The 72,089-nt window shown below is 39.2% G+C and overlaps 2 protein-coding genes and 2 non-coding genes across 8 annotated transcripts; 1 reads left to right on the top strand and 3 right to left on the bottom strand.

Moving 5' to 3' along the window:
- Positions 1-10,126: 10,126 nt before the first annotated feature.
- On the bottom strand, positions 10,127-10,197 carry trnas-gcu (transfer RNA serine (anticodon GCU)). The gene has a single exon. It is a non-coding gene; the product is annotated as a tRNA-Ser (tRNA).
- A 232-nt stretch (positions 10,198-10,429) lies between these two features.
- Positions 10,430-10,500, bottom strand: trnag-gcc (transfer RNA glycine (anticodon GCC)). The gene has a single exon. It is a non-coding gene; the product is annotated as a tRNA-Gly (tRNA).
- A 5,960-nt stretch (positions 10,501-16,460) lies between these two features.
- Positions 16,461-34,727, top strand: fxr1 (FMR1 autosomal homolog 1). Of its 4 annotated transcripts, none has more exons than XM_077608122.1 (17): positions 16,461-16,610; positions 19,608-19,660; positions 19,754-19,847; positions 19,918-19,989; positions 20,115-20,263; positions 23,142-23,235; positions 23,385-23,501; positions 24,488-24,658; positions 25,735-25,813; positions 26,832-26,941; positions 27,303-27,395; positions 28,455-28,665; positions 30,354-30,447; positions 30,591-30,694; positions 30,764-30,949; positions 33,078-33,160; positions 33,318-34,727. In XM_077608122.1, exons 1-17 carry the CDS (start codon positions 16,560-16,562, stop codon positions 33,486-33,488), a joined length of 1,932 nt encoding a protein of 643 aa, XP_077464248.1. In that variant the 5' UTR covers positions 16,461-16,559; the 3' UTR covers positions 33,489-34,727. The 4 variants fall into 4 exon arrangements, with proteins under 4 accessions (XP_077464248.1, XP_077464251.1, XP_077464249.1 ...); XM_077608125.1 differs by having other exon boundaries at positions 16,462-16,610; positions 27,309-27,395; XM_077608123.1 differs by having other exon boundaries at positions 16,463-16,610; positions 27,309-27,395; positions 30,761-30,949.
- Positions 34,728-34,851: 124 nt separating this feature from the next.
- dnajc19 (DnaJ (Hsp40) homolog, subfamily C, member 19) lies at positions 34,852-43,147 on the bottom strand. 2 transcript variants are annotated; one of them, XM_077608128.1, is made up of 6 exons: positions 43,006-43,147; positions 42,696-42,747; positions 42,558-42,631; positions 35,898-35,977; positions 35,746-35,816; positions 34,852-35,663 (listed from the first exon to the last, which is right to left on the bottom strand). In XM_077608128.1, exons 1-6 carry the CDS (start codon positions 43,006-43,008, stop codon positions 35,593-35,595), a joined length of 351 nt encoding a protein of 116 aa, XP_077464254.1. In that variant the 5' UTR covers positions 43,009-43,147; the 3' UTR covers positions 34,852-35,592. The 2 variants fall into 2 exon arrangements, with proteins under 2 accessions (XP_077464254.1, XP_077464255.1); XM_077608129.1 differs by lacking the exon at positions 42,696-42,747 and having other exon boundaries at positions 43,006-43,124.
- Positions 43,148-72,089: the final 28,942 nt, after the last annotated feature.

Here is a 72,089-nt window from a genome sequence, read left to right on the forward strand (position 1 = left end):
GCAGCTCATTCTGGCTGTGACATCTTTCGTTTGGAAATTTATTTTTAGCCGGACGGGGCATGGCATCTGAGAAAAGAAGATTAAATCAGGATTTAACTTCATTATTTAGCCTTTTCTGCCACTTTTTGGTGTATTAGTTTCCAAATGTGGTCTGCTGTCATTTTAAAGTCACATGCTGTATTATTTGTAAGCAGCACCCCTGGAATACCTGACCAAAACTATAATGGTATGTAATTAACTTTATTAAATCATACCACATTGGTTAATTTGACTCCAAATCAAATGATAGTTTGATTTAAAAATAGCCACACTTTTCAATGTAGTTCATTCTCATCCTGGCTTCTAACCTTTGCATACCGTGTTGTGGTACAACGGCACACGTCAAAAGAGGATCATGAAAGATATGTCTCCAGGCTGGATTATGACCAGTTATACACGGCAGTGTTTACGTTGCGGCGTGAGGCTATCATGTGTGTCTCTTCCTCGCCAAACAACAGCATGGCGGCTCATGGAAGCTCCCATCTCTGACAGGCAGCCAAGCAGACAGGCAGTCAGCTATTGTTTTGTAATGTGTTTCACTCTGCCAGCGCTGATCCTTGCTAAGGTACTTACCACGCCATTGTTGTCTAAGTATGCTATTTTCTGGCTGGGCACCTCCGCTATAGAATAGGCTGCCCCCCCGAACCCCCACCCCCCAAAAGAGAGGTTTGTTACAGTGAGTGTCATGCTAATCCTACTGTGTGATATGTATATGTGTCAACACAGAAAAAGAGAGGGGAGTCTGAGCCCAAGCAATAAAGGTGGTGAATGGCAGAAAGACAGATATACTATTCACCCGTTGCTGTCTTCCCTGACACCAAATTACTATTTGTCAGAATAGGACAAGTGCTATAATAAGGACAAATTGAACATGTAGTTTAACGATATACATAAGAAGGCAGAGACACTTGATTTTACATTATGCCCTCATTTTTTATTACACTGGGGAACAGAATATTTGTTGTTTTAGGTCTGAGAGCTGGTTTTAATCAAGTTTTTAATCTGATCAGATTAGGATGTGACTCCCAGTTTCTTAAAAAAAATATGGCATTTTTTAAAAAACATAGTTAGGTAGTGGAGGGGAAAAAAACTTGATGTGAGAGAGCGAGGCAAAACTGAGATCAGTTTATGATTCTGCACCCACAAATGTGTTGTAAACAGATGTAGGACCAAAAGCTCCACGCCACCTCTTGTTGTCCACTGTTATATTAAAATACTATTGGTGAGTGGCCCCGATTTATCCAACAGGCTTTATGCTGCAGTTTCATAAATGTACAGTAATACCTTGAGATACTGGCACGTTTTGTTGGAATTTTGGTGGAGGTGTGTATGTGTGTGCTTGTCTTCCTGATTTCCCCTCCTCTGAGTGTTTGGTCGCGTCTGGCGTGGGAGTATTGCTACCATTAACTTGTGTGTCCCGTCCAGTAAGTCATGTTTTTTGGCTTTTGTCGGTGTGCGTTTTTCACCTGTTTATTTTGTCACTTTGATATAGAGCTTTTGTCATTACAAAATTTCGCAGCCTTTTTTCCCTGCATCCTGGGTTCAACTTCGCCGTTCAGTCGGCCCTAAAACATGACAGATACGACCTTAATGCGAGGTCGTATGTCAATTTACTTGTATCTCAAATAAACTTTTCCCATATAAAATAACTAAAAAAATACATAAAAATAGGATATTACAATGGAAACACGTTTTAATTGTTGTAATTCACCACATACGCTCACAAAGTAACTAATACCTATCTAGTGGTTATGATCTGCGATAGAATGTGACATTATTGTATACAGTATTGCACGGAGTTCTTACCTTTGAGACAGATGGTGGCGGTTAACAGCGGAGTAGAGAGACTTGACACGTTCGGTTCACTACACTTTTGTGACACTACGTAACATAACATAATCTTTAACTTAAATGAACTTTGCTTACTATACACAAACTTAAAAATGGAGGTAACCTTGTTGTACTATAACCGAGGCAAATGTGTTAATATATTCTGCTTGGCTTTCGAGTCGGAACTAGCTTACTGGCTTCACAAGCGAGTGTATCCCCAGTTTCGGCTAGCATCAAAGTATCCCCTTTCTCAGCTTCTTGCTTTTCTTTCAAGTCCTCGTATGTTCCGCTAACTGTTTCTTCTTTACCCATATTAAGAGAAGCGACTCCCTCTTGTCATAAATATCATTGTGCGGCTTGAAAAGGACAACCTAGCGGCCGCATTGTGTGCTTGTATGGTAGATTTGTCTCGTATCTCATGGCAAAAATGTAGTGTCGTATGTTGGGACACTCGTATGTCAAAGTAGTACTGTACAACGATACCTCTACTTAAGAATGTCTCGACAAAATATTCAGGCTACGAAATGCTTCGATGGCAAAATTTTGTCTCTAGATACGAAAAAAATGTACGTTACAAAACGCAAAATCTGAAAAATTTGATTCTTGTACCATCCTATATTTAATTTTGAAATTGTCAAGATAGAGTTCTTCGCCTATTGGCTATTAGTGGGGTAGCGGCCAACGGCCCAGTAGTAGCCCGACTAAAAAAACCCTTTCTGGGGACTTTTCATCTATTCCCAGGACCATGGTGAACCGCTCTGGCCGGCGGTGAGTTTTTGATTCGTGTGCCTTCGTCCTTCTTGTTCTATTGAATTGGATACTTTTTGTTTTCCTCAGTTAACTAGCATTAATAAGGGAAAATATGATCAAATAAAACTTGGTCACTGAAGTTTTACTCACTAAAAATAAGTAATAGTGAAATTACCAAAATCTGCATACCGTATTTATTCGAGTATACCAAAAAACTGAAGCAGAGTTTGGGTGCAAGGGTATACATGGATCTCCTGCCCTCCAAAAAATGTATACCAATTTTTAGTCACAAATTATGGGTGCGCATTATACACGTGTGTGTATGGGTTATACTCAAATAAATACGGTAAATAATATATTATTTAAAAGTACCGTGATGGGCTTGCCACCAATTCAGGGTTTCTTTTGCATGGTGTCCATAACTAGCTGAGATGATCTGAGGGTGTTGCACGGCAGCTGAGTGGTTAGCGCTTCAGCCTCACAGCTCTGGGGTCCTGGGTTCAAATCCAGGTCGGTCCACCTGTGCGGAGTTTGCATGTTCTCCCCGGGCCTTCCTCCGGGTACTCTGGTTTCCTCCCACATTCCAAAAACATATATGGTAGGCGATTGGACACTCTAAATTGCCCCTAAGTATGGGTGTGTGTGCATGGTTGTCTGTCTCCTTGTGCCTTGTGATCAACTGCCCACCGATTCAGGGTGTCCCCCGCCTCTGGCCCGGAGTCAGCTGGGATAGGCTTCAGCACCCCCTGCACCCTAATGAGGATAAATGGTTCAGAAAATGAATGAATGAATAGCTGAGGCTACAGCACCCCCCGCGGTTACCGTTGTGAGGATTATCGGTTTGGAAAATGAATGAATTTCAAAATACTACGTTCAGTACTAAATATTTAAATATACATATAATAAATACTATATTTAATCACACTGTATAGAATTGTGGCTTGAAGTAAATAGATAATAAAAACATGATTGTAATAACATTATGAAATAATTTGGAACCCAACTTTTATGTCTGCAGAATGTCAGTTGGGGCTGCAAGATCACTTATTTTTCAAGTGCTGTGTGTATACTTCTTTTGCAGATGCTGAAGGTGGAACAGAAACTCTGTAGGAGCATTAATAAGCCGAATATAGAAACATATTTGAACTCTGGTCCTCCACTAAGTAGATTATAAACATTTATTATGGCATGTCATCATAATATCCTGCACACTGCAAAACTTCAGTGGACTAGTATTTCTCCCCGTGCAGGAGAAGATCATAGTTAATTCAGCAGCGGTATATGGTAATGTAGAGGTCCCTATCAGTCTCAGCATCACACATACTAACAAGCTTAGGATAAGCCTAGCCTGGAATGGTTTGAGTTCCTGGAACCAGTGCACTCGCTGCAGCCAAATCTCCCTTCAGCAGAAAACTGGTGGTGTGCTTCCTCTGCTTAAAAAAATTGTGCTAGTTCATGTATATATTTTGCAAGGACAGGAGGTTTTTACCTTGGCAAGAAAAATGTGCTGTATGTAAAAATAAATAAATAAATCATCTTGAGAAAGCTAATCAGCCAGCAGCAATGAAAAGCTTATCATGTGTATTAGGAGATTTACCAAGAGCACTGAGTTAAAGCCTTACAACATTGTCGACTCATTTAAAGATGCCGAAATCTCAACTTTGTGCACTGTTAACAAATGCACACGAGTAAAGATGGTGTACTCTGCACTTCTCCCTTTCTGTAACTCGCAGTGTATCTGCCATAAGCATGTTATGCCCTGGGGCTCATCAGCACTATGTGATCTCGAGTTGGGCTGCCTCTGAGAGACAACATGCTAAATCCTGTTTGTGTGACTTGGCTGTTCTCAGCTGTAATACTAATCTAACCAACCTCAAAACCTCACACGATAATCTGAGAAGAGAACCGGGAAAGTAGAGAACATATGAGTGTTTTAATTTGTATTTATTTTTACCCTTTCAAAATAAAGACTGTTTCTAATATTTTTGCTTCATGGATCATGGACAGGTGGTGAGCCCATTTGTTTCACACGCTTGAGGGTGTTTCAAATCAGAATCTCTGGCCTGTTGTGTAGAGTTTTAATGTTTTCTACATCACTGTAAAAAAGTGTAAAATGTATGGTGAAATACTGTAGAAACTTTACTGGAAATAAACATCAACCCTAGAAAGAACGACAATATACCTGTTTACAGAAAATGACTGTAAAAAGATGTGTAAGGAACGACGGAGACATCAGTAAGTTCCCAACAGAAGTTTGAACCTGCACTGTCACTGTGGTGGTCGAACGTGCTGACTACTGAGCCAAAAGCCCAGTCTAGCTTCGGCAGCTAGCACTCTTTTAATTTCTCGGAGAGCAAAGTTTTCTTAAACTTCTACAGATGCACCAAGTACTCAAACTGGTTTCCAGTTGCTCTGCGTATGTTCGATTCCCACTTGTGCCTGTCGGTCTCGGTACACGGTCGATTGGTCGCCGGTCTTTTGGTCGCCCGGAAGGTAAGTGATAATTACCATTTAAATCGTTGCTGAAATTCCCTAAATATAAACTGCGAATTATTATTTAGTCATACTTAATGTCCTTGTAATTATTAGGCTAAAGAAAAGCTCCAAATTTCCAGGACTTTTATTGTTTTTTGATGGAGAACTTGTTGTGACCCTGACTGACGTAGCTTCTTAAAGGGACAACGCATGTACATACAAACTCTTATACACTCACACTTCGGCTCAGTGAAACTGCTCATGGCCATTGTTGGCTTTTATTGATGCGTAGACCGTGTTGTTTTACCTTGTTTTGTCGCCGGTCTTTTGGTCATCGGTCTTTTGGTCGCCGGTCTTTTGGTCGCCCGTTGTCGCGGTCGGGGCGACAAAAAGACCGCGACCAAAAGACCGGCGACCAAAAGACGGCGACCAATCGACCGCACACGGTCGGTCTCTACATACGCCCGATGACTGACTGGTGAGCAGTTTAGTTTGTAGCCCACTTTTTGCCTGAAGTCAGCTGGGATAGCTCCAGCATCCTGCAACCCTGACAAGGATAAGAGGTATTGAAAATGAATGGATGAAATCTGCCAACCAGAGCGACCAGTATTTTGTCTTAATCTTATTTTTTGTATCTTAATTTTTTGATGACGCAAGCTCTTGTCGTTTTTTTTGCTAGTATTCCATCTTATTTCTACTTTACAAAAACACTAATGGTTGACTGAAGACCTTAACTTACTTTGGGTGAATGAAGATGAGATGGAACTGCTTATTTGATATTAAGTGTGACAATCATTTTTTTTATTTTATTAGGCTAAATCTAACCACTGTAGTATCGACAGATTATCAGATCACTCCACTTCAAGCATGTACTAATTCATTCTGGATTCTTGCTTCAAACCAATCCATCTTATACTTTACTACATGATTACTTTGTCCAAACTCAAATTTGTTTACATTTATTGTGCTGATCTACAGTATAATCTTATTGCATGGGTTATATTTTTGATTATTCTAAAAATGATTTAACAAAAACTATTTAATTACTTCAATTTTTTACAGATGTGGAAGCATTGTGGCATTAGCCAGGAAAATAGATTTTTTACACCTGATAAACAATGATAGAATTAGATGACCAGCAACTAAAACTTTCGGTTTGAACAAACAACTTTTGTATTTGCTTCTTCACATCCATCTGTCTTCCCTTCTTCTCAAAATGTTAATTTATACCATCACAGATTGGGCACTTGTAGCAGGTCTCATAGAAAAATTAATTAATACGTACTCCAAGTGCTATCTAAATTATATGTTTGGAGCTGGTACAGATACAGAGAAAGCGAGCGAGGGAGATGTGAGGATGTTCTGGTCTCATTAAGAGAGCAGGCAGAGTGGAATTAGTCTGAATATAATGACAGGCCACACTATCTCATGTAAAAACAGGCCTGTTTTCCTTTCTCATTCATTGGCACTAGTAATTAGTTTGGGCCCTAAAACTGTCACCCTTTGCTCTCGCAAAGGCAGATGTGATTCGAGGTGCAATTTAATCTTGCTTTAATGAACAACTAATGGACGCATTGCAAATTGCTTTTTCCCCCCTCAACCCTAAGAGTGATTGAACAGAGGCTTGGGAAAAAATCCATTTCCTGCTTTTGAAAAGATCAAGAGTATCTTTGATAATGGTGAGCGCGTCACCGGCAGCTTCATTGCATTGAGCCAAAAAGCTCTTTTACCCAAATCACAATTCATTGGAAAGGAGGCCACAATTAGTGACAAGGCAGTGAGAGCGCTTCAGGGCCTGGGCAAGCAGAAAAGCTCTCGGTGCCGCAGGCACCTTGTTAGAAAGAAGCCCTGGAGGTGTCATACAGGAACAATAAGGTCTGATAAATTACTCTTTGAAAAATGTACTCCTAATTTTCAATTACAGCTATAATACATTCCCGATTGGAGAGTTAAATTGAACATGTGTGGAGAACAAACAAAACTGTAGACTCAATACACTTATGTTATGTGAGTCGAATTAGTATAAATGTGTGTTCATACACGCGCTCTACTGGTGATATCATTACACGGAGAGAAATAAAATATTAATACCATTTGATGTTTTACCATTTGAATTCCTGTTCATAGCTATCCATCAATTTTACTATTACTGTACCCTAACTAGATTAGATTAGATAACTTTATTCATCCCGTATTCTGGAAATTTCACTGTCACAGTAGCAAGAGGGTGAGAATACAGACAAAGGAAAATACATTTTAGACATAAATAAATAGGTAATAAATAAGTAAATAAATAAATAAATAAATAAGCGAGTTGCATTGAAATATATATATATATATATATATATATATATATATATATATATATATATATATATATATACATATATATATATACACACATATATACATATACATATATATATATATATACATACATATACATATATACATTCAGACAAACATAAACACTTGTTTATGTGGTTACAGGCATTCACCCTGGACTGGTCGCCAGCCAGTTAGGCAGCAAGTTGTCTAATTTGACCTATTTTACAGATCGTAAAGAAAACAATACAAAAACAACAACTAAAAAAGACTGTGACGACATGTAGCATCATGCAAAAGTGTATTTGTGCATATCATGAGCGCTAAAACTCTTAAAGCTGTTTCAAATTTGCATCACTAATGGTTGATGTTGTTGGGCAAACTGAATATTACGACCAAAAAATAGTCCTTGAAATGTCATAAACAGGATAGGAAACATGCTGAGTTTTAGACATGTGGAACATGTGTAGTATCTGTTTTTTGTATGAGTGCGAATATTTGAGCATACCCGCGCGCGATGGTGTGTATGTGTGTGTGCAAATGTGTATTTGACTAGAGCAGGGGCAATACAGCAAACCTAATGGGAGTGAGCTTAACTTCACGTAGCCTTGCCACATATCTGATTACTTGGACCAGTAATTTTCTCTCCTCAATAAGTAAGAAATTGGATAGGATGAATGAAATTTGGCTGTCATATTGCAATGATGGTGAAGCAGGGAGATTATGTGTTTCACATAATCGTTCATCATTTTTCAACCAGTGTTCAGGCTTAGCATAATGGAATTTGTAAACTGGTTTAAATCTGAACGTGAGGACCGACTATCAGCCAGGCTGTGAGGGTCTGGAGTAATGTCTTCAGACCAAGTGGAATATTTCCCCCCCAGAATGACACACACACACACACACACACACACACACACACACACACACACACACACACACACAAAATATGCTTTATTCAAAGCCAGTTATCCACTCTAGCTCTTCCAAATGCGAACAACACAAAATGAGGCTCAAAAAATAGTATGTATATGTTTTCACACTCAGTATTACACGTAGTTCAACCTTTTTGATTCATTGATTGAAGACAAATCAATTGAAAATAAAATAAAAACATTATATAATACATCCAAAATTACATCTCAGTTCATAATCGCTAATTAGGGATATATATATATATATATATATATATATATATATATATATATATATATATATATATATAGTGCGGCAAATAAGCATTTAATCAACCACCAATTGTGCATGTTCTCCTACTTGAAAAGATTAGAGAGGCCTGTAAATCTCAAAATGGGTAAACCTCAACCATGAGAGACAGAATGTGGAAGAAAAAAACAGAAAATGACATTGTTTGATTTTTAAAGAATTTATTTCCAAATTAGAGTGGAGAATAAGTATTTGGTCACCAAACCATGATGTTTCCACCCCCATGCTTTACAGTGGGTATGGTGTTCTTCGGATGCAATTCAGTATTCTTTCTCCTCCAAACAAGGGAACCTGTTTCTACCAAAAAGTTCTATTTTGGTTTCATCTGACCATAGCACATTCTCCCAGTCCACTTCTGGATCATCCAAATGCTCTTTAGCGAACTGCAGATGGGCCTGGATGTGTACTGGCTTCAGCAGGCGGACACGTTTGGCAGTGCAGGATTTGAGTCCCTGGTGGCGTATTGTGTTACTGATAGTAGGCTTTGTTACTGTGGTCCCAGCTCTCCATAGGTCATTGTATGTCTTCCATTTTCTAATAATTTGATTTGAAGTCATAACATCATAATATTGCCCTCCTTTAGAATTTTAAAAAAGATGACCTTTAACCTTTACATTTAATCCAACAAATTAAATTTTTTAACATGTCTTTTGTAAGCAAGTTTGTTGAAGTCTGCTTTGAAAATCTAGTTTCACATACTGGGAAATATTGTTTTCTATATTCAGGCATTGTGTATTCTACAAACTCTGCATTGACTGGGAATCAGACCCAGGTCTCTCGCATGGCAAGCGAGAATTCTACCACTGAACTATCAATGCTTCATATTTACAAAAGCCATGTTAAAACATTTAATTTGTTGCATAAAATGTAAAGGTTAAAGGTCACCTTTTTTAAAGTTCTAAACTATGAGGCAATATTACCACGTTATAATAATAATAATAATAATAATAATAATAATCGGACATAGGCATATAAAGGTTAAAGGTCAGCTTTTTTAAAATTCTCAAGAAGGCAATCTTGTTTATGACTTCAAATCATTTGTATAAATCGAAAGCTATCAATGTAGGAAGGTTGCTTTGAAAATCTAGCTTGACAAACTTCGGGAAATATTGTTTCCTATATTCAAGCATTGCTAAATGGTATTCTGGCAGTGTGTATTCAACATACCCTGCATTGACTGGAAATCGGACCCAGGCCTCTCGCATGGCAAGCGAGAATTCTACCACTGAACTATCAATGCTTCATATTTACAAAAGACATGTTAAAACATTTCATTTGTTGCATTAAATGTAAATGTTAAATGTGACCTTTTTTAAAATTCACAAGAAGGCAATATTATCATGTTATAACTGCAAATAAATTAGAAACCACCAAAGTTGGAAGTTTGCTTTGAAAATCTAGTTTCACAAACTTTGGGAAATATTGTTTTCAATATTCAGGCATTGCTAAATGGTATTCTGGCATTGTGTATTCGTCAGAACTCTGCATTGACTGGGAATAGAACCCAGGACTCTCGCATAGCAAGCGGGAATTCTACCACTGAACTATCAATGCTTCATATTTATGAAAGACATTTAATTTGTTGCATTAAATATAAAGGTTAAAGGTCAGCTTTTTTAAAATTCTCAAGAAGGCAATATTATCATGTTATAACTTCAAATAAATTAGAAACTGTCATAGCTGGAAGTTTGCGTTGAAAATCGAGTTTCACAAACTTTGGGAAATATTGTTTTCAATATTCAGGCATTGCCAAAGGGTATTCTGGCTTTATGTATTCATCATACTCTGCATTGACTGGGAATTGAACCCAGGCCTCTCACATGGCAAGCAAGAATTCTACCACTGAACTATCAATGCTTCGTATTTACAAATGACATGTTAAAACATTTAATTTGTTGCATTATATGTAAAGGTTAAATGTCACCTTTTTTAAGATTCTCAAGGAGAAGGCAATATTATCATGTTATAACTTCAAATAAATTAGAAACTATCAAAGTTGGAAGTTTGCTTTGAAAATCTAGTTTCACAAACTTTGAGAAATATTGTTTTCTATATTCAGGCATTGCTAAATGGTATTCTGGGATTGTGTCTTCAACATACCCTGCATTGCCTGGGAATCAGACAAAGGCCTCTCACATTGCAAGCGAGAATTCTACCACTGAACTATCAAGGCTTCATATTTATAAAAGACATGTTAAAACATTTAATTTGTTGCATTAAATGTAAAGGTTAAATGTGACCGTTTTTTAAATTCACAAGGAGAAGGCAATATTATCATGTTATAATTTCAAATAAATGAGAAACTATCAAAGTTGGAAGTTTGCTTTGAAAATCAAGTTTCACAAACTTTGGGATATATTGCTTTCTATAATTAGGCATTGTGTATTCTACTTACTCTGCATTGACTGGGGATTGCACCCAGGCCTCTCGCATGGCAAGCAAGAATTCTAACACTGAACTATCAATGCTCCATATTTACAAAAGACATGTTAAAACATTTCATTTGTTGCATTCTATGTAAAGGTTAAATGTCACCTTTTTAAAAATTCTCAAGGAGAAGGCAATATTATCATGTTATAACTTCAAATAAATTAGAAACTATCAAAGTTGGAAGTTTGCTTTGAAAATGGAGTTTCACAAACTTTGGGAAATATTGTTTTCAATATTCAGACATTGCTAAACAGTATTCTGGCATTGTGTATTCATCATACTCTGCATTGACTGGGAATTGAACCCGGGCCTCTCGCATGGCAAACGAGAATTCTACCACTGAACTATCAATGCTTCATATTTATGTAAGACATGTTAAAGCATTTAATTTGTTCCATTAAATGTAAAGGTTAAAGGTCAGCATTTTTAAAATTCTCAAGAAGGCAATATTATCATGTTATAACTTCAAATAAATTCAAAACTATCAAGGTTGGAAGTTTGCTTTAAAAATCTAGTTTCACAAAATGGGAAATATTGTTTTCTATATTCAGGCATTGTGTATTCTACATATTCTGCATTGACTGGGAATTGGACACGCGCCTCTCGCATGGTAAGCAAGAATTCTACCACTGAACTATCAATGGTTCATATTTAGAAAAGACGTTAAAACATTTAATTTGTTGCATAAAATGTAAAGGTTAAAGGTCACCTTTTTTAAAGTTTAAACTATGAGGTAATATTACCACGTTATGACTTCAAATCATTTGTATAAATCGAAAACTATCAATGTAGGAAGTTGCTTTGAAAATGCTTAATATTTCCGATAGACATGTTAAAACATTTAATTTGTTGCATTAAATGTAAAGGGTAAAGGTCACCTTTTTAAAAATTCTCAAGGAGAAGGCAATATTATGACTTCAAATCAATTGTATCAATCGTTGGAAGGTTGCTTTGAAAATCTAGTTTCACACACTTTTGGAAGTATTGTTTTCTATATTTAGGCATTGCTGAACGGTTTTCTGGCATTGTGTATTCAACATACAGTGGGGCAAATAAGTATTTAGTCAACCACCAATTGTGCAAGTTCGCCTACTTGAAAAGATTAGAGAGGCCTGTAATTGTCCACATGGGTAAAGCTCAACCATGAGAGACAGAATGTGGAAAAAACATAACAAAAACAGAAAATCACATTGTTTGATTTTTAAAGAATTTATTTCCAAATTAGAGTGGCAAATAAGTATTTGGTCACCTATAAACAAGCAAGATTTCTGGCTGCCAAAGAGGTCTAACTTCTTCTAACGAGGTCTAACCTGTATTAATAGCATCTGTTTTAACTCATTGTACACCTGCACCAGGCTGGGAAGACTGAATCTGCAATAGGTAAAATGCTTCGTGTAAAGAACTCAACTGTGGGAGCAATTATTAGAAAATGGAAGACATACAAGACCACTGATAATCTCCCTCAATCTGGGACTCCATGCAAGAACTCACCCCATGGGGTCAAAATGATATCAAGAATGGTGAGCAAAAATCCCAGAACCACACGGGGGTACCCAGGGAATGACCTACAGAGAGCTCGGACCACAGTAAAAAAGGCTACTATCAGTAACACAATGCGCCACGAGGGAATCAAATTCTGCACTGCCAGACTTGTCCCCCTTCTGAAGCCAATACAAATCCAGGCCCGTCTGTGGTTTGCTAGAGAGCATTTGGATTATCCAGAAGAGGACTGGGAGAATGTGTTATGGTCAGATGAAACCAAAATTATTATTATTATATTTATTGTACTTATTTATTGATTATTTATTTCTGTTGGTGAAAGCTTTAAATCTCATTATACTTGTATAATGACAATAAAAAAAACATTAAATTTTTTTCTCTTGGAGTGCCTTACATCCTTGATTGGCTATATTATCAACATAAAGCAGTTTTACACAAATTGCCTTGCTTGTTTGCATTCTTTTTGATATTTTTGTATTTTGTCATGAAGAAAAGGGAGATTAACTATGTCTATCTTTCTGTCTCATCAGTTGAAAGTGAATGATTGGATATCTGCGAATATTTATAATGAATGGAAAATAAGGGGCAGAACCTATTAATTATCATCATTTACATCCTTTTAAGAAGAAAAATAAAATAAATATTTAACTTCTCCAGTTTAGTGTCTCTGGCAGATCTACCAACTTCTCCAGAGTTAACCTGGACAAGTAAGGCAAACTCCAGGATTCCTGACAAAAAAATTCTCACTTAAATTTGTTTTGAAGCAACCGTTCCGGAAAAGCTGAAAAACCCAAATTTCCAATTTTAATGCCTCGAAATGCACACCATTGCTACGGCTTTTGCATCTTACTTCCGCATCTGATTCAACTGCACAGTAAATTGGATTTGGTAACCATTCAAGTTACCAGTTCTGAAAAAATGATTCGTCTTGTGTGACTTGGCAATCACAATCGGAATTGATTGCATATGGTGCCTCTATCGTTTTAACAGTTTCGTTTCCGATTTTTTTTTCATTTGGGAAGTAAATATTATTAAGGCTGACTAAACCACCAGTGGGCCGCCTCGCCTGACTATGGTGCGGGCTAAATTCCCACTGTTGGTGGTATGATTGGCAGCATGGGTGGGCATTTGTCTCTCTGTGTTCCCTACGACTGACTGCCGACCAGTCTACGGTGTAGTCTGCTTTTTGCCCGAAGACAGCTGGGTTAGGCTCCAGCAACCCCCGCAACCATTTCAAGGATGGGGGTAAGTCAGATGAATGAATTAATAAATTACCAGTGTTTTGTTTTGAAACAAATGCTATCTTTTCCGGAGTTTTTTTAAAGGAAGTAGGAATACAGAGCACTGTTAAGTCTTATCAACATGCCTGCTCGGGATAAACGCAAAATGGATGTCAATTTGGATGTAACTTCTAATAAGAAACCCTGACACTCACATTAGTTTATTGGTTTGTATTTGACAAAATATCCCATGTTGAAGCTGTCTCCAAAAGGACCGACATTTGCACATTGCAAAACATGCAAGTTCGACTTCAGCCTGACACATGTTGGAATTACTGACTGTAAAACGCACATAGAAGGACCCAAACACAAAGATATATTTTCATTATGCTGTACTTTTTCCGTAGTTTGCAAAAATACATTTCAATTCATGTAAAAACATGATTTAAATTGGCAGTGGCTCCTTAGCTGGTAACGGTCAAATAGCCTATATGGCCCCATATGGCTAATTAGCCGGTAAGAATTCTGTGTGGGGTAACCGGTCAAATAGCCTATATGGCCCCATATGGCTATTTAGCCGGTAAGAATTCTGTGTGGAGTAAAAAGTAAGAAACTACATTTTAGAAGGTTTATTTCGTTAATGTAATAGATTTTAACATTAGGTGAATAGGCAGTGCAATTAGTCTACATGAAAGTAACACCTATAAGTGTTAGTACAATCTTATTGAAATTTGATGTGTTATTGCCAATTGATAGATTTTAACATTAGGAAGAATAGGGATTTAATGACTAGGGATTTAATGACTATTATTTAGGCAGTGGCTCCGTAGCCGTAGTTTCTTACTATTTACCCCACACAGAATTCTTACCGGCTAAATAGCCATATGGGGCCGTATAGGCTATTTGACCGGTTACCGGCTAAATAGCCCCTGGGACTATTTGACCGGTTACCGGCTAAGGAACCACTGCCATTTAAATTGTCCTATGTTATTATTTTTTTACATTTTATAAAGATTTTGCGTAATTCGCATACACTCTGGAAAAACTCTGAAAATTGGACAAGGGTACTCCTGCAATGGAGTCGACAGAGGTTGGCAGCTCTGGTCTCAGGGGTGATGAATCAGAATAATACCACTTTGTAGCATATTCGGCAAGAGGATTTCCCCAGGAGGTTAACTGTCGGCCACTAGGTGTCACAGTGGCTATTTGTAACTGATTAGCTACCATGACTTACTTTCACTGTGATTTATTACAGTCCCTTTTAGTCTTGGACTTCTTTTTAAAAAACAGTTTTAGCAGTTAAGGCATGTGAAGTATTTCATTAAAAGGTGCAGTAAAAATAACAAAAAGTAGTTTCATATTTTAATTATGGCAGTAATATACCACAGTTTGTTTCTTTTAGAAGAGTCAGCTTGTGGAATAATTACAGTTTTTAAGTTTGCTTAAATTTCTTACGAGTCCTTTTAAACCTATGGTAAATTGGGGTAATACAACCTAAACTAATGTTTATGTTGGAGTTATGCACACCTTATCATTTATCATGAATTTGCTACAAGCTTTGCCTGAATTTGAATACATTCTTGCAAAAAAGTCGCCATTTCATTTCTTGCCACCAACGAAGGACGTTTTGTTTATCCTTATTCAAGAAGTGATGTGCCAAGGTGTCTAGGAGTCCTTGTGTTTTGACTTTAGTGATGAGATTGTGAACGATTTTTTTGAAAATTCTGACGTCCCAATTGTATAATCCAGCTAGTCCTTTAGAGTTGGGATGTCCATGTAGAAATCAGGGCCTCCGAATGCAATAAAATGGACAAAAGAAAAGAATAGGCAGAAACCCACTGGGGAGTGGTCCTCAATGCCGATCCTCCTTGCAAGTGAAAATCCAGAAGGGTGTCTTTCCTCTATATTTATTGTTGTTTTTGTGGATGGAGAACCTGACAGTGTATTACCGGCGTTACTCCAACCATTATACTCAAGCACCTAAGTGAATAAGACAGTTTAATTGCCAAGACTAGCTGGCGGTAGACAAGTCTATATTTGGAAGTTCCTTCTAACCTGAAACATTCATTTTCTGAACCACTTTATCCACACTAGGGCTGCGGGGGGTGCTGAAGCCTATCCCAGCTGACTTCGGGCCAGAGGCAGGGGACATCCTGAAACGGTGGCCAGCCGATCGCAGGTCATGAGTAGATGGACAACCATTCACTCTCACACTCATACCTAGGGACAATTTAGTGTCGAATCACCTACTATGCTTGTTTTTGGAATGTGGGAGGAAACCAGAGTACCTGGAGGAAACCCACGCAGGCCCGGGGCAAAAATGCAAACTCCACACAGGTGGACCAACCTGGATTTGAACCCAGGACTCCCACTGTGAGCATTAACCGCTGTCCTGACGACTCACATTGGCCCTAAAAAAAAAAAAACACCTAGTGACCTGATTATGGCGCTAGTCATCAACACGTTCAACATTTGTTTAATTATTTACAATCAGACTCAAGGCACAGCTGTCTGTCTTCACCCACATTTGTGTGTACTAGTCTGTCGTTTCATTCGAGAACTAATAGACTAGGCGTTGCTATTGTATACTATTGTAACTGCAACTCAGATTTCAAGAGACAAACATTGAATTTCAGATGTACCATTAATTAGTCTTTATTCCTCTCGAAGAGATTTGGCGTCATAATAATAACGGATTCGCATGTACCCCAGAGTGTTGGTACTTTAAGGATCACCTGTTATCCCAGCATCCTTTGCGTGTCCAATATGGAAGAACTGGAGGTGGAGGTCCGAGGCTCCAACGGAGCATATTATAAGGTAATTGTCGTCCTCTTTTTATTTTTTACGCCACATCAAATGGCTTAGCGTTGGTGTGCTTTAGTTGGCACATAAAGTTTGCATATTGCGACAAGTCCGAAGCCTAAGAATGTTCTCGTGAGCTGTATTAGCCTTGCTAGCTGCAATTAGCTCGCTAAGCTAGCAATGCCGCCGTATTCTAGCTACTTCTTCGGCATTTTATTTTGACCGAATCGGAAGAATCCTAATTGCTGTGGACATTATTGCTCTACTTTTTGTCGGTAGGCATTTGTTAAGTGTGCTCTTTTTATATTGAGCGAACAACCCAACTTAATTGCTGACATCAAAGCATGAAGTCACAGAGGAGAGTTCGGTGTTCTACCGTGGCTAACGGAAAGCCGATCCATTTATTCTCTTCTAGTCGCTATTATTGTGCCTACTTCTATCGAGAAACTCTGGTTCGACGTAACATTGAAACAACCCTCTGTTTTTTGACCAACGTCGTAGCTATTTTTTACGCTGAGCCAGTTGCTCCTTGTCAGTCATGAGCAGCTGACGGAAGAGGGGATGGCCTCGTTGATACCGAAACCTTCAATGCTATTTCTAGACTAGCTGCTTGTGTAAAATTGCCGCCAGTCTCCCCACTTTCGCGGCAAACTTAGTATTTCTACTCCATTTTAATATATTTGATCTTTCCCCATATATTAAACCTACTATTGACTTCCCACGTCTCTGTGTTCACCGTTCAAAATAATTCGCAAGTTAATAATTCCATACGTTAGATGCTGAATAGCCACAAAGGGTATGATTGATTAATATTTAATGAATGGCCAGTGTATGACACCTACAAGAACAAGAGAAAGTAGGTCCAAACCGCTGGTGTGTGTAACTTGACTGGGTGATTTATTTGATAAGGGACAGCACATATTAATGAACATATTTATATTTATGTTAATGAACATACATGTGTAAGGTAGCCGTAGGCTAATTTCGATCTTTAGTCCCGTTTGTAAGTACAAGATTAACGATGACAGACATGCGTAGCATAGTTTTAGACACCATCATGATCGCAATTTTGTCTGTCTAACAGCCAGCCTTTAAGATGATTGGCGAAGAGGTTCAGAGACGGGAGTTGACGTATGTTAATTGGTATTGATTTGCAGGTATGTGCGGTGTGGATAGAGTAGGTACTTTGGCTGAAAGCACTCTTTTTGAAGGGAACTACACCGTCGCCTCTAGAGCCAGCCCTTGTTGGTGTTGGAATTGTTTTTGTACAAAATCTTGCAGTGGAGGATGGGCTTTGTGTTGGAAGATTTTGTAGACCAAGGTGGCATCAGCTTGTTTAACAGTATTGTTCCAGTTCAGTCGTTTTGTTGTTTTTAAATATCTGACAGTGGTGGTTCATTTTTGGCTTTCTGTCCAATACCCCTCGCGACCCATGTGAGGTCTCTGGTTTTGTATGCATGCATGTATTTTGTCAGTAGGCATGGGAAGCTGCGATAACTTGACCAAAACTATATAGTTGTGTCAATGTATCTTTATGTATTTGGTTTAAAAAATATGCCATATTAAACAAAACAAGAATATTTGGGCCAACAAAATTTTCTTAGGGCAACATTAAGTCATCCGTAATTCTTACTTGATACGTCACAAGGGTCGTGGGGGGTGCTGGAGCAATCCCAGCCAACAAAAAAAGCAGTTGTAATTTCCTCAGGCATGTCCTGTCGGTTGGCCCTCCACCCCACCCATTTTTTGCATGGTTTGCTAATGCTGTAAACCAACCAGTTTTGATTTTTGATGTGCCACATTTTATCATCTAAGATTGCGTTTTGGAGAAAACTGTGATTGGTTAATTGCAAGCAAAAGTTACGAGTATAACGTTAGACTATCACCGTTAACTTCATTTTAGCAATTCTGATGCTTTACAATACATTACAAAAAGTATCTTATTTTTTTGTCTTAACTGTAGTTCTATGATAAGTTGATGACCAATCATATCTGTGAAAGAGTCTTTCATGCAATCGATGGGTGATAAATCACATCTGGGAAAATTGGCGACCTCATTTTCATTTTCCAAGTGATTAATTGACTTATTGCATATTGCCACAGGTTTACGTAGCTTTTTTTGTGATTGCCAATGCTAACTCCTGTCTCGTTGCAATCACTACTTAAAGAAATACCATATTTTCACACCTATAGGGCGCACTTAAAAGTCTAAAATTTTCTCTAAAATGGTTGATGCGCCCAGGGGGTTGGTGCGTTTTGTCTATGCACTAAACTCATTTTTTTGTGGCCCTGACCGCTTGAGTGACTGGTTTTATTTCTTGCCTGCACGCTACTTAGTGCCATCAACACAGCGGACGTTCACCCTAAAAATAGCCTCCCCGCGCATTCCAATCATTACGGTAAATCCATTCAAAACATCCCAGGGGAGTGGTAAGGCCTTTGACTTCTGTGTGCCTGGAGCGCTTTTAACCCTCAAAAACACTCAATACTTAAAGAAACAGCATAACATATTTATCTGGCTATACAGAGGAAATGCCTGGCGTGAATGACAACACATTGCGGGTGTGAACGCTTGGAAAATGGACTGAAGCATGGATCGAACACAATTTAACAGCTTTGCTAACGGATGGCCAACATTGTAGCCCGCCACAGTAGTGATGTCCCGATCCGATACTCTGTATCGGTACTTAATGACTATGAAACCAAGAGGCAAATCTGTCCCTGTATACTTCTCGCTAGAAACTAATGATTGTAACTCAGCAACATGTAGTATTTAACTCTCCTGATGTAAAAAAAAAAAAAAGTGTCATTTGAAAGTTCTTTTGTGTAATTCCTATAAGTTACATTTTCCGTTATATTATTTTGAAAGTTAAAGCATCTCTATATAACTAGTATTATCAAAATAAATAATATTAGCATGATATTCTACATTTTCAGAAAATAGTTTGTGAATACACAATGTACAACGTAAACAAACTTTAAAAACTATTGTTCCTCTTTTTATTTTTGAAGGGCTTAGTCAAAGACATCCACAATGACTCCCTCACCATTTCCTTTGAGAACAAGTGAGTTTCGGCAATTCGGATGCAATGTATTCTTTTTTTTTTTTTTAATAAATGCAGTACCTTCGAGAATCAACCTAATGGTTTCATTTTCAGTTGGCAACCTGAACGGCAGGTGCCCTTCAATGATGTTAGAATGCCACCTCCTGCTGATGCCAAGAAAGAGATTAGAGAGGGTGAGGAGGTGGAGGTATGGAAGACTCGCTGCTATTTATTTTCTTCCCACTTGTGAGTGTCTTAATTTTATTATTTTTTTCCAGATCCACTCCCGGGCCAATGAGCTGGAACCTTGTGGCTGGTGGCTAGCTAAAGTCTGCATGACAAAAGGAGATGTGAGTTTTTCCCCCCCTTACTCACCATATGCCGAGTGTAATAACCTACTTTGTATGGTAGCTAAAAACAATTGCAGTTATTGACTGAATAAAATATGCCCAAATGTATCAACTTGTATTTTCAGTTCTTTGTTATTGAATATGCTGCTTGTGATGCCACCTACAACGAGATTGTGACCTTTGAGCGCTTGCGCCCAGTCAACACTAACAAGGCAATCACCAATAATTACTTTCACAAGTGCAGTATCCCTATTCCTCAAGATCTTCAAGAAGCGTGAGTACATGTTGCTTTCAAAAAATATTTTATGCATCTAAAGCAGGGGTCCCCAAACTTTTTCTTGTGAGGGCCACATAACTTTTCCCTTCTCTGATGGGGGGCCGGTGTCAGTTTGTAACAGAAAAAGTGTGACGATCGTAGGGGAGCTTAATTTTCTTTTATTGTTTTCCAGAAAGCCACACATAACCAAATAACCCTTTCCAGGTTCTTTACAGAAAAAAAAGTCAGGAAACATATAATAACACTATTAATGAAATAAATAATAACTAAATAACCCTCTCTGAGTTCTTCACAGAAAAAACAGGAAATAAATAACACTATTTATGAAATAAATAATCACTAAATAACTCTCTCTGGGTTCTTCATAGAAAAAAAAGCCATGGAACATTAACTTTCTGTTGTGCCATGCACAATCTTCTCCCTTTGCTCTGAAGTTTATGCACGACACCACAACCGTCATTACAGAATCCCACGTCAACATTTTGCAGCACAGTGCTTGGTGGTGAATTTGGCAGTGGACTCGTAGCGGGGCGGTGAGACCCCTTTTTTCCAACTCCCGGTTCATGCGTCCCATTATTAGACCGCGAGTTTCGGCCACCATGCTAGGAGCCCCGTCAGTCGTGATGCTAGCTAGCTTTGACCAGTCCAGGTCCAACTTCTCCATGGTTTGGCACACTTTGTCAAAAATATCCTCTCCCATTGTAGTCCCTTTGAGACTTTGGAGGGCTGCCAGATCCTCGCAAATCTCAAAGTTTGCGCTAACTCCACGAATAAAAATGAGCAGTTGCGCTGTGTCTTGCACGTCCGTGCTTTCATCCAGTGCTAATGAAAAAAAGTCAAATTATTTCGTCTTCTGCTGCAGCTGGGCATATACATTACTCCCGATTTCTTCAACGCATCTGGTCATTGTACTCACCGACAGACTTACCTCCTCCACGACAGTATCCATACATTTCTTAACAAACTCTCCGTCAGTGAAAGGCTTACCGCTGCTTGCTATCAATTTAGCAACCCAAAAGCCGGCCCGAACGGATGCCTGGTTCTGCTGAGATAGTAGTCCACTTTTTCGCTTTGAGAGTTTGTCTGCTCGTATTTGGCCTTGCAAGCTATCGTACTTGTCTTTGTGACGGGATTCATAGTGTCGGCAAAGATTGTATTCTTTGAATACCGCCACCGTCTCTTGACAAATGAGACAAACAGCCTTTTCTTTGCCTTGAACAAAAAAATAATTGTTTGTCCACTCCAGGTTAAATACCCTGCATTCTCAATCAATTTTTCTCTCACCTAACTTTTTCGCCATTATTCCGTTCTCAAACAGGTTGCAGTTTTAATATGCTTGAATAGTCCGCGATGGTCCCAGGGCTCCGCCCTCACCTGCGATCGTCCAGATGTCTCGGTAACACTGCTCGTGCATGCAACGGTGGACGTGCCCGCATGCATCAAAGGGAAACACTCTCCCCGCGCGTGTCACCAAAGAAGCAATGCGAAGCCCCGCTTCACTGGGATGATTTGTGGGCTCAGCAGGGGTGCAATGAACCAAACACAAGATTAAAACGTCCCAGTCTTCAAGGCCAAATAGGAAAAAAAATCCGATAGCGTCTCTGGTATTGTTCATAGGGCCGGTCCAAATGTGCTGGCAGGCCGCATCCCCCCCAAAAAATAAATTAAATAAAAAAAATAAAAATAAATTAAAAAAAAAAAAAAAATCCGATAGCGTCTCTGGTATTGTTCAGAGGGCCGGTCCAAATGTGCCGGCGGGCCGCATCCGGCCCGCGGGCCGTAGTTTGGTGACCCCTGATCTAAAGGAATGGCTTTTTTTTCTCCCCTATTCCCATGAGATATACATTCTTTAACAAAGCAAGAGTTTTGTTAAATATGTTGATGACATTTAACTACTAAACTATTATAAGCAGCTATATACACAGTGTGCTCAATGCACTTAACAATCTCATTTCCTCACTCAAAAAAAGAACTACTGTGTTTTCAAACATATCAGGTCCACTTAAAAGTATAAAATTTCTAAAAATGGATGCTGCGCCCAATCAGTCGGTGTGCCTTTTTCTTGTGGGTTGTTTAAGAGTTTTGCTGTACTAGTTAATGAGTTAGGATAACAAAATGAGCCATCACAACAATAGCTCAATTTAGTCTAGACAAAAAACAATAGTGATTTGGTCACTATTATTTATAGTGATTAGTTGTACAACTATTAGTTGTAATTGACATGTGTAAATTTTGACAGAAATTCTGATGTCAAAACTATCAGTGAAATTTAACAACTATTGGTGATTTGTTTGCTATTATACAATTTATAGATTGACAATAATGGGGCATGTGCGGTGAAATATAGATCTTTTTGGTGTATTGTTTAATTTTTCTCTTGTATCTAGAATTTCAAGTGGTAAGCAAATACTGACAAGATTAGAAATGAGGACTAACTTCCTTTTCCAAGTTAATATTTAGCAAATGAATGTTGCGATAATGAATGCTGATAGCTTTTTGTTATTTTTACTTTCTTATATAGTTTTTTTTTTATTTTTTTAAATTTATATTTGGGCACCTGCTGTACATGCATTTTCATTGGAATGTGAATTTTGCACAATTTTCTGATTTCCTGAGCAACATTTTAATTAAAGGAGAACAATTGCAACAATTATTGCAAATTTGTTCAAAATTGCTATTATTCAGAACAAAAAACTCAAGGTTTCTTTTTCATTGTTAAAAAATTTATTGAAATACATATTTTCCTGCGGCCCTTTGAGGACCGGTTTGAGACCACTGCTTTAGAGATTTCTCATTCTGTTATTCTTGAGTAATCTCTAGAACTAAACTCCTTACAACAGTTTTTTCTCCAGTTTTAATGTTTAACACATTTCAGGTGTCAGACTGACAATGCCCATAAAGACTTCAAGAAAGCTGTGGGAGCCTGTCAAGTGTCATACTGTCCTGAGACCAGCAAGCTGATCATTTTGGTAGCAAGATTTCCTTGGCTGTCTCATACTATATTACGGATGCTTTAATTAATTTCCTTTAACATATTTTTAAAATAACAGGTCATTTAAAGTCATCCATAAGAACACTTTCTATGTTGATAATGTGGATTTATTTGTTCTAATTTTAGTCCACCAATGAGTCAACAGTTAAGCGTGTGTCTTTGCTGAGTGACATGCACCTCCGCAGCCTCAGAACCAAACTTATGCTCATGTCCCGCAACCAGGAAGCTACAAAACACCTTGAGGTCAGTTGGCTTACAGTGTTAACTCAGTGATTATAGTGGGAGGTAGATTTGTACTTGAGCTCAAGGATATTGGAAAAAACGGACATTGTGACTTTTTGGATGTTTGCAATATAATGCGATATTAAAAGTAAAATAAAAATTCCAGACGACTTGAAAAGCTCTGTTTGGGAAGACGGTGGTTGAGTCAACATAACCACATTGTATTCTTATATCGTTATATCCTGACTGAGGGTTGGCAGTGGTCGAAATCGTAAAAAGCGCATATCACGATTTTTTTCCCCTTCTAATAAAATCATGCATTAATTTTCTGTACTGTTTATTCTCATAAGGGCATGGGGTGCTGGAGCCCATCCCAGCTGACATAGGGCACAAGCTGGGGGACTACCTCAATACCTAGGGGCAATTTAGTGTCCGGGCCACAATTAAAAAAAAAAAAAAAAAAAAAAATCAATCTCGTTTTACCACAATTCTTTTTTCAATGTTTAATTCAGTGTCTTCTAACCTCTGAGAGATGGCCTGGTGTGCTGCAGGAAATCATTTTCCAAGAATATTTCATAAAAGTCTTAATAAGGTCATGCATTGTAATTTTAGCAGAGAAAAATTGTAACCAGTTATTTAGTGTTCTTATTTTCGGGTTATGTAAACCGGAAGTTTGATTTTGCAACGTAAGGCATGAATGAACGCAAAACTGCTTTTGGCCTGATATACGGTGACTGAAGTAGTATTTAGGGTAAGTAAATTGTAAAAATATTATTCATTGTATGGCCTTTTTTTACATTGTTTGAACCACAAGAAGCTGTTGGCAAATAGCCTGATGCGCTCATTAAAAGAGCCAGATATGTCTCAAACAATACGTTCCCAACCTCTAATATTGCACCGTCGGCGATTTTAATATTTTGCATGCGCACATTGCGATACAAACAAGATATCAGTCAGGCCTAATGTGTACTCAACAACTAACTTCACTATTTTTTTTTTTTTTTTAGAACTCTAGACATCTGGTATCGTCATTCCAAGAAGAGTTTACAGTGAGGACCGATTTAATGGGACTGGCCATTGGCAGTCATGGCAGTAACATTCAGCAAGCAAGAAAAGTTGCAGGTGTCACTGCCATTGATTTGGATGAGGAGACTGGTACCTTTAGAATTTATGGAGAGGTAATTTTTTTTTTTACAAAAAGGTTGAATGGCACCTCATACATCCCTCTTTAACAGTGTTATCTTTAGCTTAACATTTGGGCTATGGCTGATTTAGGGAGCTAGCAGTATCCATTTCACACTGCCTTTTTCACCATGTCTGTAAGATTGACTTGTACTTTTGCATAACAAGCGTGCATCAATCAACTTTCGAGTCAACCAAATTTTTCCCACATATTTTCCCCGTCATCTCTAAAAGGATCAGTAAACCACCCTTAAACCATATGTAAAAAAACAACAACAAAAACTGCTAATTGGTTTAAAACTGTCTGTGTCATTGATGCTTCCAAGATCATAAAACATCCTCTTTCAAATGTACTCCTCTGCTTTTATCTACACGAATGCTGAAACAGGTCTGACATTGTTTTGGCACTGCTAAGCGTGACAAGGTGCACGTTTACACTTGAACTTAACACATAAATAGGACCCCAACGACAGCATTTACCTGGCTTGCCTTTGATACTAAAATTGTATTGATTTGAAACATGGAATAGGGTAACTGAAAATATCCCAAAAAAAAGTGGAAATTCAGGAACGGGGCAAATGTTTTCACATTATACTTTGATTTTACTTCTAATCCGTCCAATGTCTCGGCCAGAGTCCTAAAGAGAGATGTCTAGCATGTTATCTAACGCGACCTCAACTGGCACTTAATGCTGAGGTGAGAAGTAGCAGCTGTAATCTTTGCCTGCTTCATATCCAAGCTTCTCACCATCCTTATCTATTAAGCAAAGGCCAGCCATCCTGTTAAGGAAACTCTGTTAGCCTTCAAGGCTCGCAATCATTTTTCCCCAGTCAATTTTTACGTGGTGTTTGAGGATTTTTCAAAATTATGTACTAACAAATGTACCCTAATTAAAAGTATTATCTACACTTTTTTTCCTCTAGTGGATTATATCCTACATGTAAACTATATGAATATATGGAGTGCCAAATTTATAATTAGAATTATGCTACATTGAATGTGCACTGTGTTAATGTACTTTAATGTACGATGAAGTTTTATTTTCGTTAACTCTTTTTGTCCCTCGCTTCAGACTGCAGAAGCGGTGAAAAAGGCAAGAAACTTCCTAGAGTTTCTAGAGGATTCTGTCCAAGTACCAAGAAATCTCGTGGGTAAGTACATTTTTTTTGAATAAACATTTTGGAAAACAGATTCGGTGGTTAAGGCTCCATTGTTCGTTAACAAATGACAGTGCTGCAGTGTTTTGAGAAAAATATTTTACATTACTTCAAAACAACCATTATGGCAATCATATTTTGCTAGAATCTGTGTTAGGCCTGGGTGATATGAGGAATTATCACAAAAACAAAACTTATCAATCTATCCATCTTTCTTTCAATTTTGAAACTTCAAACTTCTGTGAATAAATTATTACTTTCCTCGTTAAATTATTTTGACAGGTCTCTTGTTTTTATAAATTTGCCTTCAAACCAAAAGTTGCTGTGCAATATGAAATAAATAAAACTCAACTGAAGACATCATTACTATTGGCAAGCAGACTATTTTCAGCCTCGCAAAAAGAAACAATGTAAATTTACCTCAGATGGCGATGTTAAAAAAGTTGGATGAACTTGGCCCATTCTGACCCAATTAACAAGTTTTAGATTTTTGCAACATTTTCATAACATTTGCATAAATTTGGGAAACTCCTTAATATCAAGTAAGAAAATAATTACAGCCAGTGTGGGTTAACGTAGGTTAAGGAAATTTTCAATAAGGCTGCCGCACAGGTATTAAAGAGGAATAAAAAAGAAATGACAGGGAGACTGCACTTGCATATTTTAGTGGTTTGGCTCGGTGTTGTCCTGCATCTCCGAAACGCTCATTTTGTCTGTGTTAGTCTTTTTTTTCTTTCATGCTCAGTGATAGCTGCTCTATTGCTAACCATACTAAAACAGCTTTTCCTTACCATCATCTTCTACTGAAGGTTAGTCTGGAACTAGCGTTCACGTCGCATTAGGGTCCCTGTTCTTTGTGGTGTTCGGGTGGTGTAATTGCAGTTTTAATGTATCGAATTTTATTCAAAGTTTTTATTTTTATTGTTGACAAATTATTTGATGGTAATTATCGGGGTCGTTTTATCGCCTAGTCTAATGTGTGTAATTGTTTTTTATTACTTTCTGCCCTTAGGTAAAGTCATTGGCAAGAATGGAAAAGTCATTCAGGAGATTGTGGACAAGTCTGGCGTTGTTAGGGTCCGGATAGAAGGAGACAATGACAACAAGCAGCCACGACAAGAAGTGAGCTGCTTTAAACTTAATATATGAGTAGATCTGGGCAAAATGCTCATGTTTCACGTCAGTAACATTGATGGTGTTAGGTGTCCAATACCTTTTGACTTAAGTTGTAATTCCTCTCTCCCGGTGAAAATGAAATGGGCCTCTAGCGCTGGCAATGCCAGCCAATGAGTTCGAGTGCCCTGTAACAGGTTAAACGTATTTTAACTGTTATTGTTTTCTTGCTTGTATTTTCTCCTTAAAAATTAAAACTCCCGTTCTTATTGAAAAAAAACTGAGTAGGTTTACCACCTCCATAACATTAATAATCTCCATCATTGGCTGCCTTATATTGACCTGCACTCTTTTTGTTTTTTTCTATTTGACACAGGGAATGGTCCCTTTTACCTTTGTCGGAACTAAGGAGAGTATCGGAAATGTCCAGGTCCTGCTGGAGTATCACATCTCTTACCTCAATGTAAGAGCATGAATGTGTGCATGAGTGTGTGACCAGAATATTCCCTATTAACCTAGTCCCATGGTTGAATTAGTGCTGTGCGTTATATAAATGGATGGCCACGTCTTAAAACTCTAGGCTAGTTAATAACCATACATTATACCGAGCAGCACGTCTTTTAATCAACAAATTAAATGGTAAGACATAATTGTTTTTATATTTTTAGAATCTAAAATGTCCATAAGAAAAGTTTGGCAACATTTTCCGCTCCTTTTTTCCCTCTGAAAGTTGTTTTGGCCAGTTAAAAAGGCATGCTATTTTGTGTCCTTGGTATCTTAGTCATGTAGTACTTTTTCTATGGACTGAGCAAATCTTTTGATAAATGTTGACATCTATTGGACAGACCACAAGATAGTTGAACTCATTTGATAGTTCAAATCAAACACCCTTGTAGGGTACATATGTTACTACACAATGTTACTCTTCAAACAATATTTGTCATGCTAGACTGAACTGAAAAACAATTTCGATAAAATGTGCATGGGCATGTCCAGAATTTAAAAAAAAAAAGTTGATACTGGCTCTGTATAGAATGCTGCATTTCATGTTAAAAGCAAACTGGTGGAATTATTTTGTTGTTGTTAGAACAACAATGATAAACAATTGATTAGTGTTATGTGATTCAGATGAACCTTGTTTGCACTACACAGATTTGGTGTAACTAACAATGTTGGTAACTTGGCTTTTTCTCTTAGCTTTCTGGCATTGTTTTGTATACGTTTTGGTTTTGTTTGTTTCTTGTCCTATTTGCATGTGCTGTGCTGTATCGGTTTTTCACTTTGTAGGACATGGTGGCGCTTATGAATAGTCGTCAACTAAAGGAAAATCTGGGAAATATTGGGTAGGCAGGCTAGCACTTTGAAGAATACGTGGCACAAAGCACAGTGTGTAAAGATGTTTGTGTATACATGTAAAAGAATCTGCTTAATTTCCTGAAAAGCAACTTTTTCGAATTCATTAAAAAATACTTTTCCTCAGTTCCGTTCACTAACCCACATGCGATGTGTTATATCTAACTAGGAGGTTGAGCAACTTCGTCTGGAAAGGATGCAGATTGATGACCAGCTGCGTCAGCTCACGCAGGGCCATCGACCTGGGGACAGGGACAGGGAGAGAGGAGGAGGGGTATATAACACGGACGGCAGTGCCCCATCTTCCTCGTCTCATGTTGGGCGTTCTTACAACAATCGAGGTCGTGGACGCAGAGGCCATGGCTACAATTCTGGATATGGTAGGCACCCAAATGTTTGTTCTAGTGGCTTTCTCTTACTCTGCTTAAGAGGATTGTATCTTGTATAATTTGAACGTGGCGAAAACGTTTTCTTTTCAGCTCCACTGTCACCTCCAGATGTACATACTTTGCTGAATTTGATAGACTAGACTTGACTGCGGCACAATCTGTAGTCCTTTTCTTTGTAAAATCCCCCGAAGAAGTTTTACAGTTTTAATCCCATTTCACTGTTGATCAGTAAGCCAGCGTTAGTTACCGGACTTGATGTGACCAAAGGCTTTTTCCCCCCTGCTGCAGGTCATCCGTTTAGTGCAGCAGTCCCCAACCTTTTTCTCACCGCGGACCGGTAAAGCTCTTTCTATTTTCTCGCGGACCGGGTAACGGGGAAGGCGACAACTTAAGACAAAATTGCGTGGGGTTTGGGTCCGTGCACAAACGACGCCCACGGCGGCAAAAAAAAGGTCCCAGGCATAATAGCAATTATTATAACAACTTTTATAATTTCAAGTAGGAGGGTGAGATTGAAAACGTTAATATTTTTTACTCTGATGAACCGGCAGGCGGTGTTCACTTGAGTATTCTGTTATTTTGATCAAAATCTCTCACTGAACATTAGTTTGAGCAAGTGACAAGTAATGAGTTGCCATTGAAGTGTTGTTAACAATGTGGGAACTGAAACAACAATGCTTTAGCCAGGGTTGCCAAAAGTGAACAGTAGACAATCCTACTTTAATATGTTCAGATGGTAAGTTATTAGTTTTCATTCGCTATGCTTGTTTGTAGAGTTGAAAGGTGTAAATGTTTTACATTTACCCTTCAGTAGGCGCCCGCAAGCAAAAGGTATGGTGAGTAAGCAGATAACTAAGTTTAATTTAATCTATACAATGATAACCCAAGGAAGCCCCAAAGTAAGTGTAACTTAAATTCCAAGTAAGCATAACGTACATGGCAAGTGAGAATATTGGTGACTTTCCAATATCAGAACCCATGATAAGTCATCGTAAGGAAAAACCTGCAAAAGTATGGATCATAAAGGGAAGTCATGCATATTTGAAGACATTGCGATTCTACAATGTTGTGGGCTTTTTCTTTTTTCGTAAAACGTTGGCATGTTTTCCAATCATTTGCACGTGAGAAGTAAATGCATTTGTTAAAATGTTTGAGCTATGAAAATGAGAGTTAATAGATGTTTTCTTTGTCTGTCATTTTAGTGTGTACACTAGATTGTTATAATTTTGTCACACAAACACTTGGCTGAGCTGTCTACTGTGCACCTGTTAAAAAAGTTAGTCTGGAGAACTGCTTTCTTGGCTGATTTTTCGATATTGTTCCCCATTTATTTTTTTCCACATTGTTAGTGAATTAAACTGACCTATAAACAGGTTGACCATTGACAAAATCAATGTTCAATACCCTATGTGTAATACCAAAAAGAATAAGGGTAACCATCAGACAAGTGACTTTATTCAAAGCAGTCAGTGACAGTTCAACAAACTCCCAACTGTATTCAAAACTTGAAGGGATTTGATAACATTGACATTGAGAAATCAAACGTGAGCAATTGCTAGCAATTTGAGCATTTTACGGTACTTCGTGTGTGTTTGTCCTCTCTGAAGTTACTGGCTTACAAAGCTACATTACAGCCCGTCCTACCAAATAAACTGGATGAAACCTTGTGATTCTGGCAGGAACCAACTCTGAGCACTCCAATGCCTCGGAGACAGAATCTGAGCGTCGAGATGAAGTCAGTGACTGGTCTCAAGCCCCTGAGGATCAACTTAGGTCAGCACTATTCCATTTTTAAGTACTGCCCTTTGGTCTTGTTATGTATTCATCGTAGTCTTCAGTCGAGCGTCTGATTTTCTTCACTGGTTACTGTAAGTCATTTATTGTTCAGATTAATGTATACATTGGCTGACTTGCAGGGAGAGAGAAAGAGGACAGCGTCCACAGAGAGATAGTCGCAGGAGACCAGGACCTGGCAGAGGACGAGGAGGACGAGGGCGAGGAGTATATAATAATAATGCAGGTAAATGTGCTTTCAAATGGGATTCAACATAAGAAAAAGTCTTTTTTTAAAGCTATGACTTTGCAGCAGGGCCTCGTGGTGGCAACACAGAGACAAACACCGAGACGGATCAGACCGCGGACACGGATGCTAGTGAGTCAAACGTGCTTGCTACCCGCCAGCGAAGATCTCGCCGACGTAGAACAGATGAGGACACCACGCTGATAGATGGGATGAGTGAATCGGACAACGCCTCCATGAGTGAAAACGGAATAGGTATGCATAGGAGTCTTAACTATGGAAAAAGAACTTGCTGTCCAAATTTTCTCCCTACATTTTCTGGACAATTTGTGTGGGAAAAATTCGAACACTTATCCTCAGTGCTTTATTTGAAATGAAGCGGCAAAGACCAAAACAAGTCCGTAGCTTGAATGCCTTGTTTAGCTCCAAATCCCTCTCACCGCCCTTAGACGACTCTGAAGCTCAACCTCAGCGTCGTAACCGTAGTCGACGGCGTCGTATTCATCTGCCTGAAGAGAGGCAGCCAGGTAACTGGTGATTGCTAGTGTTGCTGCTCACATGGCCTTTGCTCAAAACCTACTTACCAGTTAATTTTTGGTGACACATCAACAAAACACAATGGTTTTGTAGATAGTCATGCCAATAATTTTTGTTGTGGACGCTTGCGTGAAATGAACGATTTGTTTTTTTTTCTTAAACAGCACACCTTTATTCTCTATTAACCCTTGTATTCAGATATTACTGGCACTAAAATGTGGGAATTCATCATTCCTAACAATTTTAATCCAAATTAACAAAGTCTTATTTTTGTCAATGGGCCATGAGATAAATACTTTTTTTTGTCAGCCAGTGTTCTTGTTTCCCCCCTGATTTAAATGTGCTTTTCATTTATAGTTTATTCATTAAAAAATACACAATGGTTAATCGTAAAAATATGCACAGTCATACCTCTACTTACAAAATGAATTGGTTCCGGAACTTTTTTCGTAAGTTGAAAATTTTGTAAGTAGAGCAGTACTTTATATGTAAATTCTATAATTCGTTCCACGGTCGTCACAAAACTACCAACTAAACCCTTAAAATTGGTCAGTGTCCCAATTTTGTATGAAAGATGTGAGGAAACACAAATGAGAGAAAATGATAAGAAATGATTTATTAATATCTTAAACGAGGATACAAAATCTATCCATGTTGAAACGCAGGGGAACAAGAGGAATATAACGGTAGGCAACAGAGAGAGAGCACCTTATAAACGCGATCGCACGACTCGTGAACACTTTCTGGTTGTTTTTTTTCTACGGAGACAAAGTCCGGAAAATTTCTCCAGCATTTCTTTAATTTTTGCTGCTTCCTCTTCGTCCGCCTTCTCGTTATATTCCTCCTGTATTGCCGAGTGTTCCATTGGCTCTAGAGTTCGTTTTTATGCCCCTCGACCAACTCTGCAATGTCCTCGCTGACTACTTTTCATTCGCACTGGTAATTTTCTTGGGAGGCATGATAAAAACAGAAGCTGCTTTATCCACACTTGGACAAATTCAATAACAAAAAAACATTGTCAGAACTCCGTGATGACAAACGGTGGTCAACAGTACATAAGAGAGTCTTGAAACATGGATAGTGGTTGTTGTGAGACAGCCAATGAGAGCCCAGTAGAGTGTATCAAGGTTCAAAAATGAGAATCAATGCATCTGCGCCAATTTCAAAATAAAATAACCTATAAGGAAATACAATTACTTTTAGGGGGATTTCGTAACTTGGATCTTGTTTCGAATCTCGAGGCACTCATTTGCATATAAAAGGCTTTCGTAACCTGAAAATTTCGTACCCAGAGGCATTCGTAAGTAGAGGTATGACTGTATAGTGTATATTTACAGCAGCTAATTCAGAGCTGGGCGTCCATACAAGTGGACGTTACATTTTGATGTACATTTGTATACCAGATTTTAATGTGCCCCACATGACCCAAAATGTAATGGTTGTGTATTTGGATGCTAGGTCTTCAGAAGGCTTTGTTTTGGTTTTAGTTTTTTTTTTTTTTAAGTTTTTTTTTTTTATAAACCAAAGATAGTAGTCTGTTGCCCAGTGGTGTGTCTCCAGAGCATGTGTTTGGAATTCCCTGCATGTGTAACAATTCTTTCGAGTGAAGGTTCATTTCTTACAATTGTATTATAATTTTTTTCCCATTTTAAATGTGAACCTGCTTGGAGTTAAGGTCTCTCAGATATATGGAAACACATCATCCATTTTATGGTTACAGCCTGTTGACGGAAGTCAAGTTTCCTTTCAGTGATTTTGCTTTCAAGCAGTGCTAGTCAAATAATATTATTCCCTATTTAGTAGAACATGTTGTCTAATATCTTTTCTCCTTTTGTTCTTTGCACAGTGACAGTGGCTGACTTTATGTCCAGGGCTGATTCTCAGAGCAGACAGTTGACAAACAATGATGCAGAGTTGAAGAAGGATGAGGTATATACATGAAAAGATCTTTGTCGCCCATTAAGCGGTAACCTTTCCAAATATGCATGATTTAATTTGGACCGCCCTTTATTTATTTTTTGTTCTTTCTTAAGTATTTTGACTACATGGACCTATTTTTACATTTTATTTCTTTCCTTTCCCTCAGGGTAAGGTGGATTCCATACCAGAGCACAGCCCAGAGCCTCCTTCTACAGCTGCCAATGGTTCGGACAACAGTGCCACCGAAGATACAAGGGAAAAGTCTTCCACTGAGGGGGGCACCAAAATCACTGAAGACGACCCTAATCCTGAGCCCGTTGTTAATGGCCTGTCATAGTCAGACCCAACACATAGTTCAGCTTTTCTGGCATCGTTTGAAATCTCACGCTTTGTGTGAATCTCTGTTTTTAAGGCAGCGAGAACCTTTTTTGTTTGTTACTTTGTAATTTGAAACAGTGCACAATTTAACGATCTTTATTCACAGCACACCTTTACACTCGTTCTACCATCTTGTTGGTCTTTTTACAGTAGTTCTTCCGGTGTAAGCTGGCCAAAGATACAATTATATAACTGTCCATTTTCATCTAGAGCAATGACTGTGAATGCAGTATTTGGAAATAGTAGTCAGGGATTCCACTCCAACCCATACTGTGGTATTAATGCAGCTGTTTTTTTGGGAGGTGGGAGTTGCATCTTAGCAGGGTTCTTGTAAATCGTCTGCCTTTGCCAGGTGGACCTCCAAAACACTTTCTGGATATTTTGTGTGTCTGAAGTTGTTTGTACTTCAAATGGTTGTGCATGAGCAATACCACAGTTGCAGGCAGATTTATTGGAAGCCCTGTGTACTTGACATTGATGTGATCAGCTGTCGTGCCTTGAGAATAGTTTGAACATGTTGCCTGAACCGCACAATATCTGAAATCTTTTCACTTGTGTTTGGTGGTTCTTTGCTTGCCACAGTTGGACCATGTGAGCAGTTTTTCTAAAATGCTCAGTTGCCACTGTGAAGTGGCAAAAGCAACTACTGGAGACCCTGAAAAGACATTTAGATTCATATCTTTTAAAGTCAGGTGTGACTGTTCTTAATGTTACCCTTTCTATATTCGTTGAGTTTGGCATAGCTGCTTTCTCTTTTTCAATATGCAACCACTTTGTTCATGAGGAAATGTTACAGCGTATGTGGAAAAGAAACCATTAGGAGAGTCATTTCCTTTGCACTGAAACCTATTTTTCTGTCAAGAGTTAATTGTAGTTGGAAACTGCCGCTGTGTGCTCAACAGATGTAGCCAATTTCTCTTTTTCTTTTTTTGGATGGAAACTGACTGTTTCCCCACAAGAAAGTTTATTTATTTTAAAAATGTACAGTATTTAAAAAAAGAAAAAAAACTCTTGACACTAAATGTACATGGCAATTTGGACTACTGAGAGTTTTGAGTGCATGTTTTTCTGTTGGATTGACAACAGTATTTTTTTTCTTTTTCTAAAGGATCGTTCTGTTTGGTTGATGTGCAATATGTTTTGTATGCAGGTAGTTCTTAAATAAAAGTTGATCTTTCATGTAGATCTATAACCCAAATGTATGCGTTCATCTTTGTAGTAGTTTGGCTGATATGAGCTTTTTAGGACTGATAACAAATATTAGTAGTTTGAAGTGGACAACTGATGTTCATTTATGGGAAAAGTATAAAGAAAAAAATGAATAATGCATGCTCTGAACTTTATTAAATCACACAAACGGGAAATATTTTCAATCAAGCTGAAATAATTGAACTTGCAACTCAAAACAAAAAATGCAGGTTTTCTCAGGCTCAACATTCTCTAGTAAATGCTCTTTTTTTTTTTTTTTTTTAAAAAAGCAATTTTTCATTTTACCAATTACCTGACATTTACTAGAGAGCAAAACAGAGTTAAATATAATTTGCACAGAAATGTCAGTCAAGAATCACTTGGCACTTAATTCGTAGAGAGAGCAGCTGAGATGTTTCTCATTACTGAGCATTGGTGCAGCAGAATAGAAGCATCGTTGCGACAAGCCTCATTTTTCCAACATCAAAGGAATGACTTAAAAGTTGCTATGACGTTGTTTATGTTGGGCTACACTGTGGGCTTCACACAAGTTTCTGATGAGATCCCAATTGTTAAGTCAGCTAAGTGTGTTCAAAAATGGTGTGGAGATTGTGCTCGGCCCAAATAATGCAGTTTTAAATTGATTTTATCGGATTAAAAAGTAACCAATACCACTAACGTCAAATTTCTAAAATATCGGCATTGATATTCTGCCCGAGCGATAATCGTGCAATCTCAATTTTGTAACGTGAAAGTGTAATATTCAACCCCAAATATATTTATTTACACCGTACACAGAAATATCTTTAAGAGCACAAAATTGTTGCTCAAGTGTAACATGATGAACAAGTATGCAGTGGCTTAGTTCAGTCTTGTCACTTCTTTGCCTGGCCTTCAATAAGATCTTTAGCCTCATTAATCTTTGCTGCAAGGTATGGTGACCCACCTGCAAAAACAAGAATATTTATTGAACTGTTCAATTTATCACTGTGGATCTCCAGAATTTAAGTTGAGCCTTCCAAGTATACCTCTGTCAGGATGGTTCAGTATCATCAATTTTCTGTGGGCTTCTCTGATCTTATTCCAACTGGCCGTGGGACTGAAAGAAATCACTAGTGCTTACTTTGAATCAACACTCACAAAAGTAGAACAAGACAATGTTGGCAAAGCGTTAACATACCTTACGCCTAAAACCAGCGCAGCTTCTCTCTTAGTCATCTTTGGTTCAAATCCACCACGATAGTAGCCTCCTCCAGAAAACTGCAAAAGTCAGTCAAATGGAGCCTGCTACCATCTGTCATTTCACTTTGTAAGTACAGTAAAACCTTGACATACGAGTGCCCCGACATACAAGCAATTTGAGACAAGTAAAATTTCGAGCAAATATTTACCATGAGATAAATCGACATACGAGCTCAGTCCCGGAGCTCGTATCTCAAGGAACCACTGTAAATCATTTTTTTAATGTTTAGATTTTGATTTAAAGAGTCATACTTGTTTTTTTGGTTTGTCCCTACCTTATTGAAGTCTTACTTTCAAAAAGCAAGCTAGTACAAACACAAGCTGAAATCTATCAAGGAAGCTATAAATCATTCACTAACAAACATACACTACAATTAATAATGGTACTACAGTAATCACTTGAATATCGTGGTTAATGCGGACCAGACATGGCCACGATGGTCAAAAAAACGCAAAGTAGGGTCACCTATTTAAAAAAAAAAAGTTTCTTCTGTGCTGAGTCCTAGTAGCAAGAGTGGCTTCAGGTTACAAGTTTCCGTGGATTTTCACATTTTTATGAACTTAAAAAAATAAATAAAAATAAAGCTTCCTTGATAGATTTTCACTTCTTTTTTTTTTTTTTTTTTTACTACTTAGCTTATTTATACTAGCCCTGCTTTTTGATTTCCAAACCAAAACAAGTCAATTTATTGGCGGTATTCAAGGCGTATGATGACAATGGATATTAAGCAGGAAATTGAAAAACGTGAGTAGTGTACGCGTGACTGAGATGGCTCGCCAATACGTCTGGAAAAGCAGGACGTTTGCCCCGGAAGCCGCGGTGGAATACATGAACCTCTTTGACTTGGTTATTGCACAAGAAGGTTTAAATTTAGTGTAAAGTAAGATTAAAACTTTTTTTTAAGTGTGTGTGTATAGGAATCTAAGTCAATTTAATTTAAAGTTTGATACGTTACGAGAACAGGTATGACTGTATGTATAGTGTGTAGTTACTCAGCAAAATGGTTTGGTTGCTAGTGGACTAAAGCACGCAGTCATTTTCACCATCAAAATGTTCATCTGTGTCATTAATGTTATGAATAAATAAATCAAGCATCACCTTCTTGATTAGAATAATAGTCCATGCAACACAGGTTAACAAAATGTTAGCCAAAAAGCATCGCTCACCCTGAAAATGGTAGGCTAAAAGAACATTTTCAGTGTCAGTGATTTATGTCCATTAGTGGCTTTTTTCATCCTTCTATGGTGAATTCAAAGTAGTTTGCCACTTATAAAAATGCAATCCAATTAAAATGGTGGTAGCGAATGAACATTTGTCCAGTTGCTGCCAGACCACCTCGATGGGATAATATACACATTAAGGCAATGCAATATGTAGGCTACTGCAACAAAGCCTAAGGGTGGCCATTACACTACAACAGTGGTGGCAAACAAGTTAGACGCAAAGAGCAAAAATGTTAAACTGTTACAGTCAAAGAGCCACACCATGCAGTGACAAATCCATACAAAAATGTCATGTTTAGCTTTGAATTTTGCCATTTTGACGACAAGGGCAACAGCCTGGATAAGTACCACATTTATTCCAGTATAGTGTCCATCCATGTATAACGCGCACCCATAATTTGTGACCAAAAATTTGTATAATTTTTTATTTTTTTATTTTTCTCAGCTCAAACCAAGGATTGCACCAGTACTGGTAACTGGCAAATTCTGAACACAACATATGGTATGGAAACCTGGTAAAACAAACTACTACCAATATGAATACAATTCCCAAATGGAATTTACAATTTTAAATCCTTAAAGTCTCATTCATCATCATATTATTTAAGACTCGCTTGATTTAAATCCCAAAAAACAGGTTAATGGGAGTTTTAGTTCAAGTCCTTTGTCTTCATAGTCTGCGATATTCGAGGGAGATTACTGTACTCGCCTGACTAGGCGTGGGATGTCAGATAATAAAACGACCTAAAAAACACCATTGTCTTTTCTGAACGAATCAGTCAAAATATAGACTTTGTTCTCGTGTTTTAAAGCACGAAGACAGTCAAACTTGTTGATTAAATCTGGGTTTACCATGAAGCCAGGCAGCAGCATTCCCACACAAGGTGATGATCCGCACGCTCAGTTAATCTCTGAATAAAAATGTCCGGGAAGGCATCCACTTCCCCAAAAAAACTTGTCGCTGCCTGTTCCGGCCGGAGCCAGGTTGCGGGGCAGACCTCGCTCGTTGCCGGCATGCACCACAGGATTGCCGGCCGATGTGCCAGCCGAGAAATTAAAATTACACTTTACTCTTCCGCGTCGTCGAACCGTCAATTAGCCGTCCAAAGAGCTCTATTTTCGGATAAATGCAATGACGTCAGCCCACTGTCCGGACTTAAATGGAATCTCAACTTCCACGTTGCTCCACCTCGACATCCCGCCCTCCTCGCCAGCCATAGTGCTCTCTTTTCGGACAAGGCCGATTCCATCCTGCGTAACGTCGCCCGGGGCTTGCATTTCTTAAAAAAAATAAAACATAATAAAAATCCCCCTTCGCTTGTGCTCTCTGCCGTCCAATTCACTGAGCAAGTTTTATTTTTAAATCAGCGCCAACGACGTTAGCCCACTGCCCGGACTTACAGTGGGGCAACTAAGTATTTAGCGAACCATCAATTGTGCAAGTTATCCTACTTTAAAAGATTACAGAGGCCTGTAATTGTCAACATGGGTAAACCTCAACCATGAGAGACAGAATGTGGAAAAAAAACAGAAAATCACATTGTTTGATTTTTAAAGAATTTATTTGCAAATCATGGTGGAAAATAAGTATTTGGTCAATACCAAAAGTTCATCCCCAATACTTTGTTATGTACCCTTTGTTGGCAATAATGGAGGCGAAATGTTTTCTGTAACTCTTCACAAGCTTTTCACACACTGTTGCTCATATTTTGGCCCATTCCTCCATGCAGATCTCCTCTAGAGCAGTGATGTTTTAAGGCTGTTGTTGGGCAACACGGACTTTCAACTCCCTCCACAGATTTTCTATGGGGTTGAGCTAGGCCACTCCAGGACCTTGAAATGCTTCTTACGAAGCCACTCCTTTGTTGCCCTGGCTGAGTCTTTGGGATCATTGTCATACTGAAACCCCAACCACGTCTCATCTTCAATGTCCTTGCTGATGAAAAGATTTTAACTCAAAATCTCTCGATACATGGCTCCATTAATTCTTACCTTTACACAGATCAGTCATCCAGGTCCCTTTGCAGAAAAACAGCCCCAAAGCATGATGTTTCCACCCCCATTCTTCACAGTGGGTATGGTGTTCTTCAGATGCAATTCAGTATTCTTTCTCCTCCATTCACGAGAACCTGTGTTTCTAACTAAAAGTTATATTTTGGTTTCATCTGACCATGACACATTCTCCCAGCCCTCTTCTGGATCATCCAAATGTTCTCTAGCGAACCGCAGACAGGCCTGGATGTGTACTGGCTTCAGCAGGGGGACACGTCTGGCAGTGCAGGGTTTGAATCCCTGGCGGCGCATTGTGTTACTGATAGCAGCCTTTGTTACTGTGGTCCCAGCTCTCTGTAGGTCATTCACTAGGTACCCCTGTGTGGTTCTGGGATTTTTGCTCACCGTTCTTGTTATCATTTTGACGCCACGGGGTGAGATCTTGCATGCAGCCCCAGATCGAGGGAGATTACCAGTGGTCTTGTATGTCTTCCATTTTCTAATAATTGCTCCCACAGTTGATTTCTTTACAATTTTGTCTCTGGTGTCCTTCGACAGCTCTTTGGCCATAGTGGAGTTTGGAGTGTGAGAGACTGAGGTTGTGGACAGGTGACTTTTATACCGACAGTAAGTTAAAACAGATGCTATTAATACAGGTAACGAGTGGAGACCTCGTTAGAAGAGGTTAGACCTCTTTGAGAGCCAGAAATCTTGCTTGTTTGTAGGTGACCAAATACTTATCCTCCACTCTAATGTGGAAATAAATACTTTAAAAATCAAACAATGTGATTGTCAGTTTTTTTTCTTCCACATTCTGTCTCTCATGGTTGTGGTTTACCCATGTTGACAATTACAGGCCTCTCTAATCTTTTCAAGTAGGAGAACTTGCACAATTGGTGGTTGTCTAAATATTTATTTGCGTCACTATAAATGGAATCTCAACTTCCATGTTGCTCCACTTCGACTTACCGCCCTCGCCAGCCATAGTGCTCCGTTTTTCAGCCAATTCCATTCGGCGTAACATCGCCCGGGGCTCGCATTTCCCCCCCCCCAAAAAAAATCCCCCTTCGCTGGTGCTCTCTGCCATCAAATTCGCCAAGCAAGTTTTGTTTTCAAATAAGCTCCTCAGCGTAACGTCGCACGGGGCTCGCATTTTTGATAAAAATCCACCCTCACGGGCTCGCGGCCACCCAGAAAGCTCTATTTTCGGATAAAAATGACGGCCACTGCCCACCATTTTTTTTCCCTTAGTTGAGTTACTTTGACCTTCTTCTTCTGTCTTCCGCCATTTTCCTATTGGCAAGCGGAAGACAGGGAAAAAAATAGCCATCCGTTGCCGCCACTGTCCATTTTTCTCATCGATTTGGCCTCAAATGACAAACGGATAACCAGCCGTCCATTAATCAGTCCATGACGCACTTGTGATATCGGAGAGTTCTTTTGCGAGTGAAACATTTGTTACATTCGTTGCAACGGAAGGGTTTCATGCCCGTCTGCGTCCCGACGTGTCGTGTGGCTTCTGCTTGTGAATTTCAGCATGGATTTTCACATTTTTATGAACTTTTTTTTTCAGAAAAAAAATCAGCGATGTCAGGATCACAGTACAACAGATTCTCTTGCTATATAATCTTAAAATGCACACTGCAGGATTTACATAATATATTGGGATGTATCACAAACTGCTACAGTACAAGTCTAAACTCAAGGTCTTCTCTGTCACTAGAGGCGAACCCAGCCTGATATAAGTTATTCTAATTATCGCCATGTCAAAACTTAATGACACAACAATAGATTTCTTTGACGTGAACAAAGATCTCAGGGAGGTGACATTGAGAACTCATTCATAAGAATCTCTACTAATTCAGCCAATGATCTAATCCACACAATCACACTATGCAGAGGGAAAACCAGTCTTGCTATTAAACAAGACCTATTTGCCAAGATAAATCTGGATTTCAATTCATAGTACAGTCATACCTTTACTTACGAATGCCTCTGGGTACGAAATTTTCAGGTTACAATTTTTTAATATGCAAATGAGTAACTCCAGATACGAAAAAGATCCAAGTTACGAAATCCTCCAAAAAGTAAATGCATTTCCTTATCCAGTATTTTATTTTGAAAATATTGTCACGGATGCATTGATTCTAACTTTGGAACATCGCTAACCTCTACTGGGCTCTCATTTGATAGCTCTCATTCTATCTCATATAATGACAATAAAAGTATTCAATTCAATTGTCTGTCTCACAAAAACCACTATCCATGTTTCAAGATTCTCTCTTACATAGCTGTCCACCTCGGCTAAGTGCTCCCCTTATTAATGATTGCAATTCTCCTTAAGCGATTAAAAACCGTACAAATGCAACACGGCACATATTTACACACACACAGGGCACATGTAAATGTCTAAAATATACTACAAATCGGACAGCTTTCGGCCCTGGTAAAACGTGCTCTTGCCGTCATCTGGCGGAAAAACACGGGTATTACGTCTCACATTGTAACGGCCGCGGAGGGAATTATTTCAGCTGCACAGGTCACATTTTCAAATGCTTGATTCATTTTAAGACATTAATAAATAATTTCCTTATAATTTTCTCTCATTTTTGTGTTTTCTCACATTGGGACACTTTGATCAATTTTAAAGGGTCAGTTCAAGGGTGGGTAAACTATTCCACAAAGGCCCGCTGTGGGTGCGGGTTTTCGTTCCAACCCATTTTCACCAATCTGGTGTCCTACAAGTGCAATCAGTGGATTGCAGTCCGGTGCTTCTTGTTTTCTGCAAAAATCTCATTGGTTAAACGGTCTGTGCTGGATTGGTTGGAACAAAAACCTGCACCCACAGCGGCCCTCGAGGACCGGATGGTAGTTGTGTGAGGACCATGGAACGAATTAGAGAATTTACATATAAAGTACTGCTCTACTTATGAAATCTTCAAGTTACGAAAAACGTTCTGGAACCAATTAATTTTGGAAGTAGAGGTAGGACTGTATTCATAATTGACACAGGCGGATGAGTGGTTAGCGCGTCGGCCTCGCAGTTCTGGGGTCCTGGGTTCAAATCCAGGTCAATCCACCTCTGTGGAGTTTGCATGTTCTGCGTGGGTTTCCTCCCACATTCCAAAGACATGCAAGATAGCCTGATCGGACACTAAACTGCTCCTAGGTATGAAGGTGAGCGTTAATGGTTGGTTGTCTGTCTCCCCGTGCCCTGCGATTGGCTGGCCAGCGTTTCAGGGTGTACCCCGCCCCGTGCCCGAAGTCAGCTGGGATATGCTCCAGCACCCCCCGCGACCCTTGTGGGGATAAAGCGGTTCAGAAAATGAATGAATGAATGAATATAATTGACAACCAAAATAGTAGCACGTGGAACTCTTACATTCTTGGGGAAACTTTGAAGTGCCTGTTTGACTTGTGGCTCCATCTGCTTCATGGCCTGCATGACATAGCGACCTGGATGATGAAGAGAAGATCATTCCAGATTAAGGAACAATGAAAGTTCTACTTTAGTACTTGCCTGCAAATCCAGCTGCAGCCAAAGCTAGCCCCGCTGCCACCAAGGAACTGGCCTGAAGGACACCGGCAGCGGGTAAGCATATTGAAATAAGCCATTTGATATCAATACGAGTAAAGAAATATTGTCAGCAATAAACATTTCAGACGAAGGAACGCAAACATCGATCGCGTCGGATTGTTTGCGCGACTCCTATCATATCCAGAATTGTAGCGACAAAAGCTAATGTTAGCCTAGCCATCTAGCCATCTGATGATATTGCAATGCAAAGTTTTTTTGTTCGTCCTCTAGAATATTACAGACGTATACTTGCCATATTTCAGTGTTAGGTTTCGTTACTAACAGTTGAGCGGAATAACTTTTGACCTCATGTTTTCTGACGTCCGCTTGTTTGTGTCGGAAATGGTGAGAAATTGTCGTAAAACGCCGACATCTATCTACGACACTTGTTATTCTCCGACTATACATTGGTTATTTATTTAAGCCCTAAGCAAATACTTTCAATTTAATTGAATTCAAAACGTAAAGTTTACGTAAACGTAAACGTTTAAAATATATTTAAAACATACGTGTCCTATAGTTTGTATAGTTCTTTATACTATCAGAAATAAGCGAACACCGTATTTTTTTATCATTGTTTTTTGATTATTTTTATGTTCATTTGTTGTTATTTGTGCACTTCCCTACGTATTTATGTTGTTGACTATTTATTTTGTTGGGTACGTATTTATTCATTTCTTATTTTGTGATTATATATTTAATGTTATTTATTGATTATTTATTTATCGTTGTTATTTATTGATTATTTATTTGTCTGTTCGTTAGTTATTATTGGTGCAGTTCTTGGTGAATATTTAAATCTCTTTATACTTGTATAATGGCAATAGAAACATTTAATTCAATTGAATTCAATTTGAAATTGAGGATATATGCGTACTGGTTTCTGTAACAGCAAGGCAAGTGAACGTTAAGCGTCCACTTGAAAATGTTCAAAACAATGGAAATGACAATGTAATGGTTCAAGCTTGGGCATTCATTCATCCGTTCATAAATTTCATTTCATTTCATCTCATCTCATTTTCTGAACCGCATTATCCTCACTAGAGTCGCGGGGGGTGCTGGACCTTATCCCAGCTGACTCCGGGCCAGAGGCTGGGGACACCCTGAAATGGTGGCCAGCCAATCGCAGGGCACAAGGAGACAAACAACCATTCACACTCATACCTAGGGGCAATTTAAAGTGTCCAATCAGCCTACCATGCATGTCTTTGGAATGTGGGTGGAACCCGGAGTACCTGGAGAAAACCCACACAGGGCCAGGGAGAATATGCAACCTCCACACAGGTGGTCTTCTTTCAACTAATTATTCCATAGCTGAAAAGTACAATAAATTATTACGCAGAAGTTTGCAAAGAAACCATAGACAGTTGGGCTGCACCCAGGATTTAAGGCAAATTCTGATTGTACTGTTGAATCAGAACAAAAATTAGAAACGTCTTCGAAGTGCAGTGATATTTTTTCAATTGCTGGTCAGTTGACAAATAGAATGCGTTCGTAAACAGAAATGAATATACTATGAATGGGAATATGTTCATTATTATGTGCTTCCCCTTATTAAATAAATCAAACTCAAACTTGCGTAGAATTTGATTGGACAGTTAGCACTTAGTCAGAATTAGAACCTTCATTGGCGGCCCGGTGGAGCGAGTGGTCAGCGCGTCGGCCTCGCAGCTCTGGGGTCCTGGGTTCAAATCCAGGTCATGTCCACCAGCGTGGAGTTTGCATGTTGTGCCCACGTGGGTTTCCTCCGGGTAATCTGGTTCCCTCCCACATTCCAAAAAAATTTGCATGGTAGGCTGATTGGACATTCTAAATTGCCCCGAGGTATGGGTGTGAGTGTGCATGGTTGTCCGTATCCTTGTGCCCTGCAATCCGCTGGCCATCGATTCAGGGTGTCCCCCGCCTCTGGCCCGGAGTCAGCTGGGTTAGGGTTGAATAAAGTTTAATCTAATCTAAGTGCGTATCATAATCTCATGCTTTATTATGTTTTATGTACACAGTATTTCACATTAAGTTTATGGAATTTCTGAGACAAAATAGGATAACTAATACACTAGTTATGAGGGAGACATGGAGGTTGTTGCAGGGAAAAAAAGTTTTCTCATATTCTAGGAAACCCAAGTTGCAATGACCATTAAACTTCGAATTGTCATTTCTCACAACTGAAATGTCATAGTTGTATTATATGTTGATATAACATAACAACACTAGAGCAGGTCTTGGACGCTATCTACCATGATAAATGAACGAGGTTCTACTGTATTTCTTAGGCTCACAAAAAAAATCAATGCTCGTAAAAACAAACTTGTTTTGAAATCTACTTCACGTATGAATCAATGTTCTGAGATCGAGTGTTCAATCACAGGTTCGGTGTTCGTATGTGGGTTTTTCCTGATTTCTGAATGTGCTTTTCTCCGAGTGCTGTGGTTTCCTCCCACATCCCCAAAACTTGCATAGTAGTCTGGTTGAACATTCTAAATTGTCCCTAAGGGTGAATGGTTGTTCGTCTCCTTGTGCCCTGCGAATGGGTGGCAACCAATTCTGTGACCGGACGTTTAGTCGCCGGACTTTTGGTCGCCGGACGTTTGGTCGCCCGGAGCCAAACAACCGGTGACCAAAAGTCCGGCGACCAAAAGTCCGGCGACAAAACAAGGTAAAACAACACGGTCTACCCATCAATCAAAGCCAACAATGGCCCTGAGCAGTTTCACTGAGCGGACGTGTGAGTGTATAAGAGTTTGTATGTACATGAGTTGTCCCCTTAGGAAGGGACGTCAGTCAGGGTCTTAACAAGTTCTCCAACAAAACACAATAAAAGTACGGGAAATTTGGAGCTTTTCTTTAGCCTAATAATTAATAGGGCATTAAGTATGACTAAATAATAATTAGCAGTTTGTATTTAGGGAATTTGAGACAACAATTTTAAATGGTAATTATAATAATAATAATCGGACATAGGCCGATTATAGGTTATCAATAACCTTCCGGGCGACCAAACGTCCGGCGACCAAATGTCCGGCGACCAAACGTCCGAGTACCACAAATTCAGGGTGTCCCTCGCTTCTGCCCATTGTTGCGTGGGATAGGCTCCAGAAGCCCCACGACCTGTGTCAGGATAAGCGGTACAGAATGAATCTACTTCCGGTTAAATGTAAATTAGAACTGCATCTCAGACCCAAACTGTTTTGCTTAATGCCGTCAGATCTCTTTCCTGTACAGAGTGTAAAACCTGGACAGGTTGCCAGCAGATCATAGATCAACTTGCTGCCTCTTTTGAAACTCCCATGCATGATTTGTAATCTCAATCAATGTCTTTGGACTTGGTATGATAATTGGTTATTGTATAGGATGAGCCAGAGCATACATTGGACATAGAGTAATTAAAATTGAAACATGAGGCCCATCGTCTACCAGAGAACCAAAATACATCAGCAGCCTACAGAATAGGACAGTGAGGAGCCCAATTATTTACCCTACAATTTACATAATTACAATGTTGGTGTTTTTTCTTGAAAGCATGCCCAGTATAGAAATTGTTTAGAATCGTGTTTCTTAATAGAAAGCGTGTTCTGATACCCTGGCAGATCAACTGTCCCATCAACTCGGTCAACAGTCTGCTTTTTGAATAGGCTTTAAAAATGCCAACTGTGTGGCGAAATGCGAGTTTTGCCCCCCTAAATCATATGGAATTACAGTGCGTGTTGCATATGTTGAGCCAGTGGCAATGCAAGCACAAAGCCCACAGGAAGCAGTTATTTCTGTGTGTTTTATTAACCCAACCAAGCAATTTAATTCTTTTGTTCGGTGGAGTTCTACTTCATTGATTAACAAAAGCGGGGATATATTTTTTTCAGCCCCTTTTGAAAAGCCTGAAATGTCAAGCCTTTTAAAGGAGATTATTCTGCCTGTGCGGAATGAATAGAGCCCAGAGTAACCTTTTGTCTACAATTAAATATTCCAGCATAAATATAAAAGGAAATCAGAGATGGGGAAGATTGAGTCAGGAGAGATTGGAGAGCTAGATGCTCTGCCAGATAGTGGCAACAGCCTAGCTCTAATTAGATATGCCAGGCAGACTCTGCGCAGTCACTCTCCTCATCACGTCGGGAGAGGAAACTGCCTGAAGAGAGGACAGAGAAAACCTATCTACCCATCTGTCTGCCCGGCGTCTTCCTCTGGGCATCCGCAAGGTATTTCTAGGCTTTGTTTTGTTTTCTAATGTTGTTTTGTTTCGCCCACTGCAGTGAGAAATGGAAAGAGAGCGAGCGAGTCTTAAAGGCAATGCCTTCTGGGAACTGCATAAACAGAGACACATGAAAAGTTGGGGGAATTATTAGGATTCACGGGAGTTATTAGGAATGACAATAAGTAACTTTAGGGACCGTTTTCTGCAGCTCATGAGGATAGATTCTTAGCATATCAGGTTCTGAGTTATGTGCTGTGAATTGGATTGTGTTTTGTGGGATGCATTTGGGCTTTGCATGAGTATTGTCTGACGGGATGACTTGCTTTTCAATTAAATAAAAAATCATCTTTGAATATGTGCTAATGTGGAAATGAACATTTTTGGTACTTGAGTTGGCCAGATGCTGACCATTAAGGATTAGTAAGAATCACTTTTTCTTTGAACATATTATTTAGAGGCTGCAGTTCGCGTTGAATTAGAACGCGCCTCCGTTTCTTAGCCAGGTTATGACAGATGCCACTGAGGTTTATCTGGATTATTCTCCTGACCAATCATCTCACTGAAAAATTGTAGAGGTTCTGCCAATTAGGTGGCTGCTTATTTAACTGTTGGATATGACACATTCAGAGTTTCTCTGTGACTTTTTGGATCCAAAAGTTACAGTAAGCAAATTAAACTTGGATAAATGGCTTTGCTTTGCCAGTTTAAGGCTCAATTAATCCATAGTTAAAACTACTTTTTTCTTACTCTGAGAAATGCTCTCTTCAGATTCCAATCAGGCGTAAAAGCACATTGACACCTGCAATAGAGAATGAAAAACGAAGGGATAAATATTGAGTATAATCATTATTATACTGCAGAAGTGCAGAAGTTTTTTTATTTATTTTTATTTTTTAACCAACTATTACCTACAGTCTCCTGCTTGGCAATGACAAAATAATCTGCATAACTGCTAAACAAAACCACCACTTTAGTTTTGAGATATTGTCAAAAGCAATTTGAGAACTTGAACTTTGAAAATCACACCTTTTTATTTTCAAATGTTCTGTTTGAAAAACAAAAGGCACGGGTAAACTAAATTTTTAGTTCTGTTTTATTTATTAGTTATTTTTAGAAATATTAAGTATTCAGGTACTCTGGTTTCCTACCAAATCCCAAAAACATGCATGGTAGGCCTTGTTAAAAACTCTAAATTGGATTGGATAACTTTATTCATCCCGTATTCGGGAAATTTCGTTGTCACAGTAGCAAGAGGGTGAGGATGCAGAAATAGGAAAGGCATTTTAGACATAAATAGATAGGTAATAAGTAAGTTCATAAATAAATACATGACTAAATAAAAAATAAATAAGCGTGTTGCTGAAATATATATACATATACACATACGTGTACATACACAAATATATATATATATATATATATATATATATACATACATACACATACATATATATATATATAAGCATATGCACCTATGTGTAAGTATGAGTGTGAATGGCTGTCCATCTTCTTGTGCTCTGTGACTGGCTGACAACCAATTCTGCGTGTCTCTTGCTTGCTGCGCATAGTTGGCTGGAATAGGCTCCAACACCCACCACAGCCTTTGTGAGAATAAGCAGTATGGAAAATGAATGAATGAATATTAAACGTACATTTCCCTCACAAATTCATAAATATTCTGTTCACAGTAAACTTCAGAGCTCTAATCTCGAGTCCACGTCTGTCTGTCACAAATCTCCAATTACCAGTGCGCAGATTTAGGCAGATCACAATTGTTTGTGCCGACATGTGTATGTTTGCACATTTCACATGAGAAAAATTTGAGAACAACCCAATCCCAATTTGTATTCCATGTCTTCTGATCAAAGATAATTACACACATTAATGGCCGTATGTTTTACTTTTTTAAATGTTTCTTTTCATAATCTAAATTTTCTATGTGGAAGTGAGAATGTTCTCAAAACCTTAAAGATTTAAAAGAGACACCCCTTCTGTGCTTTGTAAAACGACTCGATTTGTGACGCTACTTCCTTGGACTAATCTGGTCGTCCAATTCCCAGGAAAAGGATTGACATACACTTCTAAATAATTGTGTGATAGCTTAGTAAGTACAGACGCTCCCCTACTTACGAACGAGTTAGGTTCCGAGCGATTGTTCATAAGTTGAATTTGTTTGTAAGTTGATTCAGTGCTATATTTTGTATTATAATTTATGTTTAAGGCCTATATAAGTATATTGAAGGTTTATATAAGTGCATTTGTATGTTTAAGGCTTGTATAAGTAACACACATTGGTTTGTACTGAAAAAAACATTTAATAAAATGGAGAGAATATGTACAGTACTGTATAGAGAGAGAGAGAGATTTATGTGTTAGAAACTGGCCGAAAGAAGCGATCTAACGACGATTGCACAGTTTTCTTCTTTTTTTCATCATAAATGATGCGGTAGCACTGTATGGCATCATTCAATTGATTTGCAAACTTTGTGCATCGTTCAATATTTGGGTCCTGCTGCTCGATCTTTCTGTTTATAAATGGTACTGACGGTCGAACGATTCAAGTTGTATATGTGCAACGCTCACCACTCTCACGCGCATCAAGCTTCGTTATTATTGCCACTCGTTTCAAATGAAATGGCTTGCCTCTTCCTTGCAACTCCCTCAATAGAAGCCTTTCGCTTTTTACCAACAATATTCAATAATGGATGCATGAGATATTTAATGATACAAATGAAAAAGGTTCTTTGCACACTGGAGATACGTTCACGCACTTCCGCATTGCAACGAAGAAGAAGGTAGATGTTGGGTGAGCTGAGCTCTCACAGCGCCAGGCGTCGGTATTAGCGGCGGAAAGAAGTACTACTCTGAAAAAGGCGCGAAATACAAAATTGGACTTACGAACATTTTTCGACTTAAACGCAATTTGCAGACATGTTCGTATGTACCGTTGTTCATAAGTTGAATGTTCGTAAGTAGGGGAGCGTCTGTATTGCCACAGCAACTTGGCAACAGATCATCTTATTCCCACTGCAAAGCTGGTTTGGTCAAATATAGTATTTTTTGTTTTAATGATTGTGTTTGCCTTTCCAACAATCCCATAAATTTAGGTTAAATAGAGTGTTAGGTTTGGTTGGGTTTTGTTATTCATTTTTCTCTGTACGCGTGTTTGCTTTTTGCCTCTTGTGTCCCTCCTAGCTTCCCTTTTCCTCTTGTTGACCAGCTGCGTGTGATTGACAATCAGTTCCTCATTCTGTCTATTTAAACCCCACATGATTGTTTCGTCATTGTCGGATCGCCTGCTTTACTCTGCTTTCCTATGTTCCATGTTCCACGTTCCATGGTTCCCCACGTTCTCCCCATCAGGTTTGATTTTGTTATTTCATTTCCAAGTCTTTGTTATTTTCTAAAAATCCTTCTATCTTTGAGCATTCCACATCCTTGCCTGCCTCCCTGTGTTTGGGTCCAGTCCACGTTGCACGCTCGAGTGAAAAAAACATAATAGGATCTAACTCATTCACTCCCAAAGACGGATATTTTTTGGAATACTACTTATTATTATCTTATTATATCAGGTAAACTCATCGCAAATGGGCGGCCCGGCGGCCTGAATGGTTATCACGTCGGCCTCACAGCACTGGGGTCCTGGGTTCAAATCCAGGTCGGCCCACCTGTGTGGAGTTTGCATGTTCTGCATGGGTTTCTTACTCTGGTTTCCTCACACATTCCAAAAACATGCATGGTAGGCTGATTGGACACTCTAAATTGCCCCTAGGCATGAATGGTTGTCCGTCTCCGCGGTCCCTGCGATTGGCTGGCCACCAATTCAGGGTAATTCCCCCGCCTCTGGCCCGAAGTTTGCTGGGATATACAGTTGTGGTAAAAAGTTTACATACACTTGTGAAGAACATAATGTCATGGCTCTCTTGAGTTTCCAGTTATTTCTACAACTCTGATTTTTCTCTGATAGTGAGTGGAACAGATACTTCTTTGTCACAAAAACATTCATGAAGTTTGGTTATTTTATGACTTTATTATGGGTTAACAGAAAAAGTGATCAAATCTGCTGGGTCAAAAATATACATACATCAACACGAATTAGCAATTTTGGTGACTTAGAAAGTTGTGTCAGTGAAATGAGCTTCATAGCATGGCCTCTTATCTTCTTGTGAGTGATTATGAGTGACTACAGCTGGTGACCTCTCTGAGGCTATTTAAATAGGGCTCATTGGATGCAAACGCCCACAAACGCTACAATGGGAAAGTCAAAGGAGCTCAGCATGGATCTGAAAAAGCGAATCCTTTACTTGAACAAGTCAGGAAAGTCACTTGGAGCCATTTCAAAGCATCTGCAGGTCCCAAGAGCAACAGTGCAAACAATTATTTGTAAGTATAGAGTGCATGGCACTGGTTTGTCACTGCCACAATCAGGAAGAAAATGCAAGCTTTCACCTGCTATGGAGAGAAAATTGGTCAGGAGGGTGAAGATTCAACCGAGAATCACCAAAAAGCAGATCTGCCAAGAATTACAAGCTGCTGGAACACAGGTGTCAGTGTCCACAGTCAAGCGTGTTTTGCATCTCCATGGACTGAGAGGCTGCCGTGCAAGAAGGAATGCTCCAAAAGCGGCACCTTAAGGCTCGACTGAAGTTTGCTGCTGATCACATGGACAAAGATAAGACCTACTGGAGGAAAGTTCTGTGGTGAGACGAAACAAAAATCGAGCTGTTTGGCCACAATGCCCAGCAATATGTTTGGAGGAGAAAAGGCCAAGTACACCATGCCTACCGTCAAGCACAGTGATGGTAGTATTATGCTGTGGGGCTGTTTTTCTGCCAATGGAACTGGTGCTTTACAGAGTGTAAATGGGATAATGAAGAAGGAGGATTACCTTCAAATTCTTCAAGATAACCTAAAGTCATCAGCCCGAAGATTGGGTCTTGGGCGCAGTTGGATGTACAAACAGGACAACGACCCCAAACACACATCAAAAGTGGTAATGGAATGGCTAAATCAGGCTAGAATTAATGTTTTAGAATGGCCTTCCCAAAGTCCTGACTTAAACCCCATTGAGAACTTTGTGGACAATGCTGAAGAAACAAGTCCATGTCAGAAAGCCATCAAATTTAACTGAACTGCACCAATTCTGTCAAGAGGAGTGGTCAAAGATTCAACCAGAAGCTTGCCAGAAGCTTTTGGATGGCTACCAAAAGCGCGTAATTGAAGTGAAAATGGCCAAGGGACATGTTACCAAATATTAGCGCTGCTGTATGTATATTTTTGACCCAGCATATTTGATCACTTTTTTTCTGTTCACCCATAATAAAGTCATAAAAGAACCAAACTTCATGAATGTTTTTGTGACAAAGAAGTATCTGTTCCAATCACTCTATCAGAGAAAAATCAGAGTTGTAGAAATAACTGCAAACTCATGACATTATGTTCTTCATTCTTCACAAGTGTATGTAAGCCTTTGACCACAACTGTATATATATATATATATATATATATATATATATATATATATATATATATATATATATATATATATATATATATATATATATATATATATATGGTAATCTCTGTAAAGCTCTGTTCCCATAACCCTGGCTCTTCTTTCATTCAACTTGAGTATTAAGAACGTAGGTAAAATTGACAGAACATAAGTAACATAGAGTAAAATGAGTCCCTGAATAAGAGCATGGGGGGAAAACCACAGAGAAGTGTGCTAGTTATCGTATGCCACAGAACCAATATACTTTTCATGTTCACGTATGCACTCGCAAGAATAGTGGCACACGCATATATAAATCTAATTTCACTTCTGGTAGACTGCTCTGTACCAGAGGGCTTTATCAGAGCTTTAGGGGCTGATTGTTGGAGTCTACAGTAATGAAAGCAGGTTGTGGGATGGCAATCCTGTTATGATAACTAAACTCAAAGGTCAAATGTTGAAATGACAGTCTGCGCTGTCTGCTGATTATGTTTGATAACGACAAATGAAATAGGCTATTGCTTTTGTCATATGTGCATTTTCATTCCATTCATATTCGGTAATGAAAAGGTTTTAGATCAACTTGTATCTCAAACAGCAAAACTCACAGACCATAAAATATGAACCAAAAAACCATGCTATGTAATACTTCAATTTCCAAATTCTGTCTCAAGACTACCTTTGAAGGGATTTAGTTTCTAGGGGGCCTTTGATACTAATTTTTGGTGTTCATTGATAACTGCTTTCTCAGTATAATCAGAGAAATTGATTTATTCCACTTCATTCTCATACAATTATGAAAACGCTTAAACATTCTTTTGTTATGATGTTGTTTCTTCAATATGCGTTTATTTTCTCCCTGTATTTCTCCCAGTTTCAGACATCTGGCTTTGGCAGACCAAATTCTACAGACTGTCAGTGCACATGTATAAATCTGCCATAATGCTGATTTTTACTTTCTCCAAAGAGGACTGCTAGCTTGGCAGAAAGGAAACAAGAATTATTTAATCAAACAGCTCTCCTTCTATATCCAGATTTGACTTTGGCTGCATAAAGCTGGTTGCATAATCCTTTTATCAAACCTTTTGATAGTATACTGGAAATAACTTGAGGAACGGAAGGAGACAGAAATATTATTAAGGTCATTTCTATCCCCAGTTTACTTACATACGCCCCTCTTTTTGCTTTCCTTTTTTAAAATGTTATCCTGGATTTTTTTTATGCCTCTGTATTGAGACCTACCTGCTGACGGACAAAGGTTCTCGCATTCCATTAGCAAATCACTGCTTTCAAACTTTAGATTTATATTTTCAGCTGGTGGTAGCATTTGTGCCCATTGGTGTTCTCTTCTCATGATAAATAACACTTGAATAAACTCATAACATAATCATAGTGTTTCTCATTTCAGCTCAAAATACTAAAGAGACCTTTTCCCATGTCTGGCAAATCGCCAATACAATATATTGGTTATGATTCTTCAATAAACAAAAAACTTCCAATCAAAACCAGGGTAGAAATAGTAACAAATAAATAAATCAAATATTGATATTTTTTCTCTTTTTCAATTATTTTGTATTATTTTCTTTCTTTTTTTAACTAAGGTCAGGTCTAAACACTTATACTGTAATACCTAGAGATACGATCTTAATGCATTCCGGGACCGAGCTTGTATGTCAATTTACTCATATCTCAAATCAATTTCTCCCATATAAAATACATGAATACAAATTAATCCATTCCCACCCTCTGAAAAAACTCCACCTAAAATAGGATATGAAATGAAAAAAACATGTTCTTAATTGTTCAGATTCACCACCTACACTCGCAGAGTAACAAATATCTATCTCGTTGTTATAATCTGTAATAAAATGTGATATTATTGTGAAGAGTCCTGTATGGAGTTCTCACCTTTGAGACACAGGGGAGTGGCTAATGGCTGTGGGCGTGGAGGAGAAGGAAAGAGACGTGATGGCAACACCTTCAGTTTGTTACACATTTGTAACACTATGTAACATAACATAAACTTTAAATTTTACATAAATGAACTTAGCTTACGAAAACCTTTGTTGTGCTATAACCGAGGCAAAGGTGTTCATGTCGCGGCTTTCAAGTCAGAACTTGCTGCTTTCGCATGCCTCACAACAGAATGTATCCCAGTTCGTTTTTTAAAGTTATCGAACCAGCCACGACTCGCTTTTAAGGTTTCCACTGGCGCTGAAGTCTCCCCTTTCTCAGCTGCTTGCTTTACTTTCAAGTCCTTACAGATTCTTAAAAGAAGCCCTTCCCTGTCCTCATGAATATCACTGAAAAGGACAACCTAGCAGCTGGATTGTTTGCTTTTATGTCAAATTTGCCTCATATCTTTGGGCAAAAATTTGGTCGGAATTATCCTTGTATCTCAAATTTCTCGTATATTGGGACACTCGTATGTCAAGGTATTACTGTATATGTAAAAGTGAGCCCTGAGGTGCTAATGGTGCCACATCTGCTGTGGGTGAAGGGACAATAAGGGTCGGTGACAAAAAAGTTAATGGGGATTTAAAAAAAAAACAGAGGGTGACTATGCCAATGAACTTCCTGCTAGAAGACAAGGATATGAATCTAAAAGAAAGCAAGCCACTCAATACCTACACAAGCTAGACGCAGGGGACACCAACTCCATTCCTCGAAGGCACCTATCCATTCTGTTTTCCATATCTTCCTTCTCGAACACACCTTAATCAAATAAACAGGATCGTTATCAGGAAGTGCCCTCGAGGATGGGATTTGGGAGCCCTGAGCCAGAGGATGCAAAACAAGAATAGCAACAAGTAAATCAAACACAAGACAAATCCACATCTAGCGAAGAATAACTAGCAGGAAAGGGTACGAGATTTCAACTTCACTCTGGCGATCCATACCTGTCAAACTGTATGGTTCGCCTGTATTTTGTACGCTATTTTTATTTATTACCAATTAATTTTTTTAACGGGTATGGTATACAGGGAAATATCATACGTTAAAATACAGAAGAAAAGGACCATGCAAACTGTATTTTCTATGGTTTATTTGCCTCCGAGCACGAAGATGACTACTATAAGACGTACTCAACGGCAACAAAGTGAAAAAAAGGTTTTATTGCAAATCTCATCTCATCTCTCATCTCATATTCTGAACCGCTTTATCTTCATTAGGGTCGCGGGGGTGCTGGAGCCTATCCCAGCTGACTCCGGGCCAGAGGCCGGGGACACCCTGAATCGGTGGCCATCCGATCGCAGGGCACAAGGAGACGGACAAACATGCACACTCAAAACCATACCTAGGGGCAATTTAGAGTGTCCAATCAGCCTATCATGCATATTTTTTTTGGAATGTGGGAGGGAACCAGAGTACCCACAGGAAACCCACGCAGGCCCAGGGAGAACATGCAAACTCCACAAAGGTGGACGTGACCTGGATTTGAAGCCAGGACCCCAGATCTGTGAGGCCGACACGCTAACCACTCGTGCCACCGGGCTACCTTTTATTGCAAATCAACTTTTATAAATACCATAAAACCTCTATTTGAGTCGCACCTCTAATTGAACGGCACCTCTAATTGACGATGAATGAGAAGTCACTCAGACACTCGACACTGATGCGTAAGGTGATGTGAATGACGAGGACAGCTACAACAGTGATGTATCACTTGATTTTCACCAGTGAATTTGTAATTACCAGTAATCGCCTTGTATTTGTGCCTTTTGTTAAAAAAATATGTATATGTTACCTGGTTTCCCACATTCCAAAGACATGCAGGGTAGGCTGATTGTACACTGTACACGTGTGCGGTCGATTGGTCGCCGTCTTTTGGTCACCGGTCTTTTGGTCGCCCGGACCGCGACAACGGGCGACCAAAAGACCGACGACCAAAAGACTGGCGACAAAACAAGGTAAAACAACACAGTCTACGCATCAATAAAAGCCAACAATGGCCATGAGCAGTTTCACTGAGCCGACGACGTGTGAGTATATAAGAGTTTGTATGTACATGAGTTGTCCCCTTAAGAAGGTACGTCAGTCAGGGTCTTAACAAGTTCTCCAACAAAAAACAATAAAAGTCCGGGAAATTTGGAGCTTTTCTTCAGCCTAATAATTAATAGGCCATTAAGTATGACTAAATAGTAATTTGCAGTTTGTATTTAGGGAATTTGAGCAACGATTTAAATGGTTATTATCAATAACCTTCTGGGCGACCAAAAGACCGGCGACCAAAAGATCGGCGACCAAAAGATCGGCGACCAAAAGACCGGCGACCAATCGACCGTGTACCGTACATTGCCCCTAGGTATGAGTGTGAAGATTAATGGTAGTTTCGACAAAAATTCATCAAACTCTAATGACATGGAATACTATTTAAATCCCCCCAGCAGAGCACAATCGTCTTTTTAAGCTTTAGACAAAAATTTGCTTTTTTGTTTTATCACCATTGTTCATCAAACTGATGAAATAATCCAGCCTTCAATCTAGACTACTGGTCAGTATGTACTACAGAAAGAAGTGGAGTCATTTCCATTAGTGGCCTTGCAAGGTTACACCTTACATTTAGGTGAGTGTGAATGATGGTCTGGTAATGGGATAACAAGTCATAGTTCATGATGTCCAAGCAATTCGAAAGCGCGCATATTTGTGTGTTTCAATTTGTAGCTCTGTGTCAAAAGTGCCATAATTATCTTCCAAAAATAAGTGCCGATTGAGTGCCCCATTGTGGGAAAACTATAGACCTCAAAGAAAGCGATAAATGAAATAACCCAGATTTTCTTTGCCGTATTTTAAAATGTGTTTGCGTCATCACACCTGTCTTGTGTGTTTTGTCTAACATGTGCTGAGGGGTTAAGGGGTCCTAATGATTAACACAATCAGCCACTTCACTTTGTACTGCATATTTAGTAGGTCAAGTTGTGCGACTTCAAGCGGTATAGACATGCAGATTCATGATGAAAGTCCAGAACTTTCTTTCTTAAAGTTCCTCTTGTCAGTCATAGAAGAAAGCTGAGAAACATTTTTGTCAAGCAGTGCGACTAAACGATCTTTGGATTGCCACACGTATAAAGGGATCCCATACAAAGCCATTCACTGCACTGAACGAACATGCCATCTGTGGGTCTTTCTTATTTCCTCTTCTCTTTTCTTCTCTTCCTTTTTCAACCCTTGTAATCAAATTTGAGCAAAATCAAATGGCGGGAGGATAGAGGAAGAGCAGTAGGGGGTGGAGGGTTCAATGAAAGTACCTTTTGTTGGTCTGAAACGAGCAAGTAATTTACAAAATGCCCTCCCTTTGTACAGAGGGCTAAAGGAAGAAAGAAATCAGTAGCTTTTAGAAGCTAGGCCTTGCGCTGCGACGGGCAAGATAATGAAAGCCGTCTTGTATTTGTGGGATAGAAAGCACCTCAAAGACTGACTGGGCCCAGGCTCAGGGTTAGCTTCATAAAAAAAAAAGAAAAAAAAGGAAAAAAGAAAAAAGCATAAAACAGTCTCGCACATACAGAGGAGTCATGTGGACTTTTGTAGACTCCTCTGTGCGGCATGCATGTGTGTGCGGGTCTTTTTGTGTTTGGCAAAGAGCAGAAAAAAACAGGATAGCAGCACTTGGCTACTCTTAGTTGAGACACTGCGAGGAACAGTCAGAGTTGTGGATGCTGAGGAAGGAGGAGGCTGCTCATCTCTTCTTACCTGTTGTGCTCTTGCAGGTTGGCCTTGCTGGCAGATCTAACAACTCCACCTTGAAGTCTGAAGGAAACATTACCCATGATCACTGTATTTATGGATTTAACGGGGATGAGGATTTCAACCTTTTCTCCCTGTCTTTTTCTCCAACACGTCTTCATGTCCTGGAATAAGACACTTGAATGCTCAAGGATAACTTCTGTCAACCTGCATGGATTATCACTCTGACCTGAGTCACCTCCAATGAGCCTGCTAATGTATTTTTATAGGTCAGTTCCTTTGGATCAATTCTGTGATTTCATTTGGATAACTTTTAAAATCACATTATAACTAAATAATGTCATTTTCTTCCAAGCTATCACAATGTAAATTGTGGTTGTTATTATTATCGTTTAGATATAGGCTCTGTCTATTTGGCCTGCACACCGTGCTCCTCGCTAGAGCGTTGCTTGAAGTCCTGTCTTTCAGCATTCACCGGTGAGTTAGGAGAGCTTTATTTTATCTCTCCTGCTTCCTTCAAAGTTGTGTACATTAGACATCTCCCGTTATTTATTTGTTTTACCATTCCAATCACTCATTTTTTTGGTGCCTTAACCATTGCAAAAAAAGAAGATGGTTGTGTGCCGACTGTCTGTTGACTAAAAGATCTTGACGTTGTTTGGTCTAATAGAGCTGCATTTTTGTACTGTGATTTACTGGCTCTAATCCACACCTGCCTCTAGGCATTTCCGCTTAAACTTATGTTGAAATGTTTTGGACAATGAAAGCATGTATTTGTTTCTAAGTACATTTAATTTAAATTGGAAAGTGCCAATGTTACTTGCGTTATTAGTATGAAATTGTGGTAAGCCTGTATCTCAAATTGTTTAACTCTTATTTAATTGACTGCTTGATTATATCACTAATGAATTATACAACTATTTATGTTAAAATTTAATGGGGCAATTGGGGCCCAGGCTAGTTTAAGCATGTTCATCTTCACATCTAGTGTGTTAATCAACCAACATACCTGTCTGACTGAAGATTAATATATTGCTGTGTGAATTTATAGCTTATATTTAATGTCAGTGGCTGAATGGTTAGCGCGTCGGCCTCTCAGTTCTGAGATCATACCTGTCAACTTCTACGTTTTTCCCGTATTTTATAAGTTTTTTGATTATTTCAAATTGTGTACGTACGCCCTATAACAACTTTTGTACGTGATTTTTTTTAAGTACGTTTTTTTCAAACCGATCTCGTTTTACCCATTTTGGCTCTAACCCGGGTCGTCTAAGTCACTGGTAGCAGGCGAAAATGTCATCGCCAACTGCTAATAGTATTGTCATCATTTAAGCATGATATGCGCACGCGCATTCCCTTTTCACCCATCCGCCTTTTCACTATATAAATATAGCTCGTCATAAAGCCGTCCACTTTGAAGAAAATTTTAGACTTTTACGTGAGTAAATATGTGCCGCGTTATATTTGTATGGTTTTACTGCTTAATAAGGGGAATTGCAATCATTAATAAGGGGAGCAATTGGCCGAGGTTGACAGGTATGTGAGATTGAAGGTTCAATCCCAGGTTCGCACCATCCAATGTGGAGTTTTCATGTTCTCTCCGGGTTTGTGTGGCTTTTCTCCGGGTACTCTGGTTTGCACCGGTATAAATTAAGTGTGCCTCACGTGCCTTACCAGGTTAGCATAATGTATTTTCCGGACTATTAGTCATACTTTTTTTTTAAAGTTAGGCTGGACCTGCGTCTTATGTTTTTTTTCAATTATTATTATTATTAATATATTTTATATCCCTGACCACTGACGCCCCGTTATGTTTGTTTTTTTAGCCTATAGTTATCTGAAAAACTTATGTTAAAGGATGTTTATTTAGCCTGTTGTCTATTGTTTCTTTAAAATGTGTTTGTTCAAAAAATGCGATTTATACTCCAGTATAAACCTATAGTTCGGAAAACACGGTACATTTATAGTGGTGTTGGGGCTAGTGGGAAAGTGATGCAGCATCGTACAGTCACAATCGGATAGTGACACTTGTCACGATACTGAACATTGAGAAAAGCAGTCTGGGGGTTGTAAGAGCCTGGATTTTAACTAAGCCACACCCAGCATACAGTATATGCATAATAAAGTACAGTTGTACCTCTACACATGAAAATTTCAGATTACAAAATCCTTTGATATGCAATTTACAGTTTCAATATATGAAAACAAGATCCAAGTAACGAAATCCCCCAAAACGTAATTATACATATCCTTTATGTTGAAATTCCCGTGGTAGCATTGCGTTCTGCTTGACAATCTCCCTACACTTCGCTGGCCTCCTATTGGCTGTCCCACAAAAACAACTCTCCATGTTTTTGTTTATTTCTTTTGGAGTGTGGTTAAAGCAATTTTGTTCCTTATTTAAAAATATTCGTTTTGAATTCATAATTTGAAGTTGTTTAAATGTGTGTTTATGTGCATGTGTTTGTGTGCTTTGTCTGTTTCCTAATGTTAGCTTGTTCCTTACACTTGCACCTGCACGAATAGAAAATGTTTAGCATGCTTCTTATTCATTTTAAAACATTAATAAATCATTTTCAATCAGTTTCTCTCATTTTTTGTGAGCTTCTCACATCTTTAATAGAAAATTGGGACACTTTGATCATTTTAAAAGGATTTGGTTGGTATTTTTTGAGGACAGTGGAACAAATACTGCTCTATTTACAAAATTTCCAAGTTACGAAACAAGTTCTGGAACCAATTAAATAGAGCTATCACTGTATTCAAATCTATACTTTGCATACTGTGCATTTTTGTGGTATAGCACAATACCTTTGTTTCGCGCACAGTTCCTATCTTGGTAAAGCCCTAGCCACCCCCTACAACCTCCATCCCCTGTTACTGTTTCACTTGTAGGCCAATTGCCACTTTGTCCGGCTTGCACGCCACCAAAAGTCAGCCTCCTCTGCCGCCTTTACTCTAACTCACCCATGGCCTGTCATAATAACTACTAAAATGACTTATCGTCCTGTAGGAAAGAATATAACTGGTCAATTTATATTATCTATCATTCGATAAGGCCAGCGGTTATTATTATTTAGTGCCCAACAATTTTCATGTCATCATTGCCTTGTTCGTCATGTATACATCCCTAGAATATATCAACCAAACTCCCTTGTGATCCAACCATGAGTAACAGAGGAATAGTTAAAAAAAGGTTAGTGTGCACATCCTTAATAACAACAACAACAATCTTAGTGGCCTCTTTAAAAGCCTTCTACCTGTAACAAAAATAACACTTAATTGTCACATGAACATGACTTTTTTCCTTCCAAATCCCAGTGCTGTGTTAATGTCAGGTCACAGGTTTAAATCCTGCTGTTTACACTTTCCTTTTTTTATTTTCAAAATGAAGTAAACAAACAGTTTTGAATGAGCAAACGAGCTGTTGCAGTTGTTTTATTCAATTGGCGGCCTTACACTTAAACATAGTGTTGCTTCTTGAAATCTGCAGAAAGGGAGAGGCTCGGCATTGTTGCCTTTGATGGAGAATAAGAAACCACATGAGGGTCTACCTACTGTTTTCGAACATAAACATGGGTCACATAAGACGTAAGAACCAATTTTCTTGCAGGCAGCGACGTTTCCAAACTCTACACCGTGTTTAGTTTGATTTTCAAATCCAAATTGAAATGACACCTGGCAGTGCCTGTTAAAATAAACTTTCTTTTCGTTAAAGCTTGTGGTGTCCGCTTCTTAACCCTCAGTTGCCTGTTCCTATTAGCAAAGAAGCTTCAAGTAAATAATTATTTCTATTTATTTTAGCTCATTTGTAGGACAATTTTTTGAATAAATGTATCATAAACCCGAGACATATTTTGATGTATCAAGAGGCACAGGTGAGCCCTGCCTGACTTTGGTGCGGCCAAGCGTGGGATTGATTCCTGCTTGGTGGTGTTATGATTATGAGTGCGAATGGTTGTCTGTTTCTCTGTGTGCCCTAAACCTGACTGGCAAACGTTCTAGAGCAGCGGTCCCCAACTTTTTCTCACCGCGCACCGGTAAAGCTCTTCCTATTTTCTCACGGACCGGCGTATGGGGAGGGCGACAATTTAAAACAGAAGTGTGGAAGGGGTTGGGGTATGGGGCTTTATGTTCCACAGATGAGGTCCTGGTCCACAATGGGAAAAACATACTAAGTCCCAAGCATAACAGCAAATATTCGTCGGCCTCACAGCTCTGGGCTCCTGGGTTCAAATCCAGGTCATGTCCATCTGTGTGGAGTTTGCATGTTCTCCCCGGGCCTGCGTGGGTTTCCTCCGGGTACTCCAGTTTCCTCCCACATTCCAAAAACATGCATGGTAGGCTGATTGGTCACTCTAAATTGCCCCTATGTATGAGTGTGAGCGTGAATGGTTGTTTGTCTCCTTGTGCCCTGTGATTGGCTGGCCACCAATTCAGGGTGTCTCCCGCCTCTGGCCCGAGGTCAGCTGGGATAGGCTCCAGCACAAAAAATGATATGAGATGAGAGAGATTATTATAACAACCTTTCTCAGTTAAAGTAGGAGGGCAAGATTGAAAACCTTAATATATATTTCTCTGACAAACCGGCACCAGGTGGCTCACGGACCGGTACCTAGAGTGTAGTCTCCCATTTGCCTGTAGTTAGAGTTAGTTGGGGGTAGGCTCCAGCAATTCCCAGAACCCTCCTAGTGAACCTCTTCTTAACTGCAGGAATTGAATTATTCCTCTGCTCATCTATCACGGCTGGGGGAAAATCTTTTGCTGCCAAACTGCCCACTCTCAAGGACAAACAGAACAAGGGTGGACAAAATTCTTTTGGACCCCATTCCCACAGACTTGCTATGTACAGCATTGATGTCTATATGTATTCCATCCTGCTGTTGTTTTATGTTGCATTGATAACTATTTTGTACTATTGTCACTTATGATATTGCGTGATAGCGCTTCAGCATCATGACACTTGTGAGGATAAGTGGTAGAGAAAATGAAAGAATGGTCTGCACTATTGTTGCTGAATCACATTTACTGCACTTCAAGTCACTCTAATATGTTGGACAACTCTCTTCATCACTTGCATAGTTGTTTTGCACAGTATCTGTGCATTTAGATCGATCTTTGCATGGCTAAACTAATTTATTATTAAATTATATCTCACGTCTAAAATGTACTTTGGTTATGATGGGTTGATTTTTGCAATACAAGATTGGATAAATCTATGTCTTATAGACTTAACTAATAACCATGATTCTGAAAAGTCTAAGTCATCAAAACTTCCAACTCGTGACATATCACGTGTGTTGAAGCAGTGGGAAAAGTTTCTTTCATTTTATGTTATTTAGAAGAACATAAACAACTCAGTGGCATTTGAATGTGTCTATTTCTCTTGACATATTTACTAAATGTCAAAATTTGCACTGGAACAAACACAATGGAGAAGAATGAGTAATGAGCTTTGGTGGTTCCATTCTCCAATCAGCTGATTCCCTGTCTGCCCGATAAATTATCGTGCTTAATGCATCACTGCTTTCAATATCTTTGGCAAATAACTCAACCCTCATCTCAGGTATGTGTTATTGTTGTTGTTGGTGGTGTATGTGTGTTTGTGTGTGTTTGTGTGTAGGGACACCCGTAGGGTAACTGGCTTCACGCTTTTGAGTCTTTAAAGGTCCTGTAAAAAGTCAACATCGATGAATATTATTAATTGACTGGTTCAAAGAAAAGAGTGATGTTAAAAAGCTTGCCATATTTGAATGATTTTTTGTTATTTTTAGATGCATCCTAATCTTTTTTTTCTGTCGTTTGTATGTTCAGTGTTGAACCTAAAATTCTGTTATTTCTTATAGGGGTATAAAGAAACAAAAATTGGCTTTGCCTGTTGGCAAATAATTTGAATTATTATTATTGTTATTATTATCATAATTATAATACAACCAGAGGGGCTCAGCTTCGCCGTTCCCACCCGCTTGGGCGACAAAAATACACTAACGCAAACACACACATTCTCAGAAATAGTAATGTGTATATATATATATATATATATATATATATATACATATATATACACATATATATATATATATATATATATATATATATATATATATATACTATTGTATATATATAACACAAATAACACAAAACACGTACAAAAGAATGAAAATTTATTTTGGAGTTGGAGTTTCGTAACTTTATAGCTTTGCTTGACTGTCAAGCGAAGGAATGAGGGAAACATAATTGGGCCGAATAGGCAAAGACGGGGCTTAGTTATTATATATAAGGGGGGGCAGAAACCTAGTTTTGATATCAGTGATACCCTGTTTTGGCCTGCCCCAAAAATCTGCTGGCTCAGACGAAAAACTTGTCATGTTTTGTTGGCGTGTTTGTATTTTGGGCATTTCCATTTTGTGACTGATTACCCATTGGTTTCACCCCTTGTTTCTCGTTCCTGGTGTCTCTCCTAAGTCCTTGCCTCTCGTGTCACCCGGCTGTTTCTGATTGTCTCGTCAACCCCTGTGGGTCTAGTTAAACCTGGAGTCATTGTCAGCCTCTTGTTGGAACGTCTCTTTTGTGTTATGGTCAAGCCGGTTCATGTATGTCTAGTTCTCTTCAATTCTCCTTGTGTCCCATTGTGTTTCCCCATAATTTTAGGTTTGTTTGCTGCTTTGTTACTTTTCTCTGCCTTTGCTATTGAAGGTTTTATTTTATAGTGAACAAGTTTATGTTTAAGGAAGAACACGTTAGTGTACCACCTTTCCTTGCCTCTCTTCCTGCTTCCTTTGATTGGGTCCTACTCTGCTCACAAAAACTGTAACAACACTCAACCATTGAGCACTAAATTGTTCTCAGTCTTTAGGCACTTATTTTCAAACATTCATTCATTCATTTTCTGAACCGGTTATCCTCACAAGGCTCCAGCACCGTCTTTGCCTGCTAACTATGGGCATCAGGCGGGGGACACCCTGAATCGGTGGCCAGCCAATCGCAGGGCCCAATTAGACGGACAACCATTAACGCTCGTACTCATACTTAGCAGCAATTTAGAGTGTTCAAACAGCCTACTCCGCATGTTTTTGGGGTTGTGAGAGTACCTGGAGAAAACCCATGCAAGCCAGGGGAGAACTTGCAAACTCCACACAGTGAGGACCGACCCCTTGACCGCAGAACTATGAGGCCAACGCGCTAACCACTCGGACGCCATATTTTTAAACAAATTTAATGTATTTTAGAAATGTACCTAAAATAATTCACATTTAAAGTTTTAAAAATAATAATAATGATAATAATTTATTCAACAACCACAATGAGCCGAGATCTTATTATTATTTTTGACTGCATTCCCATGGGATAAGCACTCTTTTTAATCATATTTTAATGTTATTTTAAAGATGAAATTCATGGTGCCACTGCTGGAGAAATGATATTTCCAATCATCTTGTTTAATTGTTTTTTTGGAAATTGTATTTCATTGTTTCCATCTTGTCTTTCAACACATTTCATTCTTTCTTTGCTTTATCTTCATTAATTTTATTTGGTGCGTTTTACCATTTCCCTAGTGGCTGAGAATAATGTGACCTGTACAGGTCCCAGAGGACCGTCTAATAACTGTTAATGGGTAGTTAAAGGAGTGGGTTTGGTGTTCACAACTCAGGACTAGATGGTTTCACCAACGATTATAGCTCATTCATTGAACAGAAAGGACTAAGCATTGATTTCATCTGAGAGTCCGTGTGATTGCACCTGCATATCTCTGCGTGTCTGTCAGTCATGCTGTATTTCCACCCAGCTTGCCTCATATAGGCTGTTATTAACAGCCGTAGACAGCTATTAAGCCTGTCATTTGCTCAATCCACTTGATGACCTACTCACTTGGACAGCTTCTGTGTTTAACCTGTGACCTCCAATTTCCAAGCGTATTATTGTAGAGTCAGTGCAGGGCGTGTGTGCGCCTAAATGCGTGTGCGTGTGTGTGTGTCTTTGTGCGCTTGTGCACATGCATCGTTTGCACAGTTAGTGTACTCTAAATATTAAGAATATGGAGTTTCAAAAATGGGTGTTTTTACATGTGGCTTTCTATTTTGTATCCTCTTGTGATCACTAATAGCCCACCTTGTTAGGGTATTCGGTGGTGGATGATCCCAGTGCAGATAACTGTGGAGACAAGATTGGAGCGTTCGAGAGTTCTTTATTTTAACAAGGTCGTGGTTCTGTTCTAAAGACGCAGAGGTCGGGAGAATTTTCTTAGAAGGTGATGGGACAAAGTCAGGCGTAGGTATTCGACCAGGGTGCGCAGTAACAGGTCCTGAGAGGCAAGCGGAAGATTGTTAGCCAGAGGAATCGCAGAAATACACAAAAAAAAAAAAACGCAAAACAACTGATGGACCCTTCCTCCTGTTTCAAGTGAGGCAGATCTCAAGGGGAAGGAGTCCATGTCCTAACACACCTATCAAAGTCTTTGTTAAAAATTGCCCTTTTGTTCCTTTTAAAAAATAAAATGAATTGAGATTCAAATATATGAAAAAAGGGCGGCCCGGCGCCTGAGTTTTTAGCGCGTCTACCTTACAGTGGGGGACCTGGGTTCAAATCCAGGTCGGTTCACCTGTGTGGAGTTTGCAGGTTCTCCCCGGGTCTGCATGGGTTTCCTCCAGGTACTCTGGTTTCCTCCCACATTCCAAAAACATGCATGGTAGGCTAATTGGACAGTCTAAATTGCCCCTATGTATGAGTGTGAGAGTGAAGGGATGTCCATCTCCTTGTGCCCTGCGATTGGCTGGCCACCAATTCAGGGTGCCCCCATCTCTGGCCCGAAGTCAGCTGGGATAGGCTCCAGCACCCCCCGCCACCCTAATGAGGATAAAGCGGTTCAGAAAATGAAAAAAAGGCTACTTAGTGGCTGCTCCACTTCTGTCTATGTGCTCAATGCACTCAGTTTATATCGGCAGTGTTCGGGTTGTTCCAATATCCTACACAACACGTATTAAATATTTTACAATAAAATGCTTAGGCAGCAGTTTTAAGATCAAGCAACTTAGTTTTATATATTTTCATTTTTGGGGCATGCGCATCGTAAGGCCTAGGCTAAAAGAATGGCCTGAATTGCATGAGAGACATGCTCAAATGGGAGAGTTGAGAACCCTGAAATGATTTTTTAAACAGTCTGTCGGAAGAAGAAATAATACAGTAGTGCACTTTCCTGTGTTGTTTGAGTATATGTGGTTCCAATGTGCATTTCCTTTGCTCCTTTTTAGCACAGGTGTATACAGGTCTTTAATTTATCCACTAATACCTTCAGAGTCTACCATTGCTGGGATTAACCTTCTTTCATGCTACTTTGTCTCAGGAGCTTCTCAGTTCTGGTGATCGGAGAGCCTTGTGGAGCACTGCTCGGGGTGATAGGAGCAGAAATTAGCCGGCTTTTCTGCTTTAAAGCTGTTTCATTAAGACAGTCATCACCTTGGCCTGCATTAGCTTTGCTGCAAATCCAAAAGCTAGCAAAGTCAATCATGCAGACCTTAAGCTAACTAAAGCTACCTCTGCGCTGCCATGTATTTTGAGATAAGGTAATGAGAATCCAAAGGGGTTAAGGTGAGGTTGTCTTTCTGTGTATTCAAACCTGCGGCATAGCAGGCCTATGAAACAGATGACCAGAGGATATCATCGTAAATACGCTGAATGTGAGCTACGAGGGCAGGAATCCCCAAGTATTGTCTTAAGATGATAAGGCTTACTAAAGTGTATCAGTAGACTAGGATGGAATACTCCCCAAGTACCCCCTACGATCTCGATGTGACACCTCAGCTTGGCCCCCCAAGCAAGCTTGGGGGTGTTAATATCCTCTATTGTCTTGTCCCGATAAGGTAATGAGAGTTGTAGCAAGAGGTGACGAGAGTATTAAGAACTGCATTAGTGGGCAGACATGGACAAGGTACTGTCAAGTTATTAACCGACTACTATTACCTGTAAAATGGCAGTTATGGAAGTCAGAAGTTGTTTTGTTAATTACATTTTGACAGAGAAACTTGAAAAAAAAATATAGGTTGTTTTTAAATTGTGGAGACTATATAGCACTGTACTAAAGTGTTAAGGCACCATATATTTATTTTTTTGCTATATCAATACTGTGGCTAAATTTAATTTGGTGCATTCAGTTGACCACAGACGGCAACCAGAGACGTTAAGTGTTTAAAAAAGAGTCAACAGAATACAGAATAATACATTCTTAGTTAGCAGTATTCCACTATAACATGAATGCAGAACATTTATATCACACGTTTATACATACTTTGGCCATCATACTCAATAGGCATGCGCTGATGACCGTTTTGTTACGCCTTTTTGACTTAAAGTATTGTGAAAACAAGTGGATGAAAGTAATGCCTTAAACTAAAATATGTAAATTTAGTTGATAATGTGGTGTGGATCATTGCTTTGGTTTTTAAATGGACAGTGTGCGAAATATAGATTTAGGAAAAATTTGATATTGTGGTTGGTTAAGTTATGTCTTTGGAGAAAATTATTGTGCCAATTATAATTAAAGGAGAAGAGATCATTGCGGCGACCCGGTGACGCGAGTGGTTAGCGCGTCCCCTCACAGCTCTGTGGTCCTGGGTTCATATCTATTCCAAAGACATGCATTGTAGATTGATTGGACACTCTAAATTGCCCCTAGGTATGGGTGAAAGTGTCCATGGTTGTCCGTCTCCTTGTACCCTGCGATTGACTGGCCACCAATTCAGGGCGTCCCCCGCCGCTGGCCTGGAGACAGCTTTGATTGGCTCGAGCATTCCCCACGACCCTAATGAGGATAAAGCGGTTCAGAAAATGAGATGAGACATTTTGAACCATCTGGTGTTTTAAAAGTGTAATCAATTGATGACAGTCAACTGCTGCTTGGTATAAAGGGACCTCAACAGTTAAATTGTCCATGCTGGATCAGTTAGAACAAAAACCTACACCCACTGAGTCCTTTTATGGAATTGTTTAGACATCGCTGCCTTAAGGCTTTGTGTTAGAGACATTGCACAGATCTCATCACCTTCAACATTTTCCACCATTTGTAGGATTTGCTCAATTCAAACTTCACACTGAGAAAGTTCCGTTCAGTTAACAACTTTAATCTGTACATCTGACCTCTCGTAATCAGTATTTCTAAATGAAATGGGAACTTTACTCTTTTCTGAGCTACTCCAGACATCTCTTTTACCCTGGTTGGGTTTGATTTGTGGCTTTCGGAGCATTTTCTCCTTGTTTTTTGCTTAATTTTCAGCCTTCCTAACTTCTTTTCAATTTTAGTGCCTCCCCAGCCACATCTGCTCAATTGTCCATTACAATCCTTGTTTTTTGTTTCTTTCTTCGCTTACGCGACTTGTCAGATGGAATGTGTGCCCCAAATATTGATTTGAATATGTACATCTGTTCATTAGTCTGTATAAGATATAGATTCTTTCCAATGAAGCGTTTCCAAGCCTTTTGAGGCCTCAAGGTCTAACACAAAGACATAAAACCTCACATTCACAGAAACAATCACCTTGCTCTGCTTTTAGAGCCATTACTGTCAAACAGCTGTGAGCATTTCAAGAGAAGTGCTGTTGATGAGACAGACAGAAACAGTCAGGGAGAGAGAGCGATAGCGGCCGAGGTATAAATGGTCAGGGCCAATAGATACATAGGGTGATGGACAGATAAGTGGGTGTAGAGGCAAGAGGAGGGGGTGCAAAAGAGGTGGGTGTTTAAAGGATAAATGGAGGGGTGGAGGGGAAGGGACTGGGTGCAATGCTTGGCGAGGCCGTCTCTAAGTGAAGACAAATTGATGGGGGTGTCAAAGAGGATTCCAGAGAGGAACAGTCCTTTATTTGACAGTCAATTATCAGATAGACCCAGTGCCCTCACAGTCCATGGCCATCACCCTCATACAGTAAGCAAGTGCTTTTCAAGCACTGGTTCAGACTACACAGGTAGACTCCTGAAAGATTTAATTAGGCCTTGAGCCGGGAAAAAATGGTGGTTTCATTTGCTAAAGTGCATTAGTGAACGTTTATATTGTTTATTTTTGTGTGTGCTTACATTAGGGTGATTTTTAAAAATGTCTCAGTTGTGGCATTAGAGTATTTAGATGAGAAAAAGACCATTTGATAGGCTCGAATCTCGTAATTCAGTTTTGAAAGTGAATCATTTGTGTGGAACTCAGCTCGTAGACTTTCTTCAAGTAGTGTGGCAATGTGGTCATTCACATTTGAAACCTGATTTAAAAGCGGCCTTGAAAAGATTTTGTTTGCAATTTACTAACATGAGTATGTGAAGTTGCTTATTAAATAAGACATTACTGTGAATGGGAATTTGGAGATATATGTCACTGTAACACACTGCACACAAATATCAGTGGGACAAGTGTAATTTTCATTTTGAAAAGTTCCTACTTGTGTTTGCTGGGTATAATGAATCAAATAGAAAGTATCAGGATTTCAAGTCATGGAAAATCATAAACATCTGAAAAAAGGTCTATATTATACTTTGTTTTTAGTCTAAACTGATAATGGAATGGATGGAAGGACCATAATGTTTTATAATCCATAATAGTGATCCACTGAGACATTTGTACAGTAAATAAAGACACAAATTCATACTTGTAGCTGCCTCATGTTCAAATTTAAAAAAAACATCAAAAGCCTTGATGTTGTCGAGGTTCACTCGCCATGGGTTCCATTCTTGTTGGTGGCGGTATGACTGTGAGTGCGGATGGTCGTTTATCTCTCTGTGTGCCCTACGGCTGACTGTCGACCATTCTAGGGTATAGTCTGCCTTTCGCCCAAAATCAGCTGAGATAGGCTCCGGCAACCTCTGCAACCCTTACGAGGATGTGCAGTATCAAGATGAATGAATGATGAATTAATTCATAGCTATTGTTAAAATTGCACAAATTTTTGTGAAGTTTTGTTGATTTTGAAAAAAGATTTACCAAAAAATCAGTTAATGTCAATATTTTTTGTGAATATATTATGTAAGTGGAGCTGCCTCGTGGTGTAGAGGATCACTCGCCTGACTTCGGTGCGGGCAAGCGCGGACTCAATTCCAGATGGTGGCGGTATGATTGGGAGTGCGGATGGTCGTTTGTCTCTCTGTGTGCCCTACGACTGACTGGGGACCAGTCTAGGGTGTAGTCTGCCTTTCGCCCGAAGACGGCTGGGTTAGGCTCCTGCAACCCCCACAACACTTTCAAGGATGGACGGTATGGAAGATTAATGAATGAATGAATGTGCGGAGTTTGCGTGGGTTTTCAAAAACATGCATGGTAGGCTGATTGGACATTCTAAATTGCCCTTAGCTATGAGTGTGAATGTTTGTCCCTTTCCTCGTGCCCTGCTATTGGCTGGCCACCGATTCAGAATGATTAAACCCATCTGCATTTTTAGCAAGATTTGTGATAGACATCTCTTTCATGGATGACCTGTGAGGACACAAAACCTTTTTATGCACAAGTAAACGTGTAAACGCTGGAGCCTATCCCAGCTGACTTCGGGCCAGAGATGGGGGCACCCTGAATTGGTGGCCAGCCAATCCCAGGACACTCGTGTCTCCTTTTTCTCTTAATTGGTTGCAATGACCATGGAAGATCTGGCTATGGACCGAATACAGTCAAATATCATTACTATGCCACCCCGTACTCGGACGTTTGGTCACCGGACGTTTGGTCGCCGGACGTTTGGTCGCCGGACGTTTGGTCGCCGGACGTTTGGTCGCCGGACGTTTGGTCGCTGGACGTTTGGTCGCCCGGATGTTTGGTCGCCGGACGTTTGGTCGCCGGACGTTTGACAATATGACAGAGAGTTTAGTGTTGAAACCAGCTCTCAAAATTATATTCATGAGAGAGTTTAATATCTAAATATCTACTGTTGAAACCAGCTCTCAAAATTATATTCACCCGGGCGACCAAACGTCCGGGCGACCAAACGTCCGGCGACCAAACGTCCGGCGA

Source organism: Stigmatopora argus, chromosome 8 (assembly GCF_051989625.1).
Source record: "Stigmatopora argus isolate UIUO_Sarg chromosome 8, RoL_Sarg_1.0, whole genome shotgun sequence".
Taxonomy (NCBI): Eukaryota; Metazoa; Chordata; class Actinopteri; order Syngnathiformes; family Syngnathidae; genus Stigmatopora; species Stigmatopora argus.

Excerpts from the sequence above, each read along its gene's own strand:
- fxr1 (XM_077608124.1), top strand. The coding sequence starts at position 16,560 with ATGGAAGAACTGGAGGTGGAGGTCCGAGGCTCCAACGGAGCATATTAT. Across the intron at positions 23,502-24,487 it reads AAGCTACAAAACACCTTGAG|AACTCTAGACATCTGGTATC; the intron begins GTCAGTTGGCTT and ends TTTTTTTTTTAG. Across the intron at positions 30,448-30,590 it reads GCCCCTGAGGATCAACTTAG|GGAGAGAGAAAGAGGACAGC; the intron begins GTCAGCACTATT and ends GCTGACTTGCAG.
- dnajc19 (XM_077608128.1), bottom strand. Across the intron at positions 42,632-42,695 it reads GGCTGCAGCTGGATTTGCAG|GTCGCTATGTCATGCAGGCC; the intron begins GCAAGTACTAAA and ends TTCATCATCCAG. Across the intron at positions 35,664-35,745 it reads ACTGAACCATCCTGACAGAG|GTGGGTCACCATACCTTGCA; the intron begins GTATACTTGGAA and ends TTGTTTTTGCAG.